The following is a 72,089-nucleotide window of genomic DNA, read 5'->3' as shown; positions in this document are numbered from 1 at the left end:
CGGAGGGAGTAATGTGGATGCATGTGACCTGACTTGACATGCATGGCATCTACTTACTCCACTATCTATCAGCTGCATCTGCATGCACGCTCGCTCATGGACCGACTTTTAGATGCACACACACACACGGTGATGAGTCTTCCGGATTTCTTGCTGTTAACACTATTTGCTTGCTTGCTACTTAAGGAGGAAGAAAAGAAAAGCAAAGCAGGATGGATGGACATGGGTGTGAAGCCTGATTTTGGGACTTGAGAATGCTGGCTAGCAGCTCAACTCAAATGATTGCTAACAAGTGATGTTAAGCAATCATGCATGTCACATGGGTCTGGTCTCCAATCTGACTCATCGCTCCGTCACCAACTCCAAATTTGAATTTGATCTTCCTTTTAGAGATTGTGGAATTGCACATGCATGCATCTATGGCATTGCATCAGGAATTAATTAAGGCCCTACTCATTTTTGTGTGCAAGTCTTGTCTGAATGGATGACAAATAATCACACCTGGTTTCTGAATCAAATTCCTTGACTGGCTGAACATAGGTCAATCACTTGGGCTAGCTAGCTAGCTAGCTCTCATGCACCAACCACAACAGCAGTGGCAAACACAGTGTAACTAACTAACTAACTACTCCAGCTAATTAACTGCAAGCATGAACACTTAACCAATTAGTCCAACCGTTCGCCGAAATTACACAAGACAGAAACTAGCTAGTATATAGTTGGAGTTAGCTTAGCTTAATCAGGTCCAAGCAAGCAAGATTATTGGGAGCAGCTAGCTTAGCTAGGATCCCTGACATGATATGAAAAGGAAGCGTTAAGTATTATTGCTGACACCCACAGTATTCCTTAATTTGTCCCTCGTCAGCTGCAAACAAAGGCACGCATGCATGCTTTCTCTCTTCCTACCTTTACAGACTAACCCTTTTTAGTTAATTAACTGCATACCCTCCCTAATCAGAGATCTCCAACTGCTAGACCAAATTAGCATCTACAGGTGTCAAGGATACATTGCTTGGTTAGCTGACGCCGTCTTTGGATTTCATGCATGACAACTACTCCCTCTGTTCCTAAATATAAGTCTTTGTAGAGATTACACTATGAACTACATACAGAGCAAAATAAGTGAATCTACACTCTAAAATATGTCTATATACATCCGTATGTAGTTTGTAGTGGAATCTCTAAAAAGACTTATATTTAGGAACGGAGGGAGTATAATTAATCTTGGATGCTTAATTATGTGGTACCGAACTGTATTTATTCCAACTGAACCGAGCAGCTAGCTACATGCACAGACACTGCACCAACCAATCAGCAGGTTCAGAATCTCAACCTTTTTGTAAGACCCATACAGAAGACTTGCAGTAGTATTTCATTCAGCTTATCAAGTGTCTGAAACAGTAGCGTGATATGAGTTGGGGCTAGTGGACCACATGTATGTATATGTGGCAGTTGCTACGGTTAAGCACCAATCAATCAACTGAACGACTTGTAGAATATTCATCATATAGCTAGATCTGACTAGTGCTCAAAGCTCACTCCACACTAGTGGTTGTGTGATCAATGTTACACGTCGTTAATCGTTATACCACAATCCATCCTTTAGATTAAAAATTGGATACTAGTTTTTTTTTTGTGATTGGAGTCATTTCTCAAACGAGAGATAATAAACAAAATATGTTATTAGGGAGACAGTCAACTCATGACATCGGTTAATGATCCAAGTAATAAAAAGAGAGAAAAAAAACAATGACCTCGAAACAAAAAGGGAAGTAAGCTAGGCACGATCGAGGCTTGACCTGCAAGATATGCGTGAATGCTTAGGGACCTCCAAGGTATATACGATCACTCATTTTCTCGGCCGCTAATCGTAGCATTATTGTATATATAGATCGTACGGCTGCTAGTGGTACATAGTACTAATTAATTTAAAGAAAGATATACTTATTAGTGAAGAGTTGAGAGACAATCAAGTCGCTTCTCGATGGACATTGGGATGTTAATTACTTAATCTTTCCCAAGATGGACGGATGCAACTTTGAGTTGATCGGACGCGGCCGCCAGCATATTGTCGGTCCGTCCGGTCCGTTCATGTGAGTAGTACTAGTAATTAGTAATTCATGCCATGCATCTATCTCCACATACACAGTATATTATTGAGTAAGTATAAGTTTAATGGTAGTACAGTACTCCCTCCGTCCGTCCGGAAATACTTGTCATCAAAATGAATAAAAGGGGATGTATCTAGATGTATATTAGTTCTAGATACATCCTTTTTTATCCATTTTGATGACAAGTATTTTCGGACGGACGGAGTAATCTGTGGTGGACTTGTCGATCAGCGGGCAAAAGGTTAGATGCAGCTTTGTTAGACTCTGTATATACTGGGCCCCACTTGTAATTATGTTGTACATGTCTATATAATGAAAAGGTCACCCCACGTTGAAGGTGTGCCAAAACCCTAAAACCCTTTGTCTAATATGGTATCACGCCTAGCGATCTAATCCACGACTTCCGCTCCATCGCCGCCGCCAGCCGCCGCCATGTCGCAACCGCCCGCCGACACAGCCGCTGCCCTAGCAGCGGCCCTCGCCGCCTCGACTACCGCTGCCGCTGGTGCGGTTCCCCGTCCCGTCGCCACGGACCATGCCTTCCTCCCGCCGTCGCTCGCGGCTCTCCTCTATGGAGGGGCTGCGCCCTACACGACGGAGAGCACCCTTGGCCCCTTGACGACGCGATCTGCAGGCTACCAGTACGCCGGCCCCGTCGCCTACCAGTACGCCGGCCACTCATCGTCGCCTGCTCCATCTACGCTGCTTCCGGCCGCCTCGTACCCCCTGGTACCTACGCCGCCGCCCTCGGCCGTCTCGCATCCGGTGATGCGCCCGGTCGAGTCTGCTCCTGCTGCTCCCGTCTACAACGCAGCAGGCTACCCTGCCGCCGACGTCCCCCACGCGGACCACGTCGGATATGCTGGTCGTCCTCTGTACGGTGCCCCGTACGGTCCTTCGCTGGCAGCGCGCCGTTCGTATGGCGCGTATCCTGGTCCCGGTGCCACCGCGGCCCCTTCACCGTATGGCCCGCTGGCAGCGTACGGTGCGCCCCCGTCCTATGGCACCACGGCGTATGGCGCTTCACAGTCGCCGTCCGCGGCGTATGGCGCTCCACAGCCGCCGCCGTCCGTGCCGTCGCCCTACATGGACCTTGAAGCTGCTTTGGCCGCGATCTCCTCGCCGTCGTTCCTGTTCTCGCACCTCCTCCCGGTCAAGCTCAAGCCGGATAACTACCTCTACTGGCGCGCGCAAGTGCTTCCCCTACTTCGCAGCCATTACTTGGAGGGCTTCGTCGATGGCACCCTGCCGTGTCCACCGCCGCATCATCCAATGTTTCGCGCGTGGATTGCTCAGGATCAAGCCATCCTCTCGGTGATACAATCCTCCCTGGGTGAGGGTGTTGCCGGGCTGGTTCTCTTTGCCGCGACATCTCATGAGGTGTGGGACATCCTGGAGTCGAGCTTTTCATCTCAGTCTACTACGCAGAGCATGTCCCTCCGCGCGAAACTTGCTGACACGCGCAAGGACAGTGGTACGGTGACCACCTTCTACAACAAGATCAAGAAGTTGGCTGACACTCTTGCTTCCATTGGAGAGCCCCTTCGTGACAGCGAGTTCACATCCTTCATCCTAGCCGGTCTCGACAGCGACTATGACTCGCTTGCCGAGGTGATTAATGAACGTAAGGAGCCTCTACGTCCTTAGGAACTCTACAGCCGTCTCTTGTCAACGGAGCAATGGCTCAATGCGCGTCGCCCCGACGTCTCCACCGACTCCTCCGTCAACGCCGTGTACCGCGGCAAAGGCGGTGGCCGTGGCCCCTCTGCAGCTTCCTCGGGAGGAGGGGGCAAGTCTGGTGGTGGTGGTGCGCCCTCGTCACCACAGCAGCAGTCCCCGCGCTCTGGCGCCCCGGTGGTCGTCGTTGATGGCCGCGCCTGCGCCTGCTGTACCGCCCGTGGTGCTGCTCAGCCATGTCAGCTCTGTGGCCTGCCTCGTCATGTCGCCTCTCGCTGCCATCGCCGCTTCAAGACGGACTTCCTTGGCCTCGGCAATAATGGCAAGGGCAACGAGCGTCAAGTTAACATGGCGCAACAGGGTCACACCCCTTCTTATCCTGTTGATCCCTCTTGGTACATGGACACTGGAGCAACCACGCACGTCACCAACGAGCTGGGCAAGCTAACTGTCTAGCAGCCTTACCGCGGGCATGACAAGGTTCACACAGCTAACGGGGCAGGTATGCGCATTTCACATGTTGGTCAGGAATCACTTCTCACAAGCACCTCTAAGACATTGCATCTTAGAAATGTTCTTCGTGTTCCCACAGTTACACGTAATTTACTCTCTGTTCCTAAACTTACACAGGATAATAATGTTTTCTGTGAGTTTCACCCGTTTCATCTCTTTGTTAAGGATCGTGCTACGAGGAACATACTTCTTAGAGGTCGCTACCGCCATGGTCTATATGCGCTTGACGCCCCCACCGACGTTCCCGCTCCTGCTGCTGCGTTCCAAGTCTTCAGTGGCGTCTGTGTGTCTCCATCACTATGGCACTCTCGTCTTGGTCACCCAGCATCTCCCATTGTTCGCCATGTCCTCCATCGTCATGAGCTGCCGTCCGAGTCTAGTAATAAAGATGCCTCTGTCTGTGATGCCTGCCAGCAGGGCAAGAGTCATCAGTTACCTTTTTCTGTTTCTACACATATAGTCAAAACTCCTCTTGAGCTTGTGTTTTCAGATGTATGGGGTCCTGCCCAGCTGTCCGTTAGTGGGCACGAATATTATGTCAGTTTCAGTGATGCTTATAGTCGCTTTACCTGGATTTATCTTCTTAAGCACAAGTCTGATGTGTTTAATGTGTTTTTACAATTCCAAGCACATGTTGGGAGACTCCTAGATCATAAAATCATTCATGTACAGTCAGACTGGGGGGGGGGGGTGAATACCGCAACCTCAGTACCTTCTTTGAGAAACTAGGAATTGCTCATCGTGTTTCTTGCCCACATACACATCAGCAGAATGGTTCAGCTGAACGTAAGCACCGTCATATTGTTGAAACTTGTTTAACCTTGCTTGCTCATGCATTTGTCCCGTTTCGTTTTTGGAGCGATGCTTTTACTACAGCCTGTTTTCTTATAAATATGCTTCCTTCGCGGCTCCTTCATATGAAAACTCCACTTGAACTCTTGCTTGGTCAGACTCCTGATTACACGTTTCTTAAAGTGTTCGGTTGTGCATGTTGGCCGCATCTCCGTTCGTATAATAATCGCAAGCTTGAGTTCCGATCAAAGAAGTGTGTCTTCCTGGGGTATAGTTCTGTTCACAAAGGGTATAAGTGCCTTCATGTCCCGTCTAATCGTGTGTATATCTCCCGCGATGTTGTTTTTGATAAGCACGTTTTCCCCTTTGCTACTCTTCCCTCACCTGACACAAGCTCCACACCGCCAGTGTACCCATCCACTATATTGCCTGATCAATTTGTAGATGCTGCACATTCACCCTCTTTGTTGTCTAACCATGGTGCAGGTACTGGGAGATGTGCGCGGCTTGAGCTCCTGGATGAGGTTGATGCTCCGGCTCCCTCGTCCCAGACGGCCACGTCATCACCGCCCGCTCACGTCGATCGGCTGGCTTCGTGCATGTCCCATGCAACGAGCCCGCCCGTGCTCGTGACTGCAGCTGCTGCACCGCGCGTCACCACTCCGGCCCAGTCGCCGCCTCTGCTGACTGGCACATCGGCCCCGCGGGCCGTCTCGTCCGTACCGTCATCCTCGCCATCACCGTCTGGCCGTCACCTGCACCGACGCATGGGCCATCCCCGCCTGGGAGCCCCCTGCCTTCGACCCCTGGGCCGTCTCCGCCTGGGAGTCCCGCGACACCAACGTCGCCTGTGCGGCACTTATCCTGCTCGCCTGGATCAGCGTTGACCTCGAGTGGGTCGGCATATCTTGCTGTGTCTTCGTCGTCACCGCCACAGACTGCATCAGCCTCTGCCATGACGGATGCTGCGTCCCCTTCATCATCCTCACCATCGGTCTCGCCACCTGCTCCGCCCCCGGTGTTGCGTCCTCACACACGCAGCAAAAGTGGGGTGTTTCGTCCTAAAGAAAGAAAGGATGGCACGGTGGCCTGGCTTGCGACTTGCATGGCGCAGGCCCAGTCCGACCCTACTGCTGAGCCTTGGCATTTTCAGGCTGCCCTGAGTATCCCACACTGGCGTACTACGATGGAACAAAAATACCACGCTCTTCTTAAGAATGAAACGTGGCGACTGGTTCCTCCCAAGGCTGGTGTCAACATCATTGACTCAAAGTGGGTTTTCAAGGTAAAAAGACATGCTGATGGTTCCATCGAGAGATACAAGGCTCGACTGGTTGCTAAAGGATTCAAGCAACGCCATGGCCTTGATTATGAGGACACCTTCAGTCCCGTGGTCAAACCGACCATGATTCGGCTTCTGCTCTCACTGGCAATTACCCGTGGATGGTCTCTTCGTCAGCTTGATGTTCAGAATGCCTTCCTTCATGGTGTTCTTGAGGAGGAGGTTTACATGCGTCAGCCTCCTGGTTTTGTTGATCCAGCTCGTCCGCAGCATCTGTGCCGTCTTGTTAAGGCACTCTATGGTCTGAAGCAGGCTCCACGTGCTTGGCATGCGCGTCTTGGCACCACTCTTCGGGCTCATGGATTTGTTCCCTCTCTGGCCGATACCTCGTTATTTCTTCTTCAGCGACCTACAGTTACTATGTACCTCCTGGTCTATGTTGATGATATCATCCTGGTCAGTTCCTCGGACTATGCTGCAGATCGCCTGGTTTCTGCTTTGAGTGCTGACTTTGCTGTTAAGGATCTTGGGCAGCTTCACTATTTCCTTGACCTTGAAGTTTTGTCCTCTGGTTCTGGCTTGACTCTCACTCAGCAGAAGTATTCTCTTGATATTCTTTGCCGGTCTGGTATGCTTCAGTGCAAGACAGCTACTACACCTATGTCCTCCACTGACAGACTGTCTGCTCATGATGGTTTTCTCCTTCCTGCTGATGAGGCTACTGAGTATCGCAGCATTGTTGGTGGCTTGCAGTACTTGACTATCACACGTCCTGATATATCCTATGCTGTCAACCGGGTCTGCCAGTTTCTTCATGCTCCTCGAGACTCTCACTGGGCTGCAGTTAAGCGCATCTTGCGTTACATCCGGTCCACTTCTTCTTATGGCTTGCATCTGCAACCGGCCCCCTCTGGTGAGCTCTCTGCGTTCTCTGATGCAGACTGGGCTGGGAGTCCGGACGACAGACGATCAACGGGGGGATATTCAGTGTTCCTTGGTTCGAACTTGATCGCCTGGAGTGCTCGTAAACAGGCAACGGTGTCTCGCAGTAGCACTGAAGCTGAGTACAAAGCAGTTGCAAATGCCACAGCAGAGCTTATTTGGATACAGTTCTTGCTCAGAGAGTTGAAGATTTCTCACAAGCAGCCGCCGGTACTTTGGTGTGATAACATTGGTGCGACGTATTTGTCTTCAAATCCAGTCTTTCATGCTCGCACCAAACACATCGAAGTTGATTACCACTTTGTCAGGGAACGTGTTGCCTAGAAACTGCTTCTTATCAAGTTCATCTCCTGAAAGATCAACTTGCTGACATCTTCACGAAGCCATTGCCTCTTCCTCAGTTTGAAGGGTGTAGGCGCAATCTCAACCTAGTGAATTCGTCTGAGCATGGTTAAGATTGAGGGAGAGTGTTAGACTCTGTATATACTGGGCCCCACTTGTAATTATGTTGTACATGTCTATATAATGAAAAGGTCACCCCACGTTGGAGGTGTGCCAAACAGGGACGAAGCTAGAAAAAAAGTTTGATGGGGTCATGTCTATGACAATGGGGTCATCTTTCATAAATGAATAGCAATTAGTACTAAACTAAGGAAGAATTACCTAATTTCATTGGGGTCAATTGACCCCAATGCTTACCAAGCAGCTCCGTCCCTGGTGCCAAAACCCTAAAACCCTTTGTCTAATAAGCTTATGGTTGAGATGAGATAGATTAAGGTATGTCATTATGTGTATAACATGTATAGTTAGGCTAGCTTGACGATATATAGCTAGCTTATGGATGCATGGGAGGAGTTGGTTTGGTTTGACTGAGTACACTAGCTATACGTGCGTGCCATGCGCAGTGCATATCATCTACTACAACATGCAACACCAATGAGGATGGAGGCCATGCAGGTGCACCAGGATGGCGATGCATGGTGACCAAACATCAGGTTAAAATGAGCACTGATGCGAGATGCGGGCTACCAAACATAACCGGGACATAGCCCAAGCCGCGTTTCATCCCAGCCAGGCTCAACCGGACCACAGATGCAGGAGGCCTGAAATCCATGCAACTATGAAAACACCCATAGAGCATCTCCAGTCGTTGGCACCCCAGGAGGCGCCTAAAATCGCCGCCCGGGGACGAGCCGGCGCAAAAAACCTAACATAAGTACAGTAAATGATTAGTAGTTCGCATGGATGGAGCATTATGCAAGACACGCCTTTTGGCCAGCAGCTGAACTCAAGTGATTGGCTAATAAGTGAGAGAAGAAGCAGGCCAATCCTTGAGCATGTCACATGTGTTGTTTGGTCTCAGAGTCTCACATCCATCTGACTCGGACTCATCCATCCGTCCGTCAGCACCTCCAGATTTGATCTTCCTTTTAGATTGCGGAATTGCACATGCATGCATGGACCTATGTCATTGCATCAGAAATTAATTAACAGTTTGTCTAATTCACATCTAAATATTTTTTAAGTATGTCACATCTAAGCTTCAATAAATATATAATGCAGCAACAAGAAACCAAAAAAAAACTAGGACAAGAAAATAGACCACAAACAGAGTATGTCACATCTAGATGTGCCTAGATAGACCCATTAATTAAGGCCCCACCCATCTTTGTTAGTCTTGTCTGGATGGATGACGAATTCGTCACACCTGAATCTTAACAAATTCCATGACTGACCGACTAAATATAGATCCATGCACCACTTCAGCTAAGCACAACGTAAGTACCTACTCCAGCTAATTAACTGCAAGCATGAAGAATTAACGACTGATCAATCAAAATATATGACCCAACCGTTCGTCCAATATAAACAAGACATAAAAGAGCAGGGGCAGGTAGGTACCTTAGCTAGGATCCATAACATGAAAAGCAAGGAACTTCAATAAATTGTTGACTCGATATTCCCTTGTCCCTCGTCACCTACAAACGCATGATTGCTTTCTCTTACTAACTTTACAGACTAAGCTGAGAACTTTAATTAATTAATTAACTGTATATTCTCCTAGCATAGCTAGCTAGCTTGTCCCCGTTAATCAGAGGAGATCTCCAACCACTAGCTAGCAAGCTAGAGCAAATTAATCTGGAGGCAAACACAGCCACAGAAGTGTCAAGGATATATTGCTAGCTTACACTAGTAGAAAAACACCTAATAGTCCCGGTTCGTGAGGGCCTTTAGTCCCGGTTCATGAACCGGGACTAATGGGCCGTTACTAATGCCTCCACGTGGCTCTGTGCGCCGAGCCCAGTCAGGGGGCCTTTGGTACCGGTTGGTGGCTCCAACCGGGACCAAAAGTCCATGTTTTTTTTTGAAAATTGACTGCTTTAGGGGTTTTGGGAGTTATTTTTAGGTTGTTATATTAGCTAGCTAATAGAGAGAAGTGTCCTCTCTTATATCTTCGTCCTTGGTTTACCAACGCTGCTGCTATATATGTTCATTTTACCCGTTGATATAATAATTCATGCATGCTCGCATACATCAGCATATATAATAACAAGTACTCGTCCTACTAATCATGCATCATCATACAACTTCTACTCGTTATTAATAAAAAGTCATACGATCATCATCCTCATAGTCATCGAACCCAACCCTACATAATTGTTCTTAACACATGATCATCAGTATCAGGTAGGACCTAAACACCCTTAAGGTAAAATAGCATAAAACAATATAGACCCTGACTCTCCATTATGAAGAATGGCGATCATCCTGTCTCCAATTTTTGCCCTTCGCTGAATGTTGCTTCCAAGAAGCTCCTTACGACTGTCCATACATTTTTTCCATTATTTGATTCTCAGGTCTCCACTTATTTTAGAAACCCGGTATGGACAGTTGAGATTCGTAGGACGACCTGGTTGTATATTCAAAACATGAAGGCTACCGTGTGTATACATCAGATGAGGCACACAATCATTCGGGATTATCTGTTGAAAAACATAGTAATAACTTCGTAGTTAGCAATGATATGATGTACTAGTTTTAGAAGTGTGCAAAAAGATGCACGGATGTTGTAATAGTACAAAAATCTTACCAGGGTATCTCCATGATAGTTACCGTAATTCAACACGTGCACTAGTGGCACGTATTGACCATAATGTTGAGGAGTTCGATTGTAGGCATTGTAATTCTCAAGATCAGTACAAAATGCGACCAGATGATTTTTCTCCTGATAAGTTAGTTCGGAGCCTTCGGTGTAGTAGGTTCTGTCTACCATCTTCCGCACATTCTTTGAAGAATGAAAATAAGCTGTCAATGGAGAATAAGTTGTCAACCATTTTGAAATAAACAATATAAATTACTTAATAACTATGTTAAGCTCACATGGGGAAGAATTGGAGGTGTATCCACAAGGACGAAAATCGTAGGTCTCTCTTGCTCGATTGTAGGATCACCAAGATCCATGGTAACAAGCATACCCTCATCAAAACCATACATCTTGCAAAGTGCTTCCCAATTTTTGCAACCAAAATGGGTTACACTCTAAGCATTGTACAACTTTACTTGAAAATCCACACCATGATGGGTACTTAGGATAATTTTTTTGGTTTCGAAACTTTCATGGTCTTCAAAACCCATCCTCTCCAAGACATAGCGTCTTGCAAAGTATGGGATAAGCTAGTCGAATTGGGAAAGATGAAAAATATTGTCATGATTAAAATAGTTGAAGTCATGAGTAATTACAAAAAAAAACTTTTATTGTCGGTTGCGTACCGTATGAACATCGAAGGTCTCCTCGAGCTTAATGTTGAAGCGACGATCTTCGTCCAGCACAATGAACCTGTCGCAGATACCTCGGTCGTCGTGGCACCAGTCGCACTCCCTCGGGCGGTTTTCGTCGTCCGATGAGTACGACATTTCCGGCCTACGTTCATAATTCAAATATTAAACTAGATCATTATTATTAATCACGGGTTGACTATCGATGATCGATGTACGTAGCTCCTCCTTTCATTCCCGAATGCATTATTATATCAAATTGTCTAGCACACGGGAATGAAGGAGAACTTATCCAATATGAGCATTCAATAAGCAAAACCAAATCATAAAATAAGCAAAACCAAATCATAAAATAAAGTATAGTATTCAAATTAGCATGCATTCAATAATTATAAGCAAAAGTACATCATCTCTTGGTGTCCGTACATCGTCGAATATTATCACTAATACAACTAGAACCGTAGCGCCCGACGGGTATCGACGCGAGCGGTGGACACCCAAAGATAAGGAACCATCACAGGATCATAGCTCCAGTGAGATCCCTGAAGAACCTGCCAGGTATTGTCGAATCTGCCCTCCAATGCAACCATGTAGCGACGGACGTGCTCGTCCTCCTCGCTGACATGGTGACGTACCACCTCCGCGGTGTCCGGATGCCTCACCACCGTCACTGGCCCACGCGACCGCCACCAAACAAGGATCGGATCAACAACGGGTTGCCTCCTCACCAATCTACGTCCCCCGGAAGGTAGCACCTCCCAATACCAGCCCGGCGGAGCCCAGTCCCGAACATGGCCCTGATCAAGCAGGCCTCCACCGCCTAGTCGACGACGACGAGGATGCGGGATAGGCATCGCCGACGTCGATGCGGCAACTACTTCTATATATAGTTAAATAAAAGTAGTTTTATTAATTAAATCAACTATCTAGTTCAACTACTAAGCACTTACTAAAACAAACTACTTCTATATATAGTAAAATAAATTAGTTTATTAAATCAACTAGCTAGTTCAACTATATATAAACTACTTCTTATTACTACACATCTAATCTAACAAAAAAATCATTAATTGCTACACATCTAATCTAACAACTATATATAAACTACTTATTACTACACATCTAAACTATATACAAAAAAATTATTAGAATTCTATGAACAAAATTAATTACTACACATCTAATCTAATCTAACAAAAAAAATCTAATCTAACAAAAAAAAAATCTATGAACTACATATCTAAATTACTACACACATCTAATCTAACAAAAAAATGTAATTAATCTAACAAAAAAATCTAACATAATATAAACAAATTAATTGCTACACATCTAATCTAACCAAAAAAAATCTAATCTAACAACAAAATCTATGAACTACATATATCTAAATTACTACACATCTAACCTAACCAAAAAAATCTAATTAAATCTAACAAAAAAATCGAAGGCGACGGCGAGGTGCTCACGTACGGCGATGGCAACAGCGACGGCGACGGCGAAGGCGACGACGAGGGGGTGGCGCGGGCCGGGGAGGCGGGGCGGCGCGGGCCGGGGCGGCGGGGCGCGGCGCGGGCGAGCTGGGCGGGGCGCGCGGGCGGCGACGGCGCGGGGCGGGGCGGCGCGGGGCAGCAACGGCGTCGGGGCGTGGCGGGGCGGGGCAGCGACGGCGAGGTGGCGGCAGGGAGACGCGCGGCGACGGGAGTGGAGCAGGAGAGATCGAAAACTGTCAAGTCCTGTATATATAGGAAGAGCATCGGTTCCGGTTCATGGCACCAACCGGGACCAATGGCCCCTTTAGTCCCGGTTGGAGCCACCAACCGGGACCAAAGGCCTCTTTTCAGCAGCCCAAAGGGCGGGAAACGAAGACCTGTGGTCCCGGTTGGTGGCTCCAACCGGGACTAAAGGGGGGGGGGGCATTGGTACCGGTTGGTGCCATGAACCGGTACCAATGCAACCCTTTAGTTTCGGTTGGTGCCACCAACCGGGACTAAAGGCCATGTGCTGTCCGCGTCGCGGCATGAAAGTTTAGGCCCACCTCGCTAGCTGAGGAAGCTCGAGAGTGGTTTATAAGCACCAGTCCCGCTGCCCTCTCGAGCTCCTCTCAAATGCAGGCTTACGGGCCTAAACGCACTATATGTGCCTGTGGGCCTATTGCGGGCCTGAATCCTGGCCCATTGTTGGGTTTCTAGTCGTATTCAGGCCGTGGTAGCCCTTTAGGTGGCACTTTTTTTATTTTATTTATTTTATTTTGATTCTTCCTGCAGCTGTTTTTTTAGTCTCACATCGCCAAGCGAGAGGCACTCGCAGCTGTTTATAAGCCCTGAGTGCAGAGACGATGACGAAGAGGCTCAATGCTCCTGCACGTTGGTTAGCTTCAAGCCTTGAGGAATACGGTAGACTGCACAGAGCTATGTGCAGTGCAGTTGACACTATTCCGAAATATACTTGAAGCAAATTAACAAGCATTGCGCCTCTTTTTTATTTTTAATGACTTATTACAACTGAGAAATAAAAAGAAAAAAATAACTGAAAAGAAAAAAAAACTATATAGAAAACTACTCATAAATGAATTGAATCAAAAAATAGTTGTGATTAACTGTACTAAAAAAGAGCATAGATGTTTATTTTTAATGACTTATTACAACTCAGAAATAAAAAGAAAAAAATAAATATAGCAGAAAAGAAAAAAAACTATATAAAAAGATACTCAGAAATGAATTGAAGCAAAAAATAGTTGTGATTAAATGTACTAAAAAAGGAGCATAGATGCTTATTTGTAATGACTTATTACAACTCAGAAATAAAAAGAAAAGAAAGTAGTTGTGATTAACTTTACTAAAATATGAGCATAGATGCTTACTTTTAATGACTTATTACAATTCAAAAATAAATAGAAGAAAAAATAGTTATGATTAACTTTACTAAAAAATGAGCATAGATGCTTATTTTTAATGACTTATTACAACTCAGAAATAAAAAGAGAAAAAATAAATATAGCAGAAAAGAAAAAAACTATATAAAAAGCTACTCAGAAATGAGCATAGATGCGCTTATAGAGGAAATTCAAATTAAATTCATAACAAATTTTAAGAGAAATTCGTATGATTTAGCCTAAATTCCCTATATAAGGGCATCCATTTTCATTTTCAGAGGAGCTCAATAAGGCAGGGAGGGAGGGGCTTATAAACCGGTCTGATTCCCCTCCGGTTGGCGAGGTGGGACTAAACTTTGGCCGCAACGAGGACCAACCCTTTAGTCCCGGTTGGCGGAATGGACCGGGACTAATGGTCGTCCTTTGGTCCTGGTTCGGGCCACCAACCGGGACCAATGGTGGTGGGCCAGGAGCGAGGGCCATTGGTCCCGGTTCGTGCCACCAACCGGGACCAATAGGTCCACACGAACCGGGACCAATGGCCCACGTGGCCCGGCCGGCCCCTGGGGCTCACGAACCGGGTCCAGTGCCCCCATTGGTCCCGGTTCTGGATTGAACCGGGACTAATGGGCTGGACCGGCCTGGACCATTGGCCCCTTTTCTACTAGTGTTAGAGCATCTCCAGCCGCCCCCCCCCCGTGCACCCCCCCGCGCGATTTTTTAGCGCCTGTGGCCGAAAATCGGCCCAGTCACGTCCCAGGATCTCGTTTAGCGCTGGTTTGGGCGAAAACCAGAGCCAATGATCCCGCCCCGAACCCAAGCGGTCGGGTGTCGCCTGGGTGCCCCGGTTGAAGCAAAAAGCGGCGTGGGGCCGCTCTGTCGGCGACAGGAAGCCCTTTTCTCGCCGTTTCCTCCCGCTTCCCCCCGGCTTCCCTCTCTTCCCCATTCCTCCCGCCAAACCCCCGCCTCCTCCCTGCCCTTCCGCCCGCCATGCCGCCGAAGAATTACGTGATGCCGCGCACCGTGACGGATCCCACAACCGTCGCCGCCGCCCAGACGAAGCAAAGGAAGTCGAGGGCGCCGCTGTCCAAGCCCCCCGACATGAGCAACGCCGAGTGGAAGGCGGATGTGGAGCGCCGGGAGGCCGTCACCGCCGACAGGCGCAACAGGGCCAAGAAGGTTAGGGAAAAGTGGCACACACTGTGGTAGCGGCGGCGGCGGAGCATGCGGCCGAACAAGCGGAGATGGCGCACGCGGCGATGATGAATCCACCCGGTGGGCACCCGTACGTGGCCTAGAGCCAACAAAACGTCGGCTCTTTGGTGGGGTTCTCGTCGTCGCCGCACCCATGGAGCACGCCGTCGCTGGGCTATGCCGATGGGGACACCCATGGTGGCTTCAACCCCAACATCACCTTCCTCCATGGGCGCCCAGTCCAGCGCACGCCCTCGCCCGCGTTCGCCGTCGTGCAGTACCCGCCGTACACGTACTCGCCGCCGGACTATGCAGCCTCACCGACGCCACCTCTTCGCCGTGGCCTCTACTCACATGGAGGACATCATCGCAGCCGGCTCGGCTGCCGCCGCCGCTTCCCACGGGTTCACTACCCAGGACGGCTCGATAGACCTCGGCGACATGGACGACGAGCTCGACTACGGTGAGGAAGAGCCGGAGGAAGAGGAAGAAGAGGAGGAGGAGTCAGCACCGACGAGGAAAGGCAAGAAGAAGAAGAAGAAGGCGGCCAAGCCCTGCGAGCCACGTATCAAATGGGCGTCCAAGGAAGAGGAGTGCCTCGCCGAAGCGTGGAAGGTCGTTTGTCTCGACCCGATCACCGGCACGAACCAGAGCATCGAGACGTATTGGGGCCGCATCAAGGTCGAGTTCGATGAGCGGAAGCTCGTCGACCCCTACTTCAAAGGCATGAACATGAAGCGTGGGTCGAAGGCGATGGCGAACCATTGTGGGCTCATCCAAGTGGCATGCAACAAATGGCATGGGATTGTCGAGGAGGTCGCGGCTCGCCCGGAGAGCGGCACCAGCGTCGAGGATCAGGTATCGCACGCCATCCTTGTTGTTACCTTTCGCCGTGCGCGCACACTCTTTCGCCGCCGGAGGTTGAGCTCGACGTTTGATGTACTCCTTTCTGTGTTCTTCCTTTTTTGTACGCCAAACTACTGGGTGCCCTTTTATTTGATCGCCGAACTGTGGCACCGAATCGCCGAACTATTGCGATGGTGGTCGCCGGTTTGTTTTTTTGAGCGGGAACAATGGAGTTCGAATATGGGGCGCCTTGGGGGGCGGCACCTGGGGGCGTGACTAGGGAGAAACGAGCCCCAGGGGCCGATCTAGCGCCGGCTCGCTCCCAGGCCGCTCTTTTTCGGCGCCCTGGGGGGCCGAACGGCTGGAGATGCTCTTAGATTGTTGTTGGATTTCATGCATGACAACAACTCACTAATCATGCTTAATTATGGAGTACCAAACAACAATTATTCAGGCTGAACTGGGCAGCTAGCTAACTCTAGATACCGTATCAACCAATCAGCAAACCCTGAATCTTTACTTTTTGTAGGATCTATACTTAAAATCAAATCTCTTTCTTGTTAGATTATTATTAAGTGGCGAAAACGGTAGTGTGAGTTTGGTTGGGGTTGGGCTACTAGCAGTTGTTACGGTTAAGCACATAATTAGAGATCTCAAGTTAAGGTACAAGAATTATATTTATACACCAATAATGTACTAAGAAAGATGCAGCAGGATTAACGTAGGGTGACTGGACAGAAAATGTGCTTCCCAGTCACTATCGACATTGTGATGCATGTTAAGTAGCGTCAGAGTAGAGCTAAAGTAATCTTTCCACCATGCCTTTTCCTCGAGATCCAACTTTGAGCTTAGCTAATACGAGTATCAGTAAGTCCAGGCTAGCACATAAGTAGTCCCGGATGATATCACGGACATGACGAGGAGTCTCGAAATGGTCGAGAGGTAAAGATTGATATATAGGACGATGGTATTCAGACACCGGAAGTGTTCCGGAGGATACCGGGTACATATAAGGTCACCGGAAGGGGTTCCGGGCACCCCTGGCAAAGGTATGGGCTTAATGGGCCAAGGGAGGGACAGACCAGCCCACAAGGGGCTGGTGCGCCCCTCCACCAGGCCGGCCAGCCCTAGGGAAAGGAAAAGGGGGAGGGAAAGTCCCTCCTTCCTTCCCCTCCTCAAGGGAGAAAGGAAAGTGGGAGGGGAGGGGGGGCGCCACCTCCCCCTTCCTTCCCCTGGCGCCTATACAAGGAAGGTGTGTGGGGGGGGGGGGGGAACCAGGGCAGGAGCCCAAGTGGGATTCAGCCCCACTTGGGGCGCCCCTTGGCCTCTTCCCTCTCCCTCCCACCTATATACTCATGAGGAGAGGGGGGCGCCTAGCACATAAGAACATCAATTGTTAGCCGTGTGCGGCGCCTCCCTCCATCGTTTACTCCCACGGTCATATCTTCGTAGTGCTTAGCCCTGCACAGATCACTTCACCATCACCGTCACCACACCGTCGTGCTGACGGAACTCATCTACTACCTCGACAACTTGTTGGATCAAGAAGGCGAGGGACTTCACCGAGCTGAACGTGTGCAGAACTCGGAGGTGTCGTACGTTCCGTACTCGATCGATGGATCGCGAAGAAAGTTTGACTGCATCAACCGTGTTATGAAACGCTTCTGCTTACGGTCTACGAGGATACGTAGACACACTCTCCCCCTCATTGGTATGCATCTCCTAGATAGATCTTGTGTGAGCGTAGGATTTTTTTTGAAATTGCATGCTACGTTTCCCAACAATATCAACTCCTGCTCCACCTTCTACTACACCTGCCATAGCTTTGGCAAATGTTGTAAGTACAACAAACTCAATATTGTTTAGATTCAGTTAGATTTTAGCGGTTAGGATTTTCTAAGCCGGTTGCTGCTCCGCGGCAATGCTAGGATCATAATACCAGATCGATTTTTACAGATTGTGCAACTATTTGATTAGATCTTAGCATTGATCATAACACCTGGTTGATTGGATTAGATTTTAGCATTGATTGTGCATTGGTAGGACACAAGCAATGTGAATGCATGTGTAGATTTTGCACTCACTGTGCATTGCTAGCATCATAGCAATGTGCATGCATGTCTACGTTGTGCATTGCATTCTGTGATTTTGTTCGCTGAAAATAACAATGTGCATTAATTGGTGTATGTGCATTGCTAGACATGCTTCATTGTGCTTGTGTTCAATAGACACACACTGATCATTGCAATATCAATATGCATTGATCATGCATATGATTCATAGATATGCACTGATCATAGAAATGTAGGATCATATATATGCTTCATTGTTCTTGTGCACTTCCTTGCTCAGGTGCTACAATGGGCTTGAATGTACGATCATGGCAATGTACAATCGTAGATATGCTTTGTTGTACTTGTGCATTGCTTTGTTCATGTACTACAATGTGCTTGAATGTAAGATTATAGATTTACTCCCTTGTGCTTGATACTCACTTATGTCTTCTTATCTGACAAGGTGATAAAGAACGAATGTAACATCGCGGGGGGAGGCTGCCATCCACCGAATGCCATCACGGACAGCACCCCGTGCATCCCGTGGGCATTGAAGCCCTTCATGGCAGGGAGGAAGGAGGCGGCAATGTTGCCTCTATCAAAGTGGGGTCGTCGACCCAAGCTGTGGCACAACCCATAAAAATGGTACCAAGATGAGGCACAAGCCATAGAAATGGTGCCACACTGGTTCTAGGTGTAGATCAATGACAACTTAGTCTTCTTTGTTGTCCCAAAGGCTTTCCAATAGCATGTGTGGACCTGGTTCCATATTCCTGTTCCCCAACCCATGTCAGTGTCGCATGTCGCTGGTATGAGACATGGGTACAATTGAGGGAATTTGGCGGTGAGGTGGTGCTTGGGTGGGGCTGGAGAGCGTTCTGCCTGAAGCACCAAGTGCGAGCCAACATCCTCGCCATCCTCAAGCTCAACACTTGGGGCTTCTTTCACGGTCAAAAAAAACACTTGGGGCTTCAGGGTCAAGATCTTTGACGCCAACAACTCCACCGCCAAATGCTACCGCTGCATCCATCATGTATAGGTGGAAAATTATCAAGGGCCTTCTGAACTAAGTAGTATTAGTTAGTACTGTGTTTGCTCGAAACTGTCCATATTGATCATCCAACATCACTTGATGTTGTGCAAGGGCATCCGCTGCTGTATTAGAATTGGTGTTAGTGTTACTACGGTATGATCATGGTTTTACCCCCTTATGTTAATAGTGTGCCCATTGGTGTTAATTGTGTTGTGTGTTTCAATATTGTCTTCAAATCATGATGTTTAGGGGTGTTTAGTGTGTTGTGTAGGGAAGGTAAGGTCAACATATTTGAAGTGGGATTAGCATAACACACATTTGTACACAACCTTCTTTGCATCCACTCAGCACAAAACCATAGATGCAGGTGACCAAACAACATGCAACACTAATTAGGATTGTGGCCAGGTGCACCATGATGGGGATGGTGACCAAATATCATGCAGGAAAATGAGCACGGATGGGATGCAAGCTACCAAATGCAGTGTAGAACATGGCCCAATCCGTGTTTTAGCACATAGATGCTCCTGGTCACATATCCAGGACGTCCAAAATCCATGCAACTAACCAAACACCCTTAGACAATGATGGACCGATGCCTCATTCTCTCCGCGATTAATGAAATCGGCGTGCTCCTCTTTATTTGGTTCAACAACAATGATCGATAAATGCATATATAATTCTTTGATCAACTGACCTAAGTAACTAAATGATTAATAGCCCGTATGGATGAAGCATTATGCAAGACAAGCTTTTTGGCCTTGAGAATGCTGGCTAGCAGATGAACTGAACTGAATGGCTAATAAGTGAGAGAAGCTAACCAATCCTTGAGCATGTCACAGGGGTTTGGTCTCTCTGACATCCATCTGGTTCTGACTCATCCATCCATCGCCACCTCCAGATTTGATCTTCCTTTTAGATTGCGGAATTGCACATGGATGGACCTATGTCATTGCATCACCCATCTTTGTTAAGGCCCCACCCATCTTTGTTAGTCTTATCTTGATGAATGACAAATTCGTCACACCTGAATTTGAAAAAATTCCTCGACTGACTGACTGACTAAATATCGATCCATGCATCACTTGAGCAAAGCTAAGTACTAGCCAACACAGTGTAAGTAACTACTCCAGCTGATTAACTGCAAGCATGAAGAATTAACGACTTATCAATCAATATATAAGACCCAACCGTTCGTCCAATATAAAGAAAACATAAAAGAGTGGTACCTTAGCTAGGATCCATGGCATAAAAAGTAAGGAACTTCAATTAATTGTTGACTCAATATTCCCTTGTTCCTCGTCACCTACAAACAAAGGCATGCACCATTGTTTTCTCTTAGTAGCTTTATAGACAGCTGGGAACTTTAATTAATTAATTATTTGTATAATCTCCTAGATAGCTTGTCCCCCCTAATCAAAGGAGATCTCCAACCGCTAGCAAGCTAGAGCAGATTAATTTGGAGGCAAACACAGCCACACAGGTGTCATGGATATATCGTTTGCTAGTTTAAGCGCCATTGTTGGATTTCATGCATGAAAAGAACTAATTAATCATGCTTAATTATGGAGTACCAAACTACAATTATTCAGGCTCAACTGGGCAGCTAGTTAACTCCAGATACCGCATCAACCAATCGGCAACCCTGAAAAATTCGTCACACCTGAATCTGAACAAATTCCTTGACTGATTGACTGACTAAATATCGATCCATGCATACTGAGCTAAGCTAGCGTGCACCAACAACAGTACTAGCCAACACAGTGTAATGTAGCCACTCCAGCTAATTAACTGCAAGGGTGAAGAATTAACGACTGATCAATTAATATATAAGACCCAACCGTTCGTCCAATAAAACAAGACATAAAAAGAGTGGGGGCAGCTAGGTTAGCTAGGATCCATCACATGAAAAGTAAGGAACTTTAATTAATTGCTGACACAATATTCCCTTAAGCTTGTCCCTCGTCACCTACAAACAAAGGCATGCAAGATTGCTTTCTCTTACTAGCTTTACAGACTAAGCTGGGAACTTTAATTAATTAATTATAATTAATGTATATTCTCCTAGCATATTGCTAGCTTGCCCCCCTTAATCAGAGGAGATCTCCAACCAGTAGCAAGTTAGAGCAGATTAATCATCAGAGGCAAACACAGCCACACAGGTGTCAAGGATATATTGCTAGGTAGCTAGTAAGTAGGTCGTTGTTGGATTTCATGCATGGCAACAACAACTAATTAATCTTGGATGCTTAATTATGGAGTACCAAACTAGAATTATTCAGACTAAAGTGGGCAGCTGCTAGCTTACTCTAGATACCGCATCAACCAATCAGCAGGCCCTGAATCTTAACTTTTTGTAAGACCCATACTTATATCTTTTTCTTGTTAGATTATTATTAAGTCGCGCTGAAACAGAGTGAGTTTGGTTGGGCTTGGACTACTGGACCACATTATATGATATGCATGTATGTATGCATAATTGTATATATGGCAGTTGTCACGGTTAAGCGCACCAATCAAGGAAGCAATTGATCGACCCTCTAACTACCCCGTCTTCTAGAATAATCGTTGTCCAACAAAGAGTTTGGGAGTGACTAGAGCTCAGTCGACACCTACTATTCGTCTTGTGATCAACACCGTGTCATACCAACAAACTAGTTCATCTTTAGATTGAATTTTTCTTGCAGTGATTGGATGATTCTTAGCAGTGACTTTCTCAACCGAGAAATACAATTAATTAATCCTTTTTTGGCGGGCTTTGCTAGACAGGTCTTTTTGTCAAGCCGTCGATCGCTTTTGTAACTTGGCGGACATTTTTAGCGGCCGGGGGTATACATTCATTTCCGAAAACAAAGTGGTAGAAACAAAAAAGGGAATTAAGTCGCTCGTGATTTGCAAGCTAGGGCACACACACACTGCACGCATAATTAGGGATCTCGATCGAGTTAAGGTGCAAGAATTACATCTATACACAGATAATCTACAAATTGATTTGTACTGGCAGTAGTACTAGCACTAATTAAGAAAGATGCAGCAGGATTAATTAATGCAGGATGAATGGACAGAAAATGTGCTTCTCGGCGGTCACTATATATGGACATTGGGATGCATGTTAAGTAGCGTGAGAGTAGAGCTAAAGTAGTCTCTCTTTCCACGCATGTCTTTTCCCCGATCGAGATCCAACTTTGAGATTAGCTAATACGAGCATCAGTAAACCCAGCCTAGCTAATATTAACTGTCGTTGTCGGTGGTCATCTGTACTCCGTGTTAATTTAGCAATTCATCCATGCAGGCATCAACCTCCACATACTATATATATTGAGTTCGTTGAGTAAGTATGTTTATGTTGCTAATCTAACTGTTGTGGACTTGTGGATGAGCTAACTAGCTGCAGGTGTTAGTAACTAACAGTCAACAAAGGAATATCATATATATATATATATATATAGAGTGCAAAAAGCTGATTGGTCATCCCATCCATGCATCCACGCGTGGCAAGCAAAAAGGTCGGTTGCGTACATGTGCATGCATGCTTTAAGTTGCCCATCTAGGAGTAGATACTCAATCCTACGGCATCTCTAGCCCATTTTTTGAGGAATTAAATTTTTATCCATCTAGGCATCTAGCCCATGCATGCTTAAAACTTTAATATTTCAAATAAAACTTTTGCGCACAAATTCATTTCAAACACAGGTTTAAATCATTTCATTGCATAAATAGATTAGAACAGCGGGATGCACTTACTAGCTAGTACTCCCTCTGTCCGAAAATAGTTGTCATCAAAATGGATAAAAGGGGATGTATCTAGAGACATATTTTAGTTCTAGACACATCTCTTTTTATCCATTTTGATGGCAAGTGTTTTCGGAGGGAGTATGTGGTATTGTAGTACCAGTGAATAGATTTGTCCTGTTGTGTAGATAGAATAGTAGTTGGTGCCAGCTTAAGATCCATCATATCGATGAGAGGGTTTATTTGGTCAGTTGCCATGTTGAAGGAAAGGAAGGGTTGGAAATGGAGGGTTAATTAGTGGTTCTAGCTATCTCTAGAACTAGAATGTATGGATGGGATGGGATGATGAGTTGGTTTGGTATGACCGGCCGACTAGACACAGGACTATACGTGCATCAACAGTGCATACCATCTACTCCTACTCTACTCCAAGGCAAGGCAAGCTGATGTGGATGAATGTGACCTGACTTGACTATCAGCTGCATCTGCATGCACGCTCGCTCGTGGACCAACTTCTAGTGATGAGTCACGATGAAGTGGATTATTGGTTGTTAACACTATTTGCTTGCTAGCTACTCCTACTTAAGGAGGAAGAAATGAAAAGCAAAAAGCAAAGCAGGATGAATGGACATGTATGCATGTATGACAAGGAAAGTCCCACCCAACACCAACACCAACACCAACACCACCCCATGTGCATCTGCTTCTCCATCTTTTCTTTTGGGCCTAGAGCAGAGCAGAGCAGATCCATCAATCACTAATCAACTTTTCCATGCAGTAGTATCTTCTTTGTCCAAACAAAGTTGCATGCATGGATCCGATGGAGCTACCATTGAATTTGAATACTCATACGCCGGCCGGTTGGCCCCACACCAGTCGCTAAGCAAGCAATGCAACAAAGGGAGGGAGGAAATATATTTCTACCCGGCTGTCGGTTCAGTACAAGTAGTTTGCTCTGCATGACCGACCAATATATTTCCACCAGAGAAGAGAAGAGCCTACCTACCAACTCCAACAAGTAGAACAGGACCATCTCTCTTCTTTTCAGCATACTAGTCCCAAGTTTCGCAATATATATAGCTAGATATGTCCACCATCTCGATATCTGAAGATGGATGTTGCATGCATGTGTAATTTTACTCCACCGGCCGGTCTCCTCTCCTCTACGCGTCGCATGGATCGGATGGACTAGCTAGCATGGACACTAATCTATTTTAGTACTCCCTCTGTTCACTTTTATAAGACCTTGAAGACATTTCAGACAATGTGCAAAACATCATATTTTGAGTTGTCTGAAACGACTTATAAAAGTGAACGGAGGGAGTAGATGAGACGAGTTGAAGGATCCATCTGCCTATACAAGCGTGCCAATCCGGGTCGTATCTCTTATCTCTCCATACATAGATACATAGATAGATATATGTAGTATATTATGAAGAGGTATCGAGAGATCTTATCTGTTGATGTGTTTAGGGGGTTGTACCGAAGCAGAAGTGATATAAGTATATGCTTGCTCTTGCTTCCACCACTTGCATAACTCTTTGGTCGTCTCTACTCTACGTGTACTTGAGAAATAGAAGGAACATGTGCAAAATTTGGGAGCGTGCTGCACGAATATTTTACAATAGCAGGTATTGAAGAATCCGTACAAGAAATTTTACTACATTTCAAAGAAATTGTATTGAGAAGTACGTATACGTAGGTAAGTAGAGTATGTAGCTGAAAGAGAGATTGAGATGTAGACATGTGTAGGTCGCCCGCACAACAATGCAATGCAATGCAAAAGCAGCTGCTACGAATATACAAAACAAAACATATTCTTGGATGGATGATGCTAGAAAGACGACTAGTAGTTGCGTGCATGTGGGTGCTGCATACTAGCTATAGCTATAGTAGTACTACTAGTACCCGATATATATATTATCATGAGGATGGATGGATGGATGCATGGGAATCCTCCCTCACGTAATAATACAGTATATTTTTATTTTTGTTTTTATTATTTTATGCAGTTGGTACATGCATGCACATTCCTCTAATTATTCTCATCACCAAATACTATTCGTAGTCCAGTCCTTGTTTGTTTGCTAGCTACTCCATCTCCATCTCCATCTCCTGATTTCCATCTCCATGCACGCCGGCCGGCCGGAATAGTAGTTAGTACATGGACCGATGGATCGATCGATCATCGTCACCGCCCCGTCATTCAGTCATTTGGAATGGAATGTAGCTGGCCACCTAGCTAGCTTTGAATTTCTGCTTCTGCTTCTGAGTCTGAGGTAGCTAGCTAGGGAAGGGCACTATAAGTTGGACCTCCTGCCTCCACACCCCAAGCCTTGCTCCTCATCTCATTCCCTCCCATTCTTCCATCTCCTCTGCTATCTACGTATCTAGCAACTCTATTCCATTTCCATTTGCATTTGCATTTGCATCTTGCATTCACTACTACCTCAACACTGTTATCTGCTAGCAACTCAACTACATTCAGTCGCTCAACACTTACCACTCTACCCTAGCTAATATAAGCTAAGCTAGCTTCACCTCCAACACAAATCATCATCACCATCACCATGGGCGAGCAAGTAGCCACCAAGGTAACAAACTAAACAACCCATTAATCTTGAGTTCATGTCTTGGTATAATTATCACTTGCCCCCGGCCGGTGATCCATTTAATTAAGGTCCATCTTCTCCAAATTAACCCTATCCTGCAGGAGGAGGCCAACAACAAGGAAGAATCACCCGCACCCGCCGCCGCCGCACCTGAAGCTGCACCGGCAGAGGAGAAGAAGGACCAAGCAGCACCACCACCAGCCGACCAAGACGCAAACAAGGAGGAACCACCAGCCGAAGCTGCTCCTCCTCCACCGCCGGTGCCGGTGCCGGTGCCGGTGATCCTGGGCGTGGAGGTGCACTGCACGGGCTGCGCCAAGCGGATCAGGCGCTCCCTCCTCCGCTGCAAGGGCGTGGAGTCCGTCCACGTCGACATGCCCGCCAACCAGGTCACCATCAAGGGCGCCGTCGACCCGCAGGCGCTCTGCGACCGCCTCCGCGCCAAGACCAAGCGCGACGCCACCCTCATCTCGCCCTTACCGCCACCTCCGCCGGCCGAGGGCGAGGAGCCTGCGCCACCCCCTCCCCCGCCGGCGCCGCTGGTCACCGAGGCCCGCACCGTGGAGCTGCTCGTCAACATGCACTGCGAGGCCTGCGCCCAGCAGCTGCAGACCAAGATGATGAGGATGAAGGGGGTGGTCAGCGCCCAGACGGACCTCGCCGCCGGCAGGCTCACGCTCAGTACCACCGTGGACGATGAGAAGATTGTGGAGTACATCCACCGACGGACCGGGAAGATCGCCTCCGTCGTGCCGCCGCCGCCTCCGGAGCCGCCCAAGGAGGAGGAGCCACCCGCTGCTGCTGCGGAGCCCAGCAAGGAGGAAGCACCAGCCGACGCCGACGGCAAGAAAGAAGAGGCCGGCGAGAACAAGCCGGCTGAAGACGGCAAAGCTGCTGCAGAGGCCGAGGAGGAGAAGAAGGAAGGTGGTGGTGGCGCCGGCGAAGATGACCAGAAGCCGGGGAAACAAGAAGGCGTGGCGGTGGACGGCTTCCCGCCGGAGGAGATGATGAAGCGGATGGTGTACTGGCCCTACGGCGGCGCACCCGGCGGCGGCATCCACTACAAGCTGCATCCGGCCGACGCCGAGGAGGCCATGATGGCCAGGCGGATGGCCATGCACGCCATGCCTCCACCTACTCTGATGCCGCCGCCGCCGCACCACCACCACCACAACCCCTACGCCATGATGCACCAGCAGTGGGCGCCTCCACCGCCGCCGCCACCTCCGGGGATGCCGATGTACAACAACTACAACTACGGCAGCAGCTACATGATGGAGCGGCCGCCGCAGATGTTCAGCGACGAGAACCCCAACGCCTGCGTCATCTCCTAGTCCTAGCTCGGATCGATGGATATGAGCTGAGCATGTGAGCTTGGCCGGATTGGACCATCCTCCATATACATTTCTATACTCGGATTATATACTGCTGCGTAATTATAGGCAGTAGTTATTGTACTACTATTAGCTACCAAATTAAAGGACATTGGTCACGCTTGTAAGATCGATCGATGAGAGGATGTTAAGTATAGTATATACACCAATCGAAAAATCAATGGATCGCCCTACTTTTAGTTGGCGAACAATTCCATGTATATTTTCTTGGTTATGTCTCAGTCCATGCTATATTCGATTGATCTTTTACAGAGATTTGTGCAAAATTTTCTTTTACTTTTTCCTTTTCTTTTCTATACCTACTATCAAAGAGAGGTGATATTCTTGGTTTGGTCCCGCTTCAATTAATTTCACGTACGCTATTTGGTTTCGTTACTTGCCACCCGTTTTGGTCCAATGGAGGAAGCCCATCTGGCTGCGCTGTGGCCCAGGTCCAGAGAAAAATAAAATTGCCGATGAGAGGGTTCGATCTCATAACCTGCCAATCGCGCACAGTTTGTCCAACTGACCCAGCTAGACATGTGAGTGATTTTTTTTTCTTTCGTTGCAACACACGGGCCTTTTTGCTAGTTAGATACATGTCATTTGACTAAGACTTGGTTAAGTCACTGAGACATAGCCACACTGAAAGAGTATATGCACGTGCACCGGTTGCAACATATGATCCGATGGTGGAGAGTTGGCAAATCCTTACGCTTCTAGCCATTCGACCTCATTCCTCTTAATTATAAGTCCTACCCCTCCCCCCTAATACCTCTCCTCTGCTCAACCCTGACCTTTAGCTCGGACCTCTCAAAAGTTGGCAACTATCGAGAAGATGCCAAATGGAAGATGGGAAGTCTAAGAATAACGACAAGCCCAGTGTTGCAATACGCGGACGATACCCTGATTCTACCATGAGAGGATGCTACTCATGTGGCCAAACTAAAAGCGGTTCATGGCGAACACTGGCCTCACACTCAACTTTGACAAGTGCATGTTTGTTCCTCAACATCTAGCCAGAGGCGTCTATGTGGATCACTTGGTGGTGAGGCATGCTACTCTCATCGATTGGCAAGTGGGTTCTTGTCGACGTTGTTCTCATTGCCCTACCCACCTACACCATGGGGTCGCTGTAGCTTGCCGAGAGCACCCCCACCGCCTTCCAGAAAAGGTGTCGTGCCTTCTTCTGAGAAAATGACCATGGCACCTGGTGCAAAATGCAAGATTGCGTGACAGAGGTCTGCAATCTCAGGACCACGGTGGCCTGGGCATGTGTGATTTGTGCCTGCAGAACACATGCCTCCTCATGAAGCTCCCCGCCCGCATTCATGCCCCACCCTCCATGACATGGCATCTTTGTGACTCTGACCTCATGGACATCGCGACCTGTAAGGCACTTCTGGCACTTTTGGCATTTTGGCGTGATCTGTGGTGGGGCGAGAACAATTTGGACGCATGGTTCTTGACTCTATTCTCACACTGGGCCCGCCGCAATGCATGTGTTGTGTGACAATACTGAAAACCGTCAAGAGTCTCGATAGTATGGTGTGCGTGATCGAAAGCACCAGAAGGAATCGCACATGGCCCGTTTATCTAGGTTCGGGCCCTCATCGTGGAGGTAGTACCCTACTTTTGCTTGGATTTGGTTGATGTATAGGTTGCTTCGTATGAGGGTGTTACAATGGAGTTGATGTGTATGCTTTGGAAGCTAGGGTTGAGATTGTAAGTTTCCTTGAGCTATACCCTACCTTGCCTTATAAAGTGGAACGAGGCCTAGGGTTGCACAACTTGCTAATTCCTAATTGGTCATACCAAACCAACTTATCATCCCATCCATTCTAGTTCTAGACAACGTACGTACTATTAAGCAACCTATTACTCACTTTGAACTAAAACCACGTCAGTTATTTTGGGATGAAGGGAGTAGCTACCAAGAGGAGACACCGACTTCCAAGCGTAACTAGACACACTTACCTAGCTTAATTAATAATCCTCTCACCTTAGCATGGCAGGCACCAACTAAAATTTCTATCTACAGAAGGAACGGAGAAATTTATTCACCTTAAGTAGTGTTACATCATGCATGTCACCATATACCTACACATACATAGGAGTATGTAAGTAGAGTAGATGGGCAAAGCATGCCTGCATCCGCGTGGGACGGGGGAGGGAGGCACATGTAGAGACACCGTCAGCCGCGGGTGGTGGCATGAAGCAGCCCAACCGGCGGTCCGTGGATGGGTTGTCTAGAGGAAGATCGAGGGGAGAGGAAGAACAAGAACAATGTCGGTCTTCAGATTGAAATCCAAAAAAGGGTGGGAAAATGTACTGACCCTAGGAAAAAAATTCGAATCTTGGGAAAGTGTAGGAAACCATTTCTTGCTTAATTCAGCTCCAAGTAATTTCATGGACGGGAACGTCTCCTCCCACTGAATGCACATCGCCGGAAATCCTAAAAATAAATTCAAAAATAAATGCGAGCACCAGGTTTTGAACCCTGGTGGGCTAGGGATACCACAGTCCCTCTAACCATCCAACCACAGGTTGGTTTGCAATTACATAAGTAGTTAGCTTAATCTCTCATCTTAACATGGCATGCACGTACTGAAACTCTATGTAATCTACAGACTACATACAGATAAAAGTATGCATGCACATGTACGCAACCAGCTTTTTGCCATGCAATGGAGCGGATCGGATCGGATCGGATCGGACCAGATGACGATCAAGTTTCATTTAATTAGCACTGCACCGCCTAGCTTTGTTAACTGTTGTGGCCTGCGCGCGGCTAAACCTTTCGCCCGCTGATCCACAAATCCACAACAGATTACCTCCGTATTTCTTTCTTTACGGAGGGAGGACTAAACTTAATTATGCATGGAATGAATTAGTACTAAGCACTGCAGATAACTCAAAGTTGCATCTATCCATTTTGGGAAAGATTACTTTAATGAACATCCCAATGTCCACTGAGAAGCAACATATACTACTAGTATAATTTTCTCTCATCTCTTCACTAGTAATATACAGTACTCCCTCGGTAAAGAACTGATCCAAACGCTCTTATATTTCTTTACAGAGGGAGTATCTTTATTAAATTTTTTTGCGAGAAAATTTCTGATTTATTCATCTTCAATCATGGCAGTACAACGAATATCAGAAATAATAAAAATTACATCCAGATCTATAGACCACCTAGCGACGACTACCAGCACTCAAGCGAGCCGAAGGCGCGCCGCCGTCATCGCCCCTCCATCGCAGGAGTCAGGCACAACTTGTTGTAGTAGACAGTCGGGAAGTCGTCGTGCTAAGGCCCCGTAGGACCAGCGCACCAGAACAGCAACCGCCGCAGATGAAGAATAACGTAGATCAGAAAGATCTAATCCGAAGACACGCGAACGTAGACGAACAATGATGAGATCCGAGCCAAAGGTAGGTCCGCTGGAGACACACCTTCACACGCCCACCAACGGTGCTAGACGCGCCGCCGGAACGGGGACTAGGCGGGGAGACCTTTATTCTATCTTCAGGGAGCCGCCGCCGTCTCGTCTTCCTGAGCAGGACACAAACCCTAGCAAAACTGAAAGAAACGAGTAAAAACGGAGCCCTCCCGCCGGCCCTTGCCGAGATCCACCGCGCCCCCATGGCCCTAGGGCCACCGGAGAGGAGGCGGACCTACGACGGTGGCGGCGGGAGGCAGAAACCCTAACTTTTTTGCGGAGGAAGGAGGAGAAAATAGTTAACGAGTATCTTTATTAATTAGTAGTACTTGTAGCACTAGTACGATCTTTATAGGAGTACTCGATTGATTACCGGCCGGCAAATGAGTCATCATGTATGTATATCTTCGAGATCTCTAAGTACGCGCGCATAATTAACTTGCAGGTCACGTCTGGTGCCTACTCTTTTATTATTATTATAAAATAGTAGTACTTGGGTCATCAACGGATGTCATGAGTTGACTGTCTCCGCAATAAATTACATCCCCCTAAAAATATTTACTCTCCTCTGAGAAATGACAAGTTTCCAGGCACCGCTAAGATGCATCCAATCTCTATACCAGAAAAATAAGCATCCAATTTTAATCTGAAGGATGCATGGCAATCAAGGTGTACGTACGTTAATTGATCACACAACACAAGGACTAGACTAGATAGCTAGTGTGGAGTCGGACTGAGCACTACTCACTCGCATACGTACGCATCTATCTGGCCAATAGTCCACTAGTCGTTAGTTGATTGCTTGCATGGTGCTTAATTAACCATAACAACTGCCACATGTGGTCGATCTACTAGTCCGATCTTACAAGAATGAAATACTAGAAGAAGTCTGTATTGGTCTTAGAGAAAGGTTGAGATTCTGAACCTGCTGCTGATTGGTTGTTGCAGTGCATCTAGCTAGCTAGCTGCCCGGTTTACTTGGAATAATTCTAGTTTGGTACCACATACATAATTAAGCATCCAAGATTAATTAGTTGTTGTCATGCATGAAATCCAAAAACGGCGCTTAATCAAGCTAGCCAGCAATGTATATATCATTGACACCTGTGGTAGGTGTTTGGCTTGAGATTAATTTGCTCCGGCAGTTGGAGTTGGAGATCTCCTCTGATAGGAGAATATATATACAGTTAACTAACTAAATTGGCTTATTAGTCTGTAAAGGTAGCAAGAGAGAAAGCATGCGTGCGTACGTGCGTGCGTGGCTTTGCTGGCAGCTGACGATGGACAAAGGAACATTGTGCCAGCAATAATACTTCCTTTTCATGTCATGTATATAATGGATCCTAGCTAAGCTAGCTAGCTGCCCCTACTCTTGCTTGAATGGACCTGATTAAAGCTAAGCTAATTAACTCCAATTGTGCTAGTTTCTGTCTTGTTTAATTGGTTAATCGTTCATGCTTGCAGTTAATTAGCTGGATAGTTGGTTAGTTACACACTGGCCACTGCATGCTAGCTAGCTAGCACAAGTCATCTATGCATGGATGTATATATGTTCAGTCAGTCTGTCAGTCAAAGGAATTTGTTTCTGATTCCAGTGTGATGAATTTGTCATCCATCTAGACAAGACTAACAGAAATAATTCCTTGACACCTGTAGTTGTTTGCCCCTGTTGAGAATTATTTGGTCTAGCAGTTGGAGATCTCCTCTGATTAGGGCAGGGGGACAAGCTAGCTAGATAGCTAGGAGAATCTACAGTTTATAGTAAGTAGAGGTTAGCATCTGTGGTGCCTTTGTTTGCAGCTACCTGACGAGGGACAAAGGCATATTGTTCAAGTTCCTTTTCATGTCATGGATGCTAGCTTGCTTGGGCGTGATTAAGCTAAGCTAACTCCAATTATGTAGCTAATTTCTGTTTTGTTTAATTTGGGCATATATATTGATTAATTGGTTAAGTGTTCATGCTTGCAGTTAATTAGCTGGAGTAGTTAGTTAATTAGTAGTTACACCGTATTTGCTGATATTATGGTTGGTGCATACTACTAGCTAGCTACCACAAGTGATTCATGCATGGATCTATGTTCAGCCAGTCAAGCAATTTGATTTAGAAAACAGGTGTGATTATTTGTCATCCATCCACCCATACCAATGACATGGATGTGAGAGAGACCAATGACGCCTTTGTTTGCCCGCATCTACTCAAGCAGACCCGCGCTGGAAGAATTTGGCCCGTTTGGTTGGCTGGGGTCGCATACAAATGTTGACCCGCATGGAACTTAAAGCACTCCCCAGCTAGACCTGGTTTCTTCTCCTACCTCCACTAAACTCCTCCATAATCTTCTTTTCTTCGTCCTTTCTAATCTACACAATGGTAGTACTTCGATTCACGATAAGGTAGAAACGATACTTCAATTCGAGATAAGCTAGGTACAGGAGTGAAATGAAATGAATTATGTACTCCGCCAAATTTAGGAGATCGGCTAGAAACGAACGAAACTTGCCCTAAGCTAGCAACCAACATATCCTTGACAGTTGTAGGTGTTTGGCTTGAGATTAATTTGCTCTAGCAGGGGGAACAAGCTAGTTAAGTACTCCCTCTGTTCCAAAATAAGTGACTCAACTTTTACTAGCTTTAATACAAAATTAGTGCAAAGACGAGTCACTTATTTCAAGGAATTTGTTGAGATTCTTGGAGGACAGGTGAGGTGTGATGAGTGATGTTTGTCATCCAGACAAGATGGACTGCTAAAAAATGGACGGGGCCTTGAATCCTGGAGCAATCACATGCATATGCTAGGAGGAGGATCAAATCTGGAGGCTGTGATGATCTATTCTAGAGTCAGATGGATGTGAGACACTGAGACCAAACAACCCATGTGACTGACATGACTGATTGCTTAGCTTCTCTCACTTCACTTATTAGCCAATCAAATCACTTGAATTGAGCTGGCCAGCATTCTCAAGGGGGCCAAAAAGCTTGTCTTGCTGCATAATTAATGCTCCGTCCATACATGAACTCCTAATCATTTACTAACTTATTAGGTTAGTTGGTCAGAGAGAGAGAGAGAGAGAATATTATATGCATCCATCCATCATTGTTGAAACAATTCAATTCAATTAAAGAGGAGGAGAATGTCCATTTCATTAATCCATCCATCCTGTTTGTCTCAAGATATCGTCATACATGATCTGCTCTGATCTGCTCTGCACTGGTGTACTTGAGCTCCAAAAAAGAGCTAGTGGAGGACGTTTGGTTTTGGTTCAATCAATTAAGCTCAACTGGATTAGCTTTACAGGGAGCAGGTACAGCAACATGATCATTGTTGAGTGAAGAGGGCTGAATTTAAGCTAGCTAATATGCATGCTGATTAGTGAGACTTTCCTTCATGTCTCTCTCTTGTATCTGTCAGCTCATCTTCTTCTACCGTGTTATGATCTTATATTATGGGATAGAGGGAGTAGATAGCAGCAGAAAAAGTGCAGACACATTCTACACTTCACTGCCAGTTACAGCAAAATCGGTTAAAAGTGCAAACAAAAAAAGATGCACCGAAAGTGCTCACCAACCAGATGAAGCGTGCATGCGTGCATGCTAGGTTCCACCGAAGGAAGATGACAACTACCTCCTTCCAACTGCATGCAGGTTTTGTTTTGGTTTCAAATTACATGTCTTGATACTTTACTGTACTGTACTAATCTCTTCGCATTAGTCTGAATATAGTAAGCCAAATAGTCTCTTTACCAAATTAGCTGAAACATTGCAAATTCAGTGTAGTGAATTAACTAAAAACTGGCTTCGTAACTGTCGCACAAGAGAATACTTTGGACGGTCACCCCGGGCCGAGACGAGGCCACGGCACCTATGTGCCACTGGTGTAGTCGAAGGGAATCACCAAGCATAGAACACCACATAGCACACCCAAAACATCACAAGACCGGGGGATGAAGACAACGCCATGAAGATGGGAGAAGCGTCGCCGATGTCTCGGCCAGCAACAGCCGTCCGACCATCGATTTCTCCCAAACACCGGTCACATCCGAGAGCCACTCGAGGGCGCCGGAAACCCGCAGCCGCTGCGCGCCCGCCAGATCTGAAAGTAGGGAGTCGTCCGACCCCTGGGAGCGGCCAGAGGGAAGCACCTTGCCAGATCTGGGGGCCCTGATGCGGATGAGGGGAGGTCCGGAGCATGCCGCCACCAACCATCGGAGGGAGAGGTTGTGGCGGCATCTGGCGGGGTGCCCGCCCGAGTCGCCTCACAGAGACCTTGGTTAAACTTAATTACTTTAAGTTTTAGGGCACTAATAACTTACGCTGAAGGCCTTAGCCCAACATTTATTTATAAGAAAACAAATTAATAATACATCCAGCAAAAAAGATACCTACTGGTTTCAATACATATCAGTAATATAATCACTTAAAATCTGGTTCAACAAAAATAAAATGGAAGCAACAGGAAAAAGAGCTACTAGGAAGGTTGCTACCATGCACGCACAGCAGTATATATCAGGAGAAGCAGCGTACCAGGACAGATTAGAATGTGAAATAATCACATGAGTTAAGAAAGACAGTGTTGGTTTTTAGCCGAAATTGTGTACACACTACAACAATTATTATTGGGTCCGAATAATTGCCACACGTGTGGCATGGACGGGAACCCGCCCGCACGCCTCGTGTGGCATGGACGGGAACCCGCCCGCACGCCTCGTGTGGCATGGACGGGAACCGGCCCGCACGACCACGTCCGCGCGCACAAAACCACGGCCCGCACGTCCGGTGCGTGGTAACCCCGCCCGCACTGCCCCGTCCGGGCCACATGACCCGCTGCCCGCACGACCCAGCCATTCCCGTCCTCCGCTCGATCGCCTCTCTCGACTGCCGCCATCGTCCCCCACCTCTCGAACCCCTACCTCCGTCGCCGGCCTTCTCTGGTTGCCATGGCAACCAGAGCAGATCCGTAGGGCAAACCCACCGCAAACCACACCCCAACCCTCCTCACCCCAAGCCCCCCACTCCAACCCAGCCCTTCAGAGACGATCAGCTAAAATCAGGTGAAAATCTCCCTATCTCATCCTTCTCATCCTTCAGGCTGAAAATCTCCCCGATCTTGTACTGGATCCATGCTATAGGGGGGTGGCAACACCAGTAGTTCTGAGATCCAGTAGTTTTGTGATCTACGTGTTGAGATTAACTTAAGTTCCTAGTTTAATTGACGCAGGTAGTTGCGCATGAAATGGATGAGTAGGAATCCCTAAAAAAGGACAGGAAGGACAATTTTTGGAATGGAGGGGTTGGGAAAAATTAATTGCCACTTGTGTATAACGACAGTTGCCACCTTTCGTTGTCAGTAGCTGCCACCTATTTTGACCTGTTGCTTGCCATCCCTATCTTCTATGTGCAAGCAGCAGAAGAATACAATTCTTGTGGATTGTTGATACCTTCTTGTTCATGCAGTGATTGAGAGCACATCGGAAAGAAGCGAGACACGGAAAGAATGAATCACGAAGATGTCGCTGATGCTTGGGGTTCTCAAAGGCCAGAAACGGCCCCTTGGGATGCATCAGAGTACAGTCAACTCATCTCTGCAGGGCCGTTGCTGCCACTACTAGAACAGTATGCAGGCGTAGGTATGATGCGTGATAACAAAAGAAGAGAACAATTTCCATCTTCGCAACGATGAAGATGACATTCTACTCATGTCGTACACTCTCATTTTTTCGCAGGTTCTTATGACCAAAACACTCTTAGGGGGCCCCCGTGGCAAGTTCAGTCACAAAGTGCTAACACTGACAAATGTGCGGGCAGCCAACTTCAACTAGCTAGTATGGCTAATCAAGGTAATGCAAAACGAAAAAAGAGCACATACTGCTGTGGACATGAAAAATGAACATGCAAAAAAAAACTGGCAAAAGGACTCACGAGTTATCACGGGTGAAAATGCAGAGCGTTCATGCAGCACGTAGCATCAGGCAACACCCATGTACCTGCCATCGACATCATACACAGGTGAGTCCATAAAAAAAGTGAAGTTGCGGATGCTCAATTAGCAGAAGGAGCATAGTTGACATCTACAATTGCCATGACCGGACATCTACAATTGCCATGAATTAAAAACTACACTTGTCATCCCTGGACAACTGTTGTTGCCATCCATAGACACCTGCAGTTGCCATGGAGGAACAACTGCAGTTGCCATGCCAGTGCAACTACATTTGCCATGCCATGGCAACTGAAATTGCCATGAAGGAACAACTGCGGTTGCCATACCGATGCAACTACAGTTGCCATGCCAGTAAAACTGCAGTTGCCACATCAGGGGCAACGGCAGATGCCGTGCTAGCACAAACTGCATTTTCCATGAATTGACCAACCACTACTATGCTTACAGGTTATTACGCTGGTGGTAACCCGGCAAACGTCTCGTGGCAAGCTTCACAAACTGTAGGTGGAGCACGTCATTTTGGTGTCATAGACCACACAAGATGGTCAAATGCAGCACAACAAGGTAATGAGAAAATCTGAACCACAAAAACAGCAGTACATTTGTTATTTATAGTTATTTGTAGGCAAAACAGTAGTTGCCATGTTTGTTGAACAGTAGCTGCCATGACTGGACAACTACAGCCCATAATGAGATATATTGAGATAAGTATTGAGATATATTGTGATATATTGTGATATATTGTGTAATAACAGCCCATAATGCAATAAATATTGATATAAAAGCATGATGCAAAATGGACGTATCAGGGCGCGCCCCCCTGCCTCGTGGCCTCATCGAAGCTTCCCTGACTTCAGCTCCACGCCTCCTGGATCACGTTCATTCCAAAAATCACGCTCCCGAAGGTTTCATTCCATTTGGACTCCGTTTGATATTTCTTTTCTTCGAAACACTGAAATAGGCAAGAAAATAGCAATTTGGGCTAGGCCTCCGGTTAATAGGTTAGTCCCAAAAATAATATAGAAGTGCTTAGTATAGCCCATAAACATCCAAAACAGATAATATAATAGCATGAATGCTTCATAAATTATAGATACGTTGGAGACGTATCAGCATCCCAAAGCTTAATTCCTGCTCGCCCTCGAGTAGGTAAATGTTAAAAGAAAGAATTTATGAAGTGTGTATGCTAGCAGGTGCATAAGTTTGACCAATGATAATTTCAATCACCTTTTCTAGCATGATTATTTGTCATAATAGTAGTTCATCTCATAAAACTTCTAAGTGACAAGCTATTCACATGTTAAAGCATAGACCATAAACTTTCTTTGAAAACTAGCAAACTTCATTCTCAGTCATCAAACAATTGCAATTCATCTTGTTTTTAGGAAGGGTCTATGTCAGAGCTTTGATTTAGCAAACTCCACATACTCAACTATCATATAGTCTTCCATGATTGCTACCACTCAAAGCATATTTCTAGAACAAATAGCATCCATCGAACACAGAGAAAGATAGGGGCTTAATGTTTCGCCTCCCAACTCACTTATCATATAGATAATTGTCAACAATAATAATGCATGATCGAATATATTTGAATGGCCATATATGCTTGGATCTTCAATCACATGATGCATACCAACTAAAGAGTAGGTTGGAATGAGAAGGAATACTACTGACTCTTTCATAAAAGTAAAAGATAGGCCCTTCGCAAAGGGAAGCAGGGATTTGCAGAGGTGCCAGAGCTCGAAGCTTTAAAACAGAGATGAAAATAATTTTGAGAGGTACGCTTTCATTGTCAACATAACAACCAAGAGTTCCCAATATCTTCCATGCTACACACATTATAGGCGGTTCCCAAACAGAATGGTAAAGATTTTACTCCTCCTCCACCAACAATCACACTCCACGGCTTGTCCGAAACAACGGGTGCCGTCCAACTATCAACATTCCTGGGGGAGTTTTGTTTAATCTATTTGTGATTTTGTTTTTGATCTTTTGATCATAGGACCGGGCATCCCAGTTACCACCCATTTTCTCGTGAATGATGAGCGGAGTCCACTCATCGTGAGAATAACCCACCTAGCATCAAAGATACTGACAGCCCCTAGTCGCTACATGAGCGATTCGGGCATACAAAATAGATTATTATTTGAAGGTTTAGAGTTTGGCACATGCAAATTTACTTGAAACGGCGGGTAAATACCGCATATAGGTAGGTATGGTGGACGCTCATGGAAGAAACTTGGTTCAAGGGATTTGGATGCACAAGCAGTATACCTGCTTAGTACAGATATTTAGGCTAGTAAAAGATTCTAAATAGCAAGCACCAAATGTTGAAGGATCCATAAAAATATAACTTCTATACAAATATACCCAAGCATAACTCATTACGTTGTCTTCCTTGTCCAATTTCAACTAATTTGCTCAGGTTTGAAAATAATTAATGGGGCTCACAATCATAGAAGATGTCCAAGATAGTATATTTATATGTGAAACCTCTCTTCCTTCAACATTCTTTCATGAATTGTTCAACTGACCAATACAATGTTTCTAACCTTCAATAAATTTACTACCTCTACTTCTTAGATGTGAAGTCATTACTCTCAATGGGGTAAACATATGAAACATATATAATTTCAGATTTATAACATTCAACTCACTCAACCATTTACTCATAGGATATAAGTGAAGCACACGAGTAAATGACAAAGTACTCCAAAAAGATATAAGTGAAGATCAATGAGTAGCTAAATAATTATGTAGCTATGTGAAGACTCTCTCCCATTTAATAGTTTCAGATCTTGGTATTTCCTTCAAATAGCAAGCAAAGCAAAATAAAATGACATAGCAAGGATAGCACAACTCATGTGAAGAAGCAAAAACTTAGTCTCAACGGATACTAACCGATAGTTGTTGAAGAAGAAATGTGGGATGCCAATCGGGGCATCCCCAAGCTTAGATGCTTGAGACTTCTTGAAATATTATCTTGGGGTGCCTTGGGCATCCCCAAGCTTGAGCTTTTGTGTCTCCTTAATTCCTCTCATATCATGGTTTCTCTATTTCTCAAAAACTTCATCCACATAAAACTTAACAAGAACTCGTGAGATAAGTTAGTATAAACCAATGCAAAACCTTATCATTCTCTACTGTATAAAATCATTAAAATTATTATTCAACATTGCATACTAAATGTCTCTGCATATTTAATACTCCTATCCTCAAATAGAATCATTAAACAAGCAAACATATGCAAACATAACAGCAATCTGCCAAAACAGTACAGTCTGTAAAGAATGCAAGATTCATCATACTTCCCTAACTCCGAAAATTATGAAAGAAACTTCCCACTTTAGTAAATTTATCAGATATTATTATGCAAAAGGTTTCAACATTTTATAACATTCTGACTTTTCTAGGGAATTTTTGCAACAGCGGTAAACTTTCTATTTTGAAACAGCAACATGTATACATGCAAAATAAGCATGGTAAAGGCCATCCTTGACATTTTTATTGAAAATACAGATGCTAAACATTATTCTAAATAATAGCAAGCAAATACTAACAAAATAAAATGATGCTCCAAGCAAAACACATATCATGTGGTGAATAAAAATATAGCTCCAAGTAAAGTTACCGATGAACGAAGACGAAAGAGGGGATGCCATCCAGGGCATCCCCAAGCTTAGGCTCTTGGTTGTCCTTGAATATTACCTTGGGGTGCCTTGGGCATCCCAAGCTTAGGCTCTTGCCACTCCTTATTCCATAGTCCATCGAATCTTTACCCAAAACTTTAAAACTTCACAACAGAAAACTCGTAAGCTCCGTTAGTATAAGAAAATAAATCATCACTTAAGGTACTGTAATGAACTCATTTCTTATTTATATTGGTGTTAAACCTACTGTATTACAACTTCTCTGTGGTTCTATTACCACTTAATACTAGCCATAGATGCATCAAAATAAGCAAACAACACACGAAAACGGAATATGTCAAGAACAGAACAGTCTGTAGCAATCTGTAACTTTCGAATACTTATGGAACTCCAAAAAATCTAAACTAAATTGGTGAAAGTGGGGAATTTGTCTATTAATCATCTGCAAAAAAAATCAGCTAAAAAGCGCTTTCCAGTAAATTATGACAGCAATTCTTGTGAGCGCTAAAGTTTCTATTTTTTTACAGCAAGATCACATAAACTTCACCCAAGTCTTCTACTTGGAACAAACACTAATTAAAACATAAAACCACATCTAAACAGAGGCTAGATGAATTATTTATTACTAAATAAAAACATAAATCAAAGAACTAAAATAAAATTGAGTTGCCTCCCAACAAGCGCTAACGTTTAACGCCCCTAGCTAGGCATGATGATTTCAATGGTGCTCACATAAAAGATAAGAATTGAAACATAATGGGAGCATCATGAAGCATATAACTAGCACATTTAAGTCTAACTCACTTCCTATGCATAGGGATTTTGTGAGCAAACAACTTATGGGAACAATAATCAACTAGCATAGGAAGGCAGAATAAGCATAACTTCAAAACTTTAAGCACATAGAGAGTAACTTGATATTATTGCAATTCCTACAAGCATATGTTTCTCCCTCATAATAATTTTCAGTAGCATCATGAATGAATTCAACAATATAACCAGCACATAAAGCATTATTTTCATGATGCACAAGCATAGAAATTTTACTATAATGCTAATAAGGCTGCTATCGAAGATGCTCTAACATCAGTTCAACGGCGGCCGGTGTAGACTTGCATTAGGGTAGGAGGCCGACCAGCAACCCAAGACACCTGTACGATGGCTGAAATCGGCTTGGCGTAATGTACGGTTGTGATGTCCATCAATTGTTAATCCACCCTAATCGCGTGAGCAGGTAACTTCGTAATTTGAATCAAGGGCATCGGGCATGATGGCAGGGCCACTCCATTATTAAGTTTGCTTTTGCATGCTCGGATCAAACAGTTACATCACTACTCGAATTTCCATATGCCCGGGGGTGTCGAGGTCTTTGCCGAGAGCCAAAACACGGACAATCGGCAAACTAAACAACGCCGAGAGCCATTCTCGGCAAACCTAGATTCACGACAACTATCTACTTTGTCATCACTGGCTCATCACGAACAATCACCGCACGGCAAACCGCGCAGACGCCGAGAGCCGAGCATGGCAAAGAGGAGCCACGTGGCATACCCGTTCGAAACAGACAGCTCTGTTAGTTAACTTCCATATTACCGAGAGTCGTTTCTTAACGCTCGGCAAAGTATATGCCACATCCCTTTTTCCTTTTTTGTGTGTGTTGTTTTTCCCTCTATGTTTTCGTCTTATATTTCATACCTTTTAATGACTAAAGTTTCAAAATGCCATGACTTGTGTTTTGTATTAGATTTTTTCAAATCTCAACTTCTAAGCACTACTCCCTCCGTTCCTTTATTTAAGTTATATTATTTTTGCCGCGGCCACAGTCGTTGCGCCGCAAAGAAGAACCGTCGCGCCCGCAGCCAACCATGAAGAGCCGGTGGCGGTGGCGGCAACTTGTGGCGGGGGCGGTGGCGGTAGCTTTTGGCGGTGGCGGTGGCGACAGCTGGTGGGGGTGGCGGCAGGTTGTGGGGGTGGCGATGGCGGTGGTGATTTCGGCGGTGGGGCGGAGAAGAAGGAGAAGAGAGAAGTGACAGAATAGAAAGAAAGGGGATCAGATAAGATCTAGGTTTAGGTGTTGTCCCGAGAGTGACTCTCGGTGAAGGTAGGCATTCCCGAGAGCCAAGAATCGACCCTAGGTAACCACTGCTCTAATTCTTTATTTTCCTTCTATTGGTGTTTTTGTTTGGCACTCTCTTTTCATATCTGATATTTCATATGTTGTTATGACTAAAGTTTGAAAATGCCATGACTTTTGATGATTTTTTCTATAAATGACTTTTGATGACTTAATATGTTTTGGGCTAGGTTTGTTCAAAACTCAAATTTAAAGACTGTAAAGTAAAAAAAACATGAGAACGATGACCTGTTGTCACACGAAGAAGCAGGTATTCACCGTGGGCTACCCTCTCTCGGTGCCGGTCAACGCCCTAGACTGTCGGGGCCTGGATGGGTCCTCGATCTGGAAACCGCCTGAGGGGGAGGACGAACCACACCTGCATGCGCAAGGCCCATTCATATGCATGCAAATGGGTGGTGTGTTGTTGGAATAACCAACGCATGTCCTTGATGTGACACATGCCTCACAAACCACACAGACGGGCGGGAACGTCGAGGACCGGTTGTGTTCGTCCGTGAAACCGAGTCTTCGGTGGGTGATCCTGTGACAGAACGGGCTTAGACATGGTCTGTCATCTCGTGATGACCTGCCATAACACGAAGACGCAGTTGTTCACCGTGGCCTACCCCCTCTCGGTGCCGGTCAATGCCCTAGACCGTAGGGGCCACCAGATGGGTGCTTGGTCTGTAGAACCGAGCGAGGGCCATCGGATGGGTGCTTGATCTTTATTTTCCTATGACATCACACAAGATTTCCCATGCCGCTTCCGGGCATGATTTCATCTGGTGCCTTGCAGATCTGGAATTTCCGGCGATGAAACCCTAGCAGAGCAATAAATTTCTCGAATATTGCACACATGCCTGGAAAATGCGGGGGGCATGGCACGTGTCATGCGATGGCCTCCTTTGGGAGTACAAGAAGTTTCGACGCCACCGGAGCAACATGCCCCGCACTTCCTGCACAAATCGGACACATTCCCTCTTGATACCCAAAAACCACAACTACACACATGCAAAGTAAGAAGTCAATTTGAGCTCAGATTGCATATCAATCAAACAAACTCCCACATAATTACTTCCAAACTAAAACCCACAAATCACTATACTTATAGAGCATTGCACGAGTTAATCTAGCAATGAGAGCTGAAAGGACAAAGTTGCTAACCTTTGTGAACACTTGGATAGATGGGGTGTCTTCAAATTTTGACAAATCTTGACAAAAATGGAGGAAGAGCTCGAGCAAGGGGAGAAAAGGGAAAACAGAGAGAATGAGCTTGGGCTGGACGAAGGGTTTATGTAGGAGCAGTCGGGGGCACGGGTATCGTCATTAGTCCCGGTTCCAACGGCTAGGAGTGATTGGGGGCACAAGCATCATTAGTCCAGGTTCATTTGGTACCTCTAGTCCCGGTTTGTGATACAAACCGGGACTAAAGGGGTGGTGACAGACTGGGGCCCCACGAGCCCATTTAGTCCCGGTTTGTAACACAAACCGGGACACGCTCCTAGCCGTTGAAACCGGGACTAATAGTCACATTAGTCCCGGGCCGAATCCAAACCGGGACTAATGATCCGAATGTGAAGTCTGTTTTCTACTAGTGAATACATAGCAAGATCACAAATGATGATTATATTCCAGGAAGTGCAAGTAAACTCTGTTCTCCAAAGCCACTCAAGCCACAAGTAACACAATTCCCATTTGTAGAAGCACCAAAGAGGCAGTCGATTTTACTCAGCTTCATTAGGACGATGAACCCTTCTTGACATCAATGATCATGATGTATCCAATCCTGCACAAACATGGGAAAACATCAAACATCACAAATAACAAATCCTCGGCTGAAATCCCAATACAGGAACAAATCATCCAAAAAGAGGAGGGGTTCAGCAGCGCGACCAACTCATATCTCCTTGACGCTGTAGCAAGGATCCATGCACTCGAGATTTATAGGAGAGCTGCGTATTTGGATTGATTAGAAGGAGGGCAAAGAATGCCCGCCGGTTACTGTGTGCAAGCTAACGCATTAGCTAGCAAAAGGAAAAAACAAAACCAACGCAAAGAAGACATAAGGTTAGCATGGCCACCAAACGTGTCGTGCCAGCTTTTTGGAGGCGATCGAGACATGGGATGGCCAATGCCCGCCTTGCTCCTTTTATCTTCATCATATTCAAAGATAGCAGACATATATTGTGTAGACGTGCCAGAGGTATATATTCTTTATCCAAATAGTAGTACTAACGTTCTGGCTTACTCATTTCTGTCCGTGATTAATGTTGTGTGGATAATCATAACCATCCATGGGTATATACCATAAGACAAAAATGAGTAAAATTTATGCCACAACAAACGTTATGATTATTTATTTCAAATTTATTATCCTTTCTCGCAGATCAAAAACAATCATTATACTAATCTAATCACGGACATCATATGGTACAACCAAGGCGGTGTTGAGGTTGAACAGAATGCGCAGCCTCTCGTTATCAGTTTGCAGCGCCTCCGTCCCTGGCACATCTTCAAGATCAGTTTGGCACTCGTTGGAAGTGTCGCCAGCGATATCCACACAGTGGGGCAGACGCAAGGAGTGCAGGATGCCCTTGTCACCTTGGTGATCCTTAATCATGGCTTGGCAGATGTTGAGCGTGCTCACCACGTTCTCATATTGCAGCTCACAAATACTGAGAGCGTACATCGCCACTGTGCCTTTTTTGGCGTTTTGTAGCATTTTCTTGACCTTGACACTAGCATCAGTGACACGGCCCTTAAGGATGTCGATGGAGACGAGCACCAAGCCAGGGAGGTCTTTAGCCTCGGCGCTTCGCTTGTCCGACTGGAGGGTCGACAAACAGAATTCCTTTGTGACATCAGGGTCTTGGGTCTCGCCCGAGGCGTTCTTGCACACTTCCACTACAAGGCTTGTTGCCTTAGGTTTGCCATCGCCAGAGCCGTCGGCTTGAGTAGTAATGGCACTGGAAAGGAGCATGAAGACGATCACGGAGAAGACGATGGAGGTCGGCGGCATTATTGCCATTGTTAGAAGGCTAGATACAAGCCTTGAACTGTCCTTAGGCAGAGGGAGATAGAGTGAAATGGATAGAGAAGGGTGTGTATTGTAGAGATGGATGGATGGATGGAGGTGTTCGTGAGGTTGTGTTTTATGTATAGTGCGTGCAGTGAGAATTCATAAATGAAGTATGCAGCTTGATCATGGATACACATATTAATCAGTGTCCAGTCTGTGCACATTTTGCACCTCCGGCTAATAATGCCCTTTATATTCATAAATACAAAACATTTCAGATTTTACTTTTATTAGTACACATGTTAATTCCATAGATTCTTTAATGTAACATAGCTTGATCATGAATATCCAAATGATGAGTGTCCGTAGAATGCACAAGGATATACTGGTGCTCATTTTGTATCTCATCAGATTAATGCTCTCTATGTTCCACAAATACACAAATGCTCATTTTAGATCTTCTCATAGTAACACATCTAACATCCATATATAGACTCATTAATGCAACATAACTTGAAGATGGATATCTAATATGGATCTCATCCATAGATTCATCAATGAAACGGAACTACTTTGCAGATGACAAATATGTGCACGACCACTACACGATAAGCATCTAGCGGCCTGCTGCCTACTGTTGCCATGCAATGGACGGAGCTGATTGTATTGCCGTGCACACATCGTCTGCACACTATCGTGTGAATAGCACTGGTCTTAATGAAATATAGCTTGATAATGGATATCCGGATAATGAGCGTCTGTAGAATGCACAAGAATATATCAGTGCTCATTTTAGATCTCATCGTATTAATGCTCAATGTGTTCCACAAATACACATATACTTATTTTAGATCTTCACATAGTAACACATATAACATCCATAGACCCATTAATGCAACACAACTTGATCATGGATATCCAAGATGTATATCATCCATAGATTCATTAATGCAATACAACATCTAACATCTAACATGGATCTCATCCATAGATTCATTAATGTGACATAGCTTGATCATAGATATCCAAATGATGATTGTCCGTAGAATACATAAGGGTATATTGGTGCTCATTTTGGATGTCATTGTATCAATCTATGTTCCATAAATACACATATGCTCATTTTAGATCTTCTTGTAGTAATACACATCTAACTTCCAGATACTAAGCTCCCAAGATTTGGAGTGTATTGGTGCGTCGGTGACTAGCTATAGGATCACCGTGGACCCCTCCTGTAAGGGTGTGTGTTGCTGGTCGAGAGTAACACAAACCTAACCGTAATGGGCTGCTGTTTTCCCGGTCTTGAGAAGGTATAGTTTGGCTTATGTTTTTCTTTATTTATATTGTTATGCTTTTAATATATATATATATATATATAGTTTTTTCTTTGCTTGTTTGATTATTATTATTATTTTCAATTGCATGTTTTCACATTTTTAATAATGAATAAGCTTTCTATATTTCTAGCCGTCTGGTGCATCGATGGCTATGAGTGTGGCTATCGGCCCTGCTTGTATGGGTGTGTGTTGCTGGTTGAAAGAAACGCACACCTGGCCAAAATGGACCAACCGGTTTTTCCGGTTTTGGGAAGGCATTGCTTGTTGTTTATTTTTTGTGCTATGCTACTGTTTTTAATATTTTTTCTTTTTTTGTTTCATTTTTATTTCTTTCCTTTTAGTTTTTCTCCACATTTTAATTCATGAATATTTATTAAAAATCCTGAATTATTAAAAATGTTGAATTATTTAAATCCATGAACATTTTTTAAAACTAATTAGCACTTTTTAATTCATGAGTATTTCTAAATTTAAAGTTCATGAACATTTTTACAGTATGTGAAATCTTCTAAATGTGCGGGGCTTTTTTCAAATTCGTGAACATTGTTTTGAATTCAAGAATATTTTTAAAATTCATGAACATTATTTGCTCACCGGCGGCAACGGCCAGATCAGGAGCAACTGTAGAAGGTCAACCCCAATTGTTGATCAATCAGTTAATCCCGAAGTCTTGATCCTTTCCTGCAGGTGGTCTATTAATATTAATTTTTGCACTAATTTTGCTGCTATTTCTTTCTTCCGTTTTGATTTGTACGATATAGATCTTATTCGTTTGTGTTCACTTAGATTTTAGAGGAATCCATCAGTTTGCTGTTAATAGGATGGATTGAAGCACTATGAAATCCCTATCACAAAAGAACCTTTTTCAACAAAGGTTACGAGTGTGTTTCAAATATTCAAGTTGGCCCACACTACGAAATACTTTCCTTATGTACACTATCTACGTTGCTAGATAGGGGTGTAAGAACAACCTACAGGTGACCAAATTTTGCTCAACTGCTAAAATTTTATCATCACAGATCAGAGCAAACACATGTCTGAAAACCAAAAACCACCTAAAGTTACCAAATTTGCGTCAAACTGCTAAAATGTAACTGACCAACGTACATTCAGACAAGTATAACTTTACCAGCTCCAATGATAAACTGCAGCATCATGCACATCTTACTTGAATTCTAGTCATTGCATTCTACATCAAGAACAATAATGTTTAGGTACTCCCTCTGTAAAGAAATATAAGAGCATCTAGATCATTATATTTCTTGACAGAGGGAGTAACAATCAACAAAACACATAAATCACCCGAAGTTTACATTAACGCCGGCAGTCCATGATACGATCTTCTCAAATATAGTGGTCCATTGCATGCTTCTAGTAGATGAGATCATCACGAAATGAACACAATTATTGTTTTGCAAAGGTCTGCAACAACGATAATTGCCAAGATAACTATGGTAGGACCTAGTAGTAATACCCGCCTCCAGAATGCCCGCCTTTGTAGTGTGTCCGGAACGAGCCCCTACCATATTGCTGCATAGAATTGGATTAAAAAATGTAAGCCAGAAAATTACACAAATAGAGGATAACCAAAAGACAAGACAAACACCTACATCTGACCCCGCAAAAAAAAAAAAAAAACACCTACATCTGAGGCAGGACCAGGACCAGGGCCATAGTAATCACGTGAAGAAGCACTCCCCATCCCAAAAGAGTCTGCAAGTGAAAATATACCATGAGAAATTATCTCAAAATAAGGATTAAAGGGGCTCCATCCGACATAGTATTATATATTCAAGAAAGGGAACATGTCTCTGCTGCATCGAAGATTGGATTCAAACCCCTATAGCAGTTCCCTCCAGAAAATGGTGGCTCATCATAGTGATCAAATTGTTGTGTCAAACTTGTCTCCGAAGGCTGCATGTCGGCAGCATGCATGCACCAGGGTAGTACTGTATTACTTAGCTACGAAGTGAAAACAGCAGCAGCATAGCACGTACACAGCTGCAGGTCGGCAAGTCGGTAAGAAGCCGTAGCTTACTAGTTAAGGTAAGTCTGTGACGCAAGTGCTTAGCTAAGAGCTAGCAGATATTTTAGCCCATAGTCGGTTTGTAAGCACTATATAAGGGGCTGCACTCCACCCGGTTGTAGCATTCCATTCCGATCAAATCAAGGCAACAAGCCACTTCAGTTTCCTCCTCTACTCGTGAGTGTACCAGCTTCACTACTAGTGTGTGTGTGAGCAGCACCATGTGCTCTGCTAGTTTACACTAGCTGTAGTTTAGACTTGGTTGATCCTCGGACAACTAGCTACTCGCTATTTCGGGCCAACACAAATCAGTTCCCCCGATAAAAGGGAGGCTCGTAATAGTCCAAGCGAGGGCATACACAGCAAGGACCAGGCTCAAAGTACCCAGGATCAGGTTCCTGTCAAACAAAATGTAAGCTCAGTGGAGATGGCTACAGGCAATTACTTAGCACTCAATACAGTTAAACACCAACCATTTGAGAGTGTGGCTGTTATGGCGCTGCTAGAAGGAGGGCGTGAGAGGGCCGGCCGGGGGCCTTTTGCCCACGGCCAGGCAAGAGGGAAGGGATTTTCTTCTTAATTCTTGCTTGATTAGATTGATACATCTCCTTTCTTTATATAGAGAGGTTTACTTGATTCCCAAGCAAAGCTTACTTGACCCCTAAGTAAGCGATCCTTATCTCTAATTAATCCTAAGATTAACGGGCTATACCGCCAGCCCAGGCCTATTACATACTCCAACAGCGGCCTCTTCTGTGGAGAAATATAGATTTTCACCAAAGTGTCCACCAAAACTATGCCTCCCTGATGAAGGTTACCATCTACCACCTGCTAGTAATAGTCAGTGGCATTAAATAGTGTAAAACAAGTTGATACAGTAGACTAATGTACTGAATCACAATAGGCAGTCTATCTCGAAACACAAGAGTCTCACATGCTCTGAAGTCAGAGGGTGGAGCTCCAGAAGGATCATTATTGGATGCAGAATTATATCTTCCACCGCAACTAGGGGCATGATTATTGAAATCCCTACCACCATGGAAACCTGCCCGGCAAGGGACTGATTCTCCCCTAATATAACTTCTATCTGCAGAATCATAAAATTTAACAAAAAATCCACATATATATAACTAACACATGTAGTAGCAAATTTGAGGCAACACAATTAATTACCAGGCATGTTAAAACCAGGTCCAGAATGTCCAATCCGAAAGCCGCCACTCATTCCTCCTTTCACAGCTTTACTTTTACGTAATGGATTTGAAAGTCTAACCCGTACCTTTTCCTGAGTTAAGAACACCAAAAACAAGGACATGCGAGAATGTTGTTTGGTACACGGAGTTATATATACAAACAAACATGGTAATATTCCAAATTAGAAAATACCTTCAGTTTTGCATCATCACCCAATTCGGTGTTGTTGATGGCTTCAATACAAGCAAGAGCTTCCTCATGGGTTGAGAAGTAAAGAAATCCAAAACCATTTCTTTTGACACTTGACATGTCACAAGCAAGCACCACACGTAATAAACCGTAAGCTTTGAATCGGTCCTTAACACGATCTTCATCCCAATATGGTGGGAGTCCATCAATAGAAACTGACTTAGCCTACAACATGAAAAAGTATTTCATGGCACGACAAATTGTAGGCTTGCGTAATGGTTGGATACGAAGAACAAATAATTGGGAGCAACCTAAATGTGAAAATAGGATACTGAAGGAGATATTTTTTTGGTTCTTTCACACCACTATAGAAAATGTCTGATCTAAGATTCAAATTCTAAATAGGTGATTTGTGCCACATTATCCAAATTGTAGTAACAAGCTTCCTAAGTAGAGTACCTAAATATGATCAGAATTGCAAACTGTAATTGTTGGATATACTACAAGTAGCTAACCCATTATTGAAGGTACGGTGAAAATGTCACCTCTTATTATTGAAGGTACGGTGAAAATGTGACCTCTTTCACTAACCTACCAATATAAATTTAAGGAAACTTTGTTATGAAGGAATTCTCTATAAATACAAGAGGCTGGATGGTAAAGGTAGGTTCAAGCACCTTGTACATAACTTCTGCATCTGTTTCCTTTATCGGCTCTGCAAAAGCAACTTTTGCAGTTCTCTCGGGATGACCAAACACAACATCAGGTTCCTGCAGCCTTTCAAATGCAATCATCACATCTCCGTGGCAAGAAAACTCAAGAAATGCAAAGCCCCGGTTCTTTCCCTCATTTGGAGTATCAGGAACCAGAGTTAAGCTTTCAACTCCTTGTATCCCATACTCATTCAGCCTTTTCTTAATCTGAAAAACAGAAGGTACATAGTTTATCAAGTAAATTACTTGCTGGCTCATGATTCATGATTGCTTGTATTAAGAAAAACATACAGCTTCCTCTGTCCATGTATTGCAAATATTTCCCAAGAATAGTGTGTCGTTGTCCTCTCTAGCACCGATACAACATTGTTTGCCATTTAGCTGCAGAAAAAGAGAATTTTACATATGTATCACATCCCACAAACAATGATATTCTATTAAATACTCCCTCTTTAAAAAAAATATAAGACGTTTTAGATCACTAAAGGGAGTATGTAATATCAAGGGAGCTGGACCATTACCACAGGGTTATTCATCACAGCAATTGCTCGAGCTACCTGCTCTTTGCTTGCAAACTTCACACATGCAAATCCCTTATTCTTGTTCATCGAGCAATCCTTGTGGAGACGGACCTCCACAACATCACCAACCTGTCCAAACACCTTTCTAATATCCTCCTTGACAGCTTCCCTGTCCAGCCCTCTCACAAAGATCTCAAGCTCCTTTTTCAAGTGCCTATTCTTGGCCATTTCTGACATAACCATCTGCTCATCCTTCTCCACCCTAGCATGATCCTCTTCTTCTTCGACCTCAGTTGTATCCTGCCGTTCACCGGCAAGATCCTCCAAAACCACCTCTTCGTGATCCTTCTCCTCTTGCTCGGCATCCATTTCTCCTCCGCCAGCTTCATTGTCTTGATTATTTGCTGCATTATCATTTGCATTCTGTGCAGTAACATCACCCTTTACTGCTACATCATCATCATTTACACCTCCATACCCTTTCACCTCTTCTGATTCGTTCTCTACTGTTTGCTCGTTTGGATCGGCTGCTAGCACCTGCTTGTTATGTCCTACTTTTCGATCATATCCCTGAGAAAATAAAACAAAATAAAATATGAGAGGTAATATAATGCAACGCAAGATTTTTCGAATGGAAAATATTCACTAGTGTAAAAAACGCTCTTATATTATGGGACAGAGGGAGTATATGCTAACTAGTTCTTGTGCACAATAGGGAACCAGTGGGAGCTTATAACAGGGACAAAATGGTCAAACTTAACTATCAAAGTATGACAAGTAATAGAGTTGGTATATTAGAAGAGATTTGCAACCTTCTAATGGTATAGAACTAAGCCAAGATCTTTTAGTGGTATTTTGACTACTTTTTACTCGTAGAACATAAAAAATCTTTTGATTTACAAATATAGACTTACTTTATTATTAGAGCTCACTGCATGGTCAGCCTTAAGAGAATCATTTACCTGAAAATAACAAGGACAGATTTGGATAATACAAAAATGCCAAGGTATATGAAACATTGTTGGTGCATAGAAGCGATTTGCAACTTTCTGCTGGTACACAGCTAAGACAAGATCTTTTAATGTATTTCCTACTAAGTAGCGAACCTTTTCATAGTACATAACAAAATCTTCATTATTTGGGAACAGAGGGAGTACAAAGATAGACTTACTTCATTATTAGAGCTCTGGGGTGATGAATTCATATTGTCTACACGGTCAGCCTTAAGAGAATCATTCACCTGAAAATTACACAAGGAAAGTTTTGTATAGGTCACTTGTTCTGCATGCGCCTTAAATATACATAGATTTAGAAAACATTACCTGCAGGCTAGCATACGGCTCTTTCTTCAGCACATTTGCCACACATTCTAGATGTTCATTGGTGATATACTCGATGCGTGGATAACCAGGTTCCAAGTTTGAAATGTGCACAAAGTCTGCATATATAAGCTTCATGCCAAAATGTATATATATAAGGTACAAACCTAAATCCACAAAACCATAACTTTTGAAGTGAACTTACATGGAGAAGGTGAAGGCATCCCGCAAGTCTTTTTTTCTTCCCATTTTTGCATGCCGTTATGCCAGCAATAAGATAATCCGCAACGAAAGTACACCAGTCCAGGTTAATTATATTTTCATAGTCAACGAGATCTTTCAGAAAACTTGTATCAACATATTGACTTGTGGATGGAGCTAGAAACGAACTAAGGAAGCCACTCATAAAATAGACACAGAATTTCTGCGGACCCATATTCTTATCCATGGTTATTCTGGCCCAAACATCATATTTACTTTTACCAACTAGGCATTTGAACTTTGATTTTCCTTGCATAATCAAGGTCAGCATGGTCAGGATCCGCGGGATGTTGAAGTTTGGTCCCATCATTGGGCAGATTGTAGAAATCCTTGACACGAGACCGTATGTCGATGTAGGTGTTTTCACCAATTTTGAGAGCCTTCTTATCCAAATCAAAATTCTCAACCAACAATGACGTGATAGTGGGATCTAGAGTAAATTGCAAAAAACCATCACAATTGGGGACCCTAATTCAAAAAACCGCCAACATTGTGGCGACAGTTTTTAAAAAACACCGATCGCTCGGATTATAGCGTCTAACACTGAAACTGGCCATTGGGTCCCACTGTGAGCGATGATGTGGCAACGCCGTTTGTGTAGTCTGTTAAGTGGATAGGGCCCCACTTGTCACTGTCTATTCCACCTCCTACGCATGTTTTTTTTTTGACTTACCTGTTCGTAATGCACCAGCAGCATCCTCACAACGGCGGCACGGCGGCGGACTTGGCCTCCTTGTGGCCAAAACGAACGAACGCCGGCAAGCTGGGCGTGAGCCCGGCGCCTCAAGGACGCGCGTGAGCCCGGCTAGCAGCCGAAGCTGTCGTGAGCACGGACGCCGGCGGCCGGGTCGGCGCTGTACACGGTTGCACGCGTCCGCGAGGAGGCAGCCCTGCCGGCGTACAGGGACTGGTCGTCCCAACGCTGCGGGAGGAAGCCACGAGGCCGAGGAAGTCCATCGGGGTGCGCGACCTTGAGCGGGGGTAGAGGATAGGGAGGAACAGGGAGGCGGTGCTGGAAGGGAGGAGAGCCTACGGTTTGGAGGGGAGCAGCTAGGGTTCCGGGTCTTTGAGGGGCAACGGGAGGAAGACGGGCGCGATGGATGGATCGGCGCGGGCGGCGGCGTTGGCAGATGGCTGCGACGCACCCGATCAGGCCGGCCACCAGCGGCGTGGAGGCGCGCAGGGAGGGGGCGGCAACCTATAGCGCGTAGGCAAGCGGGGAGGGGCGGCGCCTGGCGGTGCTCGTGGTCAAGCAGCGGCGAGCAAGGCCTCTGTACGTCCTGTAGCCGAAGGATGAAGAAGAGATGGGCCCTCCATCAGTCTAACACTTCAGTCAAACACCGTTTGTTTTTATTGCCACGTCATCGCTCACAGTTGGACCCAATGGCCAGTTTGAGCGTCAAACGCTCTAATCCGAGCGATCAGTGTTTTTTTAAAACAGTCACCACAATGTTGGTGGGTTTTTTTTCCCGCAAAAAAAAGAAAAAATGTTGGTGGTTTTTGAAAAAAATTGAATGGTGACGGTTTTTTGAATTAGGGTTTCCAATTGTGATGGTTTTTTGCAATTTACTCGTGGGATCTAAGATGACATCCGGTTCCATCTTGAGGTGGCACCAATTTCACTTTTTCCTTATCGTATGACAATGATCTAAGACATCCTGCAACATGCGGGGGTGGTAGGCGTGTGATACAAATCTTGGCTAAAATGCAATTATGCCAACAGTCAGTTCACATGTTATTATAGTTATTAAAAAATGACAACTAAAAAACAGAGTTTTAGATAGTACCTTTGGCTTTGGACCCCCTCAGCTGCTAGTGCTCCCAACTTTGGTTTTGGCCATGGCTCTTACTATTTGACAATCAAGCTGCAAAAATGGGCAGCAAGGAAATGGAGAAATGGATCTGGAATTGAACTGAAACAAATTGATCCATCAGGACTGCATAGCATACGTGGGCAAGAAAAGGGAATAGGAGTGTCAGCTGCTGTCGCCGCTCAGTGCATCTACCTGTCTGCCGCCGGCCGCTCGATCCTGGGCACTTGACCGTCTTGCCGGCGACTGCCCTGCCCGATGGATGGCCCGCTCGTCTAGGGTTTTCTCTTGAGTCTTGACTGGGGTGGGTAGACAGCCGCGGATGCTTTGTGTTACTAGTTGAGAATAAATATACCGGCGGCGATGCTTAGGCTGTTGAGAGAGTAAATGCAGCCGCCACCGTGACGTTTGCTTAGTGTTAAAAAACGTCTTACATTATGGGACGGAGGGAGTAGTATTTACTCAAGCCCAAACGAACGAGGCTTCTAGTCTAGGAGAAGGATCAGCAACTTACGTGACAAGCCTAATCAACACTCCATGTGCACCTTTTTTTTCACGGGGGACCTTTTCTTTTACGTATGCATGCCTTATTATGTTTTCCACCAAAAAGGCATAAATTTACAACTTTGAAACAAGAATTCGAATGCCACTATGCTGAAACCAATTGAACATGGCAAAAGGCCGGGATAGGAGGATAACTCGAATGCTCAAGAAGCTAGAGTGGTCGTCTCGGATATGACTTAATTCAATGTAAATTCATGAGAGATGAATGCACCATGGACAAACTTGGTCTCAAACCCTGTTTAGGGTTTGTCTTTCCCGTGCCGGTTAGGACAATAAATGCACTCCAAGCTTCATCGGTGAGCCTGTTCATCGACCTCCCCTCTGCTTGCCACTTAGACGGCCGGTAGCGGCGAGGGGGATCTCGGTGCCTCGGCTTCGGCCACTATGTAGTTGAGGTTAGTTTTGTTTTCCCTTGTGGGGGCGGCGTTCGAGCGGATATCTTATCTTCGAGTTGGTCTTCCGGGCTTTGAACCTCTTCAAGTTCGTCCACCATGGCCGAGTCCGCAGAGCTCCCACGTAGATTCATGTCGTCTCATTGGGACGGCGAGGTTAGAGTTTCTTCTCATGCGTGTGTGAATGCGAGATTTGGTGTCAGTTGCTTTAGATCAATTCAAGGGTTCTATGGCTACGACTAACTCTGAGACGGACGCTGGTCGGGCACATGCACGAAGATATAGAAAAGGTCAAGACGGCTCCGATAGTGACAGTGCCTTGTGTTTTGGCGATGGTAGTGATCGTTCAGTGGTGCAAGATCCAAAATATAGTTTTCATTAAGTTTGTGGTGCTTTGTACTTTCGACAAACCTTTATAACATGATCCTTTTTCACACAAAAAGAAGGGGGTGCACCATGGACTAACAATTGTAAACATTATTATGGAAATGGGCCTAGGACTCGCACACGCATGTGGGAACACGTAAACAAAGAACAAAAATTGGTATTTTGTCGATGAAAGGTATTACTAAATATGACCATGTGGGTGGCAATGTCCAAAGGACACATCGGCCACAAAACTGTCACACCGCCAAAGGATTGTAAGATTTCAGAAGCGTTCCTACTCCTCAACGAGGAGCCGCGTTTGGTTTATATTGATATGGGCAGAACAGCCGTGCCTTGGCTTACAAGTTGGAGAGACCAGATCGCTAAGGATTCAGGTCGTTACAGGTTTCCTGGATAGCTACGGGAATGAGAGGGAGAAGAGATATGTTGGTTGAGATTACAAAGCATAGATAAACATAAATTCTAACATCTTCCCTTAATCTCAACTATCCTAAGTTCAGATTACTCTTGAACTCTTCAAATGATTTTGCTGGTAATGCCTTGGTGAAACCATCTGCCACTTAATCCTTGGAAGGGATGAACCATATCTCAAGCTTCTTCTCTGCAACCCTTTCTCGCACAAAATGAAAATCAATCTCAATATGTTTAGTCCTTGCATGAAAGACTGGATTTGCAGATAAATATGTAGCTCCCAAGTTATCACACCATAGGCATGAGACACAATTTAGTTTGATTCCCAATTCCTCAAGTAATGACTCTAACCAAATGATTTCTGCAGTAGCATTTGCCAGAGATTTATATTCAGCTTCTGTGCTTGATCTGGACACAGTAGCTTGTTTCCTTGCACTCCAGGAAATAAGATTGGAACCAAAAAATACTGCAAAGCCTCCAGTTGATTTCCTGTCATCACTACAACCTGCCCAGTCAGCATCAGAAAATGCACTAACAAGTGTAGAATTAGAACACCTGAAATTAAGTTCCAATCCCACTGTATGCTTTACATATCTCACAATCCTCTTGACAGCTGTCCAATAAGCAGTAGTAGGAGCATGCAAGTACTGACAAACTTTGTTAACATCAAAGGATATATCTGGATGTGTCAGTGTTAAATATTGCAGTGCTCCCACGGCACTTCTGTACCTTGTACTTTCTTCCTCCTGAAGAGGCTCTCCTTCATATGCTGAGAGTTTTTCTGAGGAAGACAATGGTGTGGAGGCAGGCTTACAGTTCTTCATTCCCATAAGAACAAGAAGTTCATTTGCATATTTTTCCTGATTCAACACTGTGCCATCTTGAGTTTTCTTGACCTCAATGCCTAAGAAGAAATTCAAATCTCCTAGATCCTTCAAAGCAAATTCTGAACTCAGGTCATGCAAAAGTGCATTAGTGGCGTTTTGTGAGGAGCTTGCAACAATAATGTCATCAACATATATGAGCACAAAAATGACCACTTTTGCCTTGTTATAAATAAACAACGATGTGTCAGCCTTTGATGCAATGAAGCCAAGACACTTTAACTGAGAACTCAGTCTAGCATACCATGCTCTAGGTGCTTGTTTCAACACATATAATGCCTTATCAAGCTTGCACACATAATGTGGAGTTTTCTTGTTTACATACCCTGGCGGCTGTCTCATGTAGACCTCCTCTTGCAGAACGCCATGCAAGAACGCATTCTGTACATCTAGCTGTCTCAAAATCCAGCCCCTGGATACAGCAATAGCTAAAACAAGTCTTATAGTTGCAGCTTTTACAACAGGGCTAAAGGTATCTTCATAATCTATACCATAGCGTTGTTTGAAGCCCTTTGCAACTAGTCGTGCCTTATACCTGTCAACAGATCTATCTGCCTTCTTTTTAATTCTATATACCCACTTACAATCAATGATATTTTTACCTCTCTGATCAGGCACAAGATGCCAAGTCTTATTCTTCATAAGTGCAAAATATTCCTCATCCATTGCCTTCTTCCACCTCGGATCATCTAGTGCATCATTTAACGTTCTTGGTTCACCTAGAACACACAACATTCCATATCGTATAGTGTCATCAGTACGAATTTTTGGGTTCTTTATACCTTTTTGTAACCGCGTCATCACCCGTGTAGACGTTGCTGGCTGTGTATGCGTGGAGACAGGGAAGCTGTTTACAGAAGATCCAGGTGATTCTGCTGCATGCGCCGGCACAGACGATCCTGCAGAATCCTGTGTGTTCGGTCCTGCAGCGGTTTCATTTGTGGCCACAGAATCCACGGTTGTAGGCGATCCCGCGTCCACTGTTCCCTGCATGCGGGTGGACCGCGAAGCAGATCCGGGCCCGCTTGACGGCGACGCGGCAACGCGCGGCTGGATCGGGCAGAGCCCCCGCCCGTGTCTGTCCAGAACGCGATCCGAGGTAGATCTCGCCCCGCGATCCGAGGCTGATTGGCGCACAGGAGTTGCGGGCACCGCCAGATCGCCTTCGTTTTTCACGCCAAGTTCGTCCTCTTGCGGTGCATGAAATAACACATGGTTTTGATCATTTTCTTCACCATTTTCTTCACCGATCTGCACAGGCATAAAAGCAGAACTGGCACCAGTAGGATTATCAACATGCTGGTTAGTGCAATCGTCGCCCCCATGATAAAAACTCCTACGGTTTTGAGGAAGGAGAAGAATCTCCTTTCGAAGAAGAGCTCCGGCATTAGGATGAAGAGATGCAAATGGAAAAATGGACTCATCAAAAACAACATCCCTGGATATGTAGACTCTTCCCGTAGGAACATCTAAACATTTGACTCCTTTGTGCATTGGACTATATCCTAAGAACACACATCTCTTTGAACGAAACGCAAGTTTACGTGTGTTATAAGGCCTAAGATTTGGCCAACAAGCACAACCAAAGATACGAAGAGACGTGTAATTTGGTACAATGCCAAGAAGACGTGTGATGGGTGTTTCAAACTTGATGACCTTGCTAGGAAGCAAGTTGATGAGATAGGTGGCAGTTAAGAAGGCTTCATCCCAGAACTTGAGAGGCATCGATGCATTTGCTAACAAAGCAAGGCCTACATCAACAATGTGTCGATGCTTTCTTTCGGCAGATCCGTTTTGTTGGTGAGCATGGGGACAAGAAACATGATGAGAGATACCAAGTTTTTGGAAGAAAGAATTGAGCTTCTCATACTCATCACCCCAATCTGTTTGCATATCAATGATTTTGGAGCTAAGTTTGCGTTCAACAAGATTTTGAAAATTGATAAAAACTTAGAATACATCAGATCTTTTCTTTAGCAAGTAAATCCAAGTAAATTTACTATAATCATCGATGAAGCTAACATAGTAAGAAAATCTGCCAACTAATGTGGGAGCTGGTCCCCATACATCTGAAAAAATAAATTGCAACGGTGCAGTGGATACACTGGTAGAAATAGGGTACGACAATTGATGACTTTTGGCTTGTTGACATGGGTCACAAACCGACTCAACAGTAGGCTCATATGAGAGCTTATTCTTGCTAAGGACATATTTAACTATAACAGACGACGGATGACCTAGGCGACTATGCCACTTTGCTGAAGATAGCTTGGTGACAGCATGAGCTTGTTTATTGAACCATGAAGACGGTGATGATGACATGATTGGGTAGAGACCTCCCTCGCACCGTCCTCTAAGAATGATTCTCCTCGTGGCCAAGTCCTTAACCAAGAAAAAATAAGGATGGAACTCTATGAGAACATGATTGTCAAGAGTGAATTGGTGAACAGAAAGAAGATTTATGGATGATTGAGGGACATGTAATATATTTTTCAGATGCAAATCTCTAATGGGTTTTTTAACAATTAAACTACCAACATGTGTAATTGCCATACCAGATCCGCTTGCCGTGTGAACTTGATCGCCTCCGTTGTATTTTTCTCTCATTGTTAGCTTGTCAAGCTCACCAGTGATATGATTTGTGGCACCGGAATCTGCATACCAGTTGGTATCTACACCATAGGTTGCTGCATGTGCTGCTTTTTCTTCTTGATCACCATCTTCATAGCGCCACCAGCATGCTCGCGCGCCCCCTGGATGATGTTTGAGGCAGATCTGGCACTCTAGGTAATCACGCTGCTGCTGTTGGTCAAGTTGCTGTTGTTGTTGCTGATGACGAGGGCGTCCTCTGTAGCCACCACCGCCAGCAGCAGGAGAAGGGGGGCGATCTCCACGGCCACGGCCCCTTCCACCTCGCCCGCGGTATGACTTCCCACGGGCTTGAGGGCGACCTCTGTAGGCCGCGTTTGCTGATGTATGGAATCCGCCTGACGAGGAATCACCCAACATCTCCATCCTTTGGTCAAAGGCAGAGATTTGGGCGAAGAGATCGTCGGCTGTGATGATGTTCTTGATGGCGCCAATGGCCGCAACTACAGCATCGTAGTCACGGTCAAGTCCCGCGAGGATGTAATCTACCATCTCAGGATCTGACACAGGACGACCGGCGGCTGCTAGTTCGTCTCCAAGGCTTTTCATCTTCGCCATGTAGGCAGTGCTGGACATGCTGCCTTTCTTGGTGTTGGTGATCGCGATCCTCATATTCGTAATCCGGGACTGCGATTGGGAGGCGAAGAGCATCGTCACCATAGTCCACAGCTCGAAGGTGGACTCCTTCCCCACAACCTGTGCAAGGATTTCTGGAGACATAGAGTTTAGCAAATATGACAGAACCTGTTGGTCTTTGGCGATCCAGGTTCCATATAGAGGATTTGGCGCCGCGGCAGTAGTTTTATCTGCCTGTGTAACCTCCACGGTCTTGGGTGGAGCGGCGTCGGTGTTGTCCAGGAGCCCGGTCACCTGCGCACCTCGCAGAGCCGGGAGCACCCGTGCCTTCCAGAGGATGTAGTTCCCCCTTGCAAGCTTCTCAGATGGCGGTGCACCAAGGTTGAGGACGACAACCGTAGATGAAGACATGGTGGCGATGTTGATGTGGTTTTAGGGTTTTGTGATGTTGCTAGATGTATAGGAAGAGGTGGCTCTGATTACCATGTAAGATTTCGAAAGCGTTCCTACTCCTCAACGAGGCGCCGCGTTTGGTTTATATTGATATGGGCAGAACAGCCGTGCCTTGGCTTACAAGTTGGAGAGACCAGATCGCTAAGGATTCAGGTCGTTACAGGTTTCCTGGATAGCTACGGGAATGAGAGGGAGAAGAGATATGTTGGTTGAGATTACAAAGCATAGATAAACATAAATTATAACAAGGATATGTTGTCAAACCAGACACGAGCTGATTGATTGTCAATGGCAAAATTTGGTCGAAGGATCCATCCAGCTAACTAGTAACTAGAGCACGATATAATGGACATGAGACACTCGTGGATCACCTCCATCATTTATCTCGACTCATTGTAAACCGTATTTTGAAATTGGGCAACCGATCAGGCATGAGACCGGTCGCACCGCTTGCTTGCTGCTGCAGGCTGCAGCTCCCCCTACGTTGCTATGTGTGTGTGTGCAGTCGGGGCCTTCACACAGCTCTTTCGATCGCGAGTAGCCTTGGTTCCTCCACAACCTCTCTCCCGCGACTTCCTCCTCATGCCCTGCATCTCGCACGGCGATGGCTACCGCCAACCTTGGGCCAGTCTTTCCCGTGCACGGGTACCTTGTATAACGGGAGGAATGCAGCATGTATCACGCTACAATGGATGACCATGGCTGCTGTAAGCCGGAGGCCAACGCTTGCGCTTCTCCTTCTCACTGTTAGACAGTCAAACTCCTCTCTCTCTCTCTCTCTCGTCTCCTGTACATGCACGACTGCATGATCCCACGATCTCATGCACGTCGCCACCCACGGCGCAGCGCGCCCCTGTTGTAACCTGTAACACTCGTATATAATGTGAGCTACACCATAGGCAGCACCCAAGGTGCGATTGCCCATTCATTCACCCTCTCACACTCACAACTTTGACCAAGCATGCATACCCGACGACGATGCCATGTGGGAGTGGCCCCCATATCGAGGTACCAGTCGGTGGTGGGAGGCGCAGGTTGCTCCTGCTGCATCGTCATGGCGTTGAGCGTGCTCTGGTCCCACGCCAGAGCCGGAGGAGTGTGGCCACCACCAGGCGGAGCGGCGTACTACAGAGGATGGGCAGCGGGTGCGTTGGGAGGCACGCCGGGGATGGCATGCTGGTGCGTCGACGTGCCAGCGAATGGAGCTAGCGCCTCCGTGTGGGCGAGCCCCGATCGAGGATGCCGGTGAGGTAGCAGCTGTCACCCCACGGATGTTGCGGCCACCGATGGAGGGGGCTACAACCACCACCGCATGGAGCTACAACTGTCGAGTCCCGGAGATGCAATGCAAGCCTCGTGACACAACACCCTCACTATGTGGGACATTGCAACCATTGACGGCTGGAGCTGCAGATGCTGGAAGCGCCATGACAACTAGGACGAGCACGGCAATGCGACCGTCAAGCATGGCGCTGCAAATTGGTGAGCCGAGCTGGGACCGGCGAACCGGAGCTGCAACCTTGTGCAAAAATAAAACCAGATACTCCTCGTTCATCAAATGGATGTTAAGACTGCCTTTCTAAATGGAGAGTTGGATGAGGAAATTTATATGGAACAACCAGATGGGTTTGTAGTAGATGGTCAGGAAGGGAAAATGTGCAAGTTGATGAAGTCCTTGTATGGACTCAAGCAAGCACCCAAACAGTGGCATGAGAAGTTTGAAAGAACTTTAACAGCTGCAGGCTTTGTTGTGAATGAAGCTGACAAATGTGTGTACTATCGCCATGATGAGGGCGAGGGAGTTATGCTTTGCTTGTATGTTGATGACATACTAATTTGCGGAACAAATCTGAATGTTATTAATGAGGTCAAGGATTTCCTATCTCGCTGTTTTGAGATGAAGTATTTAGGAGTGGCTGATGTCATTCTGAACATCAAGTTGTTGAGAGATGATGATGGTGGGATTACATTGCTTCAATCTCACTATGTGGAAAAAATCTTGAGTCGCTTTGGCTATAGTGACTGCAAGCCCTCTCCAACACCATATGATGCTAGCGTGCTGCTTCGAAAGAGTCGAAGAATTTCTAGAGATCAATTGAAGTATTCTCAGATTATTGGCTCGCTTATGTACTTAGCAAGTGCTACAAGACCTGGCATCTCTTTTGCTGTTAGCAAACTGAGTCGGTTTGTTTCAAAACCAGGAGATGTGCATTGGAAAGCTATAGAGAGAGTTTTGCGTTATTTGAAATGCACTTGAATTATGGAATTCACTACACTGGGCATCCAAAGGTGCTTGAAGGGTATAGTGACTCAAACTGGATCTCAGATGCTGATGAGATAAATGCCACGAGCGGTTATGTATTCACCCATGGAGGTGGCGCTGTTTCTTGGAAGTCTTGCAAGCAAACCATCTTAACGAGGTCAACAATGGAAGCAGAACTCACAACACTAGATACAGCTACGGTCGAAGTAGATTGGCTTCGTCGGCTCTTGGATGACTTGCCGGTTGTTGAGAAACTTGTACCGGGTGTCCTTATGAACTGCGACAATCAAACTGTGATCACGAAAGTGAGCAGCTCAAATGATAACATGAAGTCATCAAGACACGTTCAGAGAAGGTTAAAGTCTGTCAGGAAAATGAAAAACTCCGGAGTTATTGCATTGGATTATATCCAAACGTCTAAAAATCTGGCAGATCCTTTTACTAAGGGTCTATCACGTAATGTGATAGATAATGCATCGAGGGAGATGGGTATGAGACCCACAATATGAGTTGTTCACAGTGGTAACCTATTCTTTGTGATCGAAGATCCCGTGAATTAGATGTGGAAGACAAGCTGTTGGTCAACTGAGAGGAGAGTATCCTTACTGTTAAAATACCACTCCATGAAGATGCAATACTCTACTAATCTGCATGGCAGGTTGATGTATATCTTAATGTGTTCTAAGTGGCTTTTTGAAGCAGAGATGTTGTCCTGCAGAACATCTTTTGAAGAACGCACCTATATGAGTCTGATTGTTAAACGTCGCAATCTATGAGAGTAGGGTTCTCTCTAGTAAACTCATGAAAGGTCACGGAGTATGACGCATAAGCTCCACCGGCGGGGAAGACCCACGGTAGCCACGTATCGGTCAAGGCTTTATGTGAAGCTAGATTCGCAGAAAACTTGCAGTTCAAGGCCCAGTCCATTGTTCAAGTTGCTTACTAGTGTAGCATAGAGTTCTAGGTGGAAGTTCAACTTAACAGTCTCCACTGCAGTACCGGTATATAAAGCATAGTTTTGGAACCAAAGGCAAATTTATGTGTGCCTCTGGGATCTGGTGGGGGATTGCTGGAATTTAGTCTATATTGGGGCAGCCCAATAACTATTTCAGAAATTCCTAATAAATCCTAGAGGCCCACTTAGCCCATTTGTGCAAGGCAAGGGATACTACTAAAGTTTAGTCCCACATTGCTAGTTTAGAGGGCGTTGGACCTCTTTATAAGGGAGGCTCCTTCCCTACTTGTATGAGCATGAAAACAAGAGGGACATCCACGCGCGCTCCTCCTCCGCCGCCTGCCACGCCTCGTCGCGTCGCGGGTTGCGGGAATGAGCCGAGAACGGCGCACCTCTTCGCGTGCTGCAGGTCCTCTTCCTCTCGCCACACAGTTCCAATCTCTGCGCTACTGCTATCTTCCTCATCCCGGCTTGCGGCATGCACCGCACGTCGGGACAGTAGGCCTTCGAGACCGCACCTTTTGAGTCATGTACGGGAGAAGGGTGATAAGGTTTTTGGGAAGCGCTCAGCGCGACTACTGGCTGCTTCATCACGGACGATCCGGTCGCCGATGACTACTTCCCCAACGACGATTTCTTCCCCGACGTCCACGACCTCCTCGACGACATGGCAGGCGAGGACACCGACCCCAAGTCCAGCGCTTCTGCTGCTGCTGTGCCGTACGTGTTCTTCTCCTTTCTGTTAGAAGTCCTCCTACAGTTCTTGGCTCTAGTTTCTGCCCCACGTATGTTAGGTTCTGTTTCGTATAAGCAACTTCATCTAGTGTCTGTTCTAGATGTGTTTACCTCAAGTTCATATATGCAGACGATGTTTACCTTCTCTCTGTCAGATTGCATGACTTGCTTTATATTTGCTATTTTAGTCATGCTTTATCTAGTATTTTTGTTAATAAAATCATTCGGTAAATTGCTCATTTTTCCAACACTTACAACACCAAACGTACATATGCTCGTTTTTGGCATGACAGAAACTACACAACAGTTTTTTTTAATAAAAAACACACACAAGATGGTGAATACAAGACATGCATGTACATTTTGCAGATTCTCTCTCTGATGAATGGTGGAAACAAATTGATTAGGCGGTAGAGATGTAGTTGTGGCGGAAGGAGGCGAAGGCCTTGCCGGCCCCGCCCCTGATGATGTACTGGTGGTACACCATGGCCATCGCGGCGCCGACGAAAGGCCCCACCCAGAAGATCCACTGGTCGTCCCACGCCTTCTTGTTGTTGTACACCACGGCGGGCCCGAGGCTCCTGGCCGGGTTGATGCCGGTGCCGGTGATGGGGATGGTGGCGAGGTGCACGATGAGCACGGCGAACCCGATGGGCAGCGGCGCCAGCACGGGCACGTGGGAGTCCCTCGCCTTGCGCTTCGGGTCGGTGGCGGCGAAGACGGTGTACACGAGCACGAAGGTGCCCACGATCTCGGCGGCCAGCCCGGCGCCCTTGGAGTATCCCGGCGCGAGCTCGTTGGCGCCGCCGCCGTGGCGCGCGTACTGGGCGCCGTGCACGGCCCTGACGAGGCCGGCCCCGCACATGGCGCCGAGGCACTGGGCGACCATGTAGAGCAGCGCGCGCACGAGGGAGACCTTGCGCGCGAGCAGCAGCCCGAACGTCACCGCAGGGTTGATGTGGCCGCCGGAGACGCCGGCGGTGCAGTAGACGAGGACGAAGATCATGCCGCCGAAGGCCCAGGCGATGCCGAGGATGCCCGCGCCGCCGCACCCGACTGTGCCGTCCGTCTGGCGCTTGTGGCCGATGACGGTGGCGACGGTGACGTAGACGAAGAGGAGCGTGGCGGTGAACTCGGCGATGACGGCGCGCCAGAGCGACCACTTGCCCAGCTCTCCGGCGTTGATGAGCGGCGCCGGAGGAGGGTCACGGTAGTCCTTGGCGGTGTTGTTGTTGTCGCCGTTGGGCACCATGTCGTCGATCGAGATGGAGATCAGGTGTTGGATTGATACGGTGGAGATGGCTAGCTCTAGCTGAATGGGCGATGATTTGCTCTCTCCACCGATGTTGACAAGCTTAGCTAGCTAGCTGCATGTATATATAGATATTATATTGCCATGCATGCCCTAGCTGGTAAAAGGAGTGGTTTGCACATGCGGCCTGTGGGTTTCGTCGGTGTAAGTAAGTGTGAACTGGTCCCATCTCAAGTGACCAACCAACTTTTTTACCTCCATCTTACGGGCAGAGGCCACAGATTAAGGCAGCTCCATTTCTGCTACGAGCCTGCTAGTTTAACAGGCTATATTTTCTTTGTGGGAAACTTTTTTTTTAACATAGTACACACTCATACATATGCGCGTACACTCATTTTTATAGATGTGTGCACCCCAGGAGCAGCTTGCTGAGCCGGCACATCATTTTGAGATTGACAAAGTCACCACACACGTCTTCATACTTGATTGAAACGTCTCCTTCCACGCAACGCACGTCACCGTTAGGCCTGAAATAAATCCAAAAAATTGCGAGCACACGTGCCAAGAGCTTTCGATCATAGTTTAACAAATGATCATGGCTAGTTTAGGGACAAACCGACATGCAAGGAGAAAATTTGTTGGGTTTAGTCTCCTATATATATATATGTGTGTGTGTGTGTATCTATCAATCGTAGAAGAAGAGCCAAATCACCAAGAACCAACAAGAGCCAAACCGACGTGATTCTACCTGGCTATACAATGTTTTAGGACAAAGAATCTATGAGCATGTGCTTACTCTATGGTTGGGTTTGGACAGGACGTTCATATAACGGGCTCATGGCTAAATGAGGCTTGAACACACTGGTTTGGTAAGCAAGGATTGCCCAACATATTGCATATAATGTTACCTATTTAACCAATTTTCTCTTCTGCTATCATCTTTCCACTTTAGATTATAAAATATATTCAACATAACTCAATTAATCTGACAAGCACAAAGCTGAGCCTTAATCACTCTTGTTTTTTTCTTTGGCATGCATCTTACAATCTGTGTTGCTAAAGTTTGGCCACTTGTTCTACCTAGACTGGTTATTTAAATTTTAGTATGTGCACAATAGTTTTTTTTTGTAGTGCCATGATTATACTGATTCAAAGTTGTAGCAAACAGTTCATTTTTCTCGAAAGGTAGAAAGCAATTGTTTAAAGTAGCAGCTTAAAGAATCATACAAATGCTTTGCAAAAAAAAAAGTGGCTTTCACCCTGACCCGATGGCACCCCACGAAGTAAAGGGCATTTCCAGTTTCTTATATGAAGATAAGGTGAGAAAAGGGTAAGGTAAAAGGGAATCCTAAAGATGAGTTGAAGAAAGAAAGAAGCTCTGTTGATGGCATCTCGACTGCTTTTCTTTCATTACCTACATATATATGTTGAACAATGGATTTTTTATTTTAAAAAAGCAGTACGCGTATGCAGCATGCAGAAATGTAGGTACGTCGCATGCATGCATGTGATGCATGCAAAAGATGTAGTAATATTTAAATAGTACGTGGACCCATAAGAAGAAGTGGTTGTGAAAAAATAAATAAAAAGACCCATAAGAAGCTCTCTTTCTTCATAGTGTCTTTCATTAACTTAAAAAAATGGTAGTAGTATTGCTTCTCCATTAAGGAAAACAGATGAGCCATGCATGCGTGGGCTGTGGGCAGGCCAATAATGCTTGCCATCGAGCTATATACTTATATAGCTGCTGTACTTACGTCGATAAGAAAATCAAATAAATTGAGCTAACATGTTTAGATGGATCCACATGCACATGCACAAACATATACTCCCTCTGTTCCCAAATATTTGTCTTTCTAGAGATTTCATCAAGTGACTACATACGGAGCAAAACGAGTGAATTTACACTCTAAAATATGTCTACATACATCCGTATGTTGTGTCCATTCAAAATGACTAGAAAGACAAATATTTGGGAATGGAGGGAGTATACAGTATATATAAACAGATACTTCGCCGGTAAGTAACCCGGCCGGCAGCACGTCTTAATTTATAGTATAGTTTTGTTTCGAATCAAAAGGAAAGGAAATATATAGTACTTACTAGTGTAGATTTACCAAAGAATTTGTTGCCAGCCGAGCTGTTGTTGTCATAAACCTTTTTCTTTCGTCAAAGGTATGTTCTACAGTGTGTGATTGGGTGCTCTTGCATAACCCACTAATCAGTGCTTTATGCAACGAAATTACGCGCGCGCCGCATGAGTAGAGTAGGTGTTATTTATCACAAATTCATAGAGCGGTGCAAACCTAGTCCATGATTTTATGCAATTAATGTATACTAGCTTAGCCAGCTTAGCCCGCGCGATGCCACGCCGCGCCCCACAATAAGTCGTGGCCGGGAGAATATGGTCTTATTAGAATCCCTAAATGAGTTATATTTAGGAACGGAGGAAGTAGTATATTTGCATGCCAATATGTTGCATTTTTTTCGTAGAATTCTTGTCCAATGAATATCGAGAATCTAACAAAACATGCATTTTTTATGTGCTTACTACAAATAAATTGGAATAAATTATTCCTTTTTTGGGGGGAGATGGCCTCTTGGAGGTAGACATACTTAGACTCTGCTCTCATTGGACGAATATTTTACTTACATTATTAAAAACAGACCAACGGGATTGCTAAATCTCACTCGACTGAGACTTAACCAGTATCGGTTATTGATATATTCGTGGGATACTATGTGAAGATACGTGCAAATTTTTCGTTTTTCTTTTTGTCACTGAGACCTAGCCACCCTCTAAGGTACTATGTGTGTAGCTATGTCTGGTAAGTGATGCACCACTTATGTGTCGCTGCGCGTTTTGCCTGCATGCATGTCTTTCCGTCTGATCTAATAATTTGGATCAGTGTCCTTTAATTAAGTAGTACGCGAGTTCATACATTGGTCTGAGACTCTGAGTGTAACAATGCATGCATGCATGCATCCAAGTCTGGCGAGGGAGACATTTTCTTACCAAAAATGCTACACCTACGTAGAAATCCTACGTAATCTTACTAACTTTCCTAACTAATCCCTCCACCCCTTAATTCCAACGGGGTGGGCCCCCTCCCCTAATTTCTTACAAAGTTTAGCCTATTTAGGAGGCAATTATAAGCTACGGAGTATATCTGATAGTACAATCACAATGGCTGCCTTCTAGTGCAAGGTGCTGGTCATACCTAAAAATGCACGCGTATCCTCGATGAGGTAATTAAGGTGTCGATTCAAATAAGCTGGATCAGTGTCACTGACGGCCGGGGCTAATGCAAATTAATGATGTTCCTATGTCTTGTTTCTCACTCAAGTTAAGGAAAGTGCAAGCGTGCATGCATGCTCCAAGGCATTTACACACGCAATACACAAATTCTCCATTTGGGGAATCCATCACACGGTCCGACCATCACCATGGCAGGATCGTTGACGCCTCCGTGGTGCCAATCCGGCAACCGTCGTGTCGTCGAGGGCCAGCTGCAAGCTCTCGAGCTCGAAAAGGTCAGACTGTTGGACGAGGAGGAGCACGACCATGGAAAACCTCACAGCCCGCCTCCCCGGAGTCAGAACCCCGACAGCGGCCGCCACGGAGTCCCGCCGGGAAACGCGTGATCGATGACCATGATCGGGGCATCGGGCAGCCTCCCAGCTCCATGGTTGTGCTCCTCCTTGGGAGTCAGTGTTCCCGCAGGCCGCCGTGGAGTTCCACCGGGAAGCACGTCATGACACGATCGACCTCGCTGACACTGGTTCCGCGACCACTGTCAACACGAGGACCCGCATTGCCGCCGCATCAGTCGACAACGACCTTGCCGGCGGCTTCCTGCTGCAGGAATGCGGTGCCGACGTAGTTCTCTTCTACCACCTAGCTAGAGGGAGAAGTGGTCGCTGTATACTATTGCATCGAGTGAGTTACAGGAGAGGTACACATATAAGGCGATGCCCAACGGCTCCCGTCAGAGTAGGCACGCAGGCCACGACTGGGTGCGATCGCATGAGATCCTACAATCTAGGAGTTACAGTACAACAGAATTACATACAATATGAATACATGTACAGCTTGTTAACACACCTGGTCTTCCTATTCTCCTTGCTTTCCGATTGCCGGCGGCCGCAAGAGAAGCGACGGGTAGAGCAGGCCGCGGGACGGCAGTGGCGGCTTCAGCGGCCGAGCAGACGATACCGACGGCGGCGATGAACCAGTGGAGGACGGACGCCAACCAAAGGCAGCCAAGGAATCTCCGACATGGGACACGTTGGCTCGGCGTGGCAGAAATATGGAGAGGCCGCCGCCTGCACCACAGTCCACAGGGCCCCACACTCCGGCCACCGCCTAGATGCGTCCACCCCTGCACCACAGGGTTCCACACGGCCGGCAGCTGCTCGAGCCCGCGGCCATTCCGTCGATCTCGCGCCGCCACGGCCTGGGCTCCGCCTTCCTCATGGACGCGGAGTAGGCGGTAGCTCTGGCATGCGCCACCACCTCGGCTGGTTACAGACCTACAGGGAAGATGAAGCAGGCGCTGGAAAGGGAGATGGGGAGCCGGCAGGCGACAGCGAGGTCGAAAGGATGGGTGAGGGCCCTAAACCCTAAACCCTAAACTCTAACCCTAAATCCTAAACCCTAAACCCTCGCCGCAGCCGCGTGGTGCGCTGGCTGACGGAGACGGCGGAGCTCGATGTGGCGTTGAAGAAAACCAATCCAGCCTTATTAATAGATCGATAGATGGCCAAGCAGTGTAATCACGGATATCTGGGAAACGCTCCCAGATATAGATGCTTGGGTACATGCAGATGCATGCTTTTTTTTTCTCCAATCAAATTACTTTTGTAGTATGATATATGATCGGATTGAAGCCCAAAAAAGGCGGGCAGCTTGCATTGGATGACGACCCAGCAAAACAGAAACGGCCTCCCATCCATGCATCGTCCCAGCTCACGCTTTGCCTTCCTTCCTTAATTTGGCACCACGAGATAACAACAGCCAGCCATCGAAACCACCTGCAATGCAACCCCGTACCGTTGCACGAGGGATCTAGCTGCCATTCCTCTCGGTCTCCGGCGTCCGGCCACCGCACGCCGATGGGCTTCGCGAGCCGCCCTAATAAGGTCGACGGCCCGCCGAGCCGGACCAGCAGCGTGGCCTCCTCCGGCACCACGCCCGCGCCCAGCACCAGCGCCAGCGCCCGAACCTCCTCCATCTCCAGCGATGACGCCAATAACGGCGCACGCCCAGGACAGTCCCCGGCGCGCGGCGCCCCGGGCCACACGCTGGAGGCGCCGTCGCGGAAGAACCGGCCCGGACGTAGCCCCTCCCGGCCGCTGCAGCTGTTCCAGAAGCTTCGCCGCGCGCTCCCCATCCTGGCGCCCCGGTGCGGGAGGACGCCGGCGGGCTCCTCCTCGGGCACCGCCGACTCGCACCTCATGTCGCGGCACGTCGCGTCGGGCGGCGGGAGGCGGCCGTGCCGGCGCGTCACGGGCACGCTGTTCGGCCGCCGCAAGGGCCGCGTCGCGCTGGCGCTGCAGGAGACGCCCCGGAGCCTGCCCAGCCTGGTGGTGGAGCTGGCGCTCCAGACGCACGCGCTGCTCCGCGAGCTCGGCAACCCCGCCGGCGCGCGCATCGTGCTGGAGACCGAGCGCCGCCGCGGCGGCGAGGGGCCTAAGCGCGCGCCGCCGCTGCTGGACGAGGCTGCGTGGACCATGTTCTGCAACGGGAGGAAGACCGGGTACGCGGTGCGGCGGGAGGCGACGGACTACGACCTGACGGTGATGGAGACGCTGCGGGCGGTGTCCATGGGCGCCGGCGTGCTCCCGGTCCCGGCTGGAGGTGGAGCTGGGGGTGGGGGCTCGGGGTCGGCGCCGGACGACGAGGTGGCGTACATGCGCGGCTGCTTCGAGCACTTGGTGGGGTCGTGGGACTCGGAGTCGCTCTACATGGTGACGCCCCAGGGCGGCGGCACCGGCCCGGAGCTCGCCGTCTTCTTCGTCAGGCTCTGACCAAAACGCCCTCTCCTTGCTGCATGCATGCAAATGCTCATGCTTAGATTTTGATTAGATTTTAATTTATTTATTCTTACCCAAAAACATGCATATGCATGCACGACCCATGTAATGTATATATGGTTGAAAGAAGTAAAGCTAAGCTATGCTGAGCAAGATGCCATCAGCATATACTATATGGAGC

At 46.0% G+C, this 72,089-nt stretch overlaps 5 protein-coding genes across 5 annotated transcripts; 2 read left to right on the top strand and 3 right to left on the bottom strand.

Annotated features, from left to right (window-relative positions):
• Positions 1-24,818: 24,818 nt before the first annotated feature.
• On the top strand, positions 24,819-27,034 carry LOC123114514 (heavy metal-associated isoprenylated plant protein 9). Its single transcript, XM_044536016.1, has 2 exons — positions 24,819-25,422; positions 25,542-27,034. The coding sequence occupies exons 1-2, from the start codon at positions 25,399-25,401 to the stop codon at positions 26,772-26,774; spliced, it is 1,257 nt and encodes a 418-aa protein (XP_044391951.1). The 5' UTR covers positions 24,819-25,398; the 3' UTR covers positions 26,775-27,034.
• Positions 27,035-44,319: 17,285 nt separating this feature from the next.
• On the bottom strand, positions 44,320-45,073 carry LOC123117912 (uncharacterized). Its single transcript, XM_044538575.1, has one exon. The coding sequence runs from the start codon at positions 44,987-44,989 to the stop codon at positions 44,372-44,374; it is 618 nt and encodes a 205-aa protein (XP_044394510.1). The 5' UTR covers positions 44,990-45,073; the 3' UTR covers positions 44,320-44,371.
• Positions 45,074-48,963: 3,890 nt separating this feature from the next.
• LOC123115371 (nucleolin-like) lies at positions 48,964-53,497 on the bottom strand. The gene is made up of 11 exons (XM_044536535.1): positions 53,443-53,497; positions 52,767-52,970; positions 52,283-52,446; positions 52,132-52,200; positions 51,875-51,922; positions 50,961-51,530; positions 50,731-50,820; positions 50,404-50,646; positions 49,730-49,951; positions 49,517-49,628; positions 48,964-49,430 (listed from the first exon to the last, which is right to left on the bottom strand). Exons 1-11 carry the CDS (start codon positions 53,495-53,497, stop codon positions 49,165-49,167), a joined length of 2,043 nt encoding a protein of 680 aa, XP_044392470.1. The 3' UTR covers positions 48,964-49,164.
• Positions 53,498-64,843: 11,346 nt separating this feature from the next.
• On the bottom strand, positions 64,844-66,088 carry LOC123114513 (aquaporin PIP2-2). Its single transcript, XM_044536015.1, has one exon. It carries the CDS (start codon positions 65,870-65,872, stop codon positions 65,024-65,026), a length of 849 nt encoding a protein of 282 aa, XP_044391950.1. The 5' UTR covers positions 65,873-66,088; the 3' UTR covers positions 64,844-65,023.
• A 4,735-nt stretch (positions 66,089-70,823) lies between these two features.
• On the top strand, positions 70,824-72,087 carry LOC123114512 (protein MIZU-KUSSEI 1-like). Its single transcript, XM_044536014.1, has one exon. It carries the CDS (start codon positions 70,988-70,990, stop codon positions 71,900-71,902), a length of 915 nt encoding a protein of 304 aa, XP_044391949.1. The 5' UTR covers positions 70,824-70,987; the 3' UTR covers positions 71,903-72,087.
• The last annotated feature ends 2 nt before the right edge of the window (positions 72,088-72,089 follow it).

Source organism: Triticum aestivum, chromosome 5B, assembly GCF_018294505.1.
Source record: "Triticum aestivum cultivar Chinese Spring chromosome 5B, IWGSC CS RefSeq v2.1, whole genome shotgun sequence".
NCBI lineage: Eukaryota > Viridiplantae > Streptophyta > Magnoliopsida > Poales > Poaceae > Triticum > Triticum aestivum.
The sequence above is the reverse complement of the archived record's forward strand: the minus strand, read 5'-3'. Positions and strand labels throughout refer to the sequence as shown.

Bases quoted from the DNA above. Each gene is read 5' to 3' on its own strand.
- LOC123114513 (XM_044536015.1), bottom strand. From the start codon at position 65,872: ATGGTGCCCAACGGCGACAACAACAACACCGCCAAGGACTACCGTGAC.
- LOC123115371 (XM_044536535.1), bottom strand. From the start codon at position 53,497: ATGGACTTCCTCGGCCTCGTGGCTTCCTCCCGCAGCGTTGGGACGACC. The intron at 50,821-50,960 runs GTAATGGTCCAG...CTTTTTCTGCAG, and splicing joins CTGTGATGAATAACCCTGTG to CTAAATGGCAAACAATGTTG. The intron at 49,952-50,403 runs GTGCTTGAACCT...TTCATGTTGTAG, and splicing joins ATGCAGAAGTTATGTACAAG to GCTAAGTCAGTTTCTATTGA.
- LOC123117912 (XM_044538575.1), bottom strand. From the start codon at position 44,989: ATGGCAATAATGCCGCCGACCTCCATCGTCTTCTCCGTGATCGTCTTC.
- LOC123114514 (XM_044536016.1), top strand. From the start codon at position 25,399: ATGGGCGAGCAAGTAGCCACCAAG. The intron at 25,423-25,541 runs GTAACAAACTAA...CCTATCCTGCAG, and splicing joins GCGAGCAAGTAGCCACCAAG to GAGGAGGCCAACAACAAGGA.
- LOC123114512 (XM_044536014.1), top strand. From the start codon at position 70,988: ATGGGCTTCGCGAGCCGCCCTAATAAGGTCGACGGCCCGCCGAGCCGG.